General features: G+C 45.7%; 7 protein-coding genes and 1 long non-coding RNA gene across 10 annotated transcripts; 2 read left to right on the top strand and 6 right to left on the bottom strand.

Annotated features, from left to right (window-relative positions):
- On the top strand, window positions 8,501-9,680 carry LOC110437555. The gene is made up of 5 exons (XM_021466042.1): window positions 8,501-8,746; window positions 8,827-8,850; window positions 8,966-9,039; window positions 9,118-9,569; window positions 9,671-9,680. Exons 1-5 carry the CDS (start codon window positions 8,551-8,553, stop codon window positions 9,678-9,680), a joined length of 756 nt encoding a protein of 251 aa, XP_021321717.1. The 5' UTR covers window positions 8,501-8,550.
- LOC110431965 lies at window positions 9,735-10,299 on the top strand. Its single transcript, XR_002449422.1, has 2 exons — window positions 9,735-9,900; window positions 9,984-10,299. It is a non-coding gene; the product is annotated as an uncharacterized LOC110431965 (long non-coding RNA).
- LOC8064490 (transcription factor bHLH85) lies at window positions 32,476-33,755 on the bottom strand. Its single transcript, XM_002464182.1, has 5 exons — window positions 33,276-33,755; window positions 32,969-33,166; window positions 32,819-32,884; window positions 32,659-32,724; window positions 32,476-32,568 (listed from the first exon to the last, which is right to left on the bottom strand). Exons 1-5 carry the CDS (start codon window positions 33,753-33,755, stop codon window positions 32,476-32,478), a joined length of 903 nt encoding a protein of 300 aa, XP_002464227.1.
- On the bottom strand, window positions 39,546-44,843 carry LOC8064210 (probable N-acetyl-gamma-glutamyl-phosphate reductase, chloroplastic). 2 transcript variants are annotated; one of them, XM_021446477.1, is made up of 14 exons: window positions 44,530-44,843; window positions 42,762-42,824; window positions 42,531-42,671; window positions 42,333-42,440; window positions 42,070-42,156; window positions 41,863-41,913; window positions 41,713-41,784; window positions 41,144-41,263; window positions 40,864-40,924; window positions 40,697-40,777; window positions 40,511-40,590; window positions 40,330-40,419; window positions 40,050-40,178; window positions 39,546-39,945 (listed from the first exon to the last, which is right to left on the bottom strand). In XM_021446477.1, exons 1-14 carry the CDS (start codon window positions 44,587-44,589, stop codon window positions 39,838-39,840), a joined length of 1,251 nt encoding a protein of 416 aa, XP_021302152.1. In that variant the 5' UTR covers window positions 44,590-44,843; the 3' UTR covers window positions 39,546-39,837. The 2 variants fall into 2 exon arrangements, with proteins under 2 accessions (XP_021302152.1, XP_021302147.1); XM_021446472.1 differs by lacking the exon at window positions 44,530-44,843 and adding an exon at window positions 43,600-43,845.
- LOC8062262 (probable 2-oxoglutarate-dependent dioxygenase At5g05600) lies at window positions 45,596-47,373 on the bottom strand. Of its 2 annotated transcripts, none has more exons than XM_021451306.1 (3): window positions 46,632-47,373; window positions 46,206-46,542; window positions 45,596-46,095 (listed from the first exon to the last, which is right to left on the bottom strand). In XM_021451306.1, the coding sequence occupies exons 1-3, from the start codon at window positions 47,069-47,071 to the stop codon at window positions 45,829-45,831; spliced, it is 1,044 nt and encodes a 347-aa protein (XP_021306981.1). In that variant the 5' UTR covers window positions 47,072-47,373; the 3' UTR covers window positions 45,596-45,828. The 2 variants fall into 2 exon arrangements, with proteins under 2 accessions (XP_021306981.1, XP_021306982.1); XM_021451307.1 differs by having other exon boundaries at window positions 45,596-46,089; window positions 46,632-47,369.
- LOC8062261 (probable 2-oxoglutarate-dependent dioxygenase At5g05600) lies at window positions 48,944-50,442 on the bottom strand. The gene is made up of 2 exons (XM_002464179.2): window positions 49,903-50,442; window positions 48,944-49,826 (listed from the first exon to the last, which is right to left on the bottom strand). The coding sequence occupies exons 1-2, from the start codon at window positions 50,361-50,363 to the stop codon at window positions 49,217-49,219; spliced, it is 1,071 nt and encodes a 356-aa protein (XP_002464224.1). The 5' UTR covers window positions 50,364-50,442; the 3' UTR covers window positions 48,944-49,216.
- Window positions 54,566-56,185, bottom strand: LOC8062260 (probable 2-oxoglutarate-dependent dioxygenase At5g05600). Its single transcript, XM_002464178.2, has 2 exons — window positions 55,590-56,185; window positions 54,566-55,384 (listed from the first exon to the last, which is right to left on the bottom strand). Exons 1-2 carry the CDS (start codon window positions 56,009-56,011, stop codon window positions 54,775-54,777), a joined length of 1,032 nt encoding a protein of 343 aa, XP_002464223.1. The 5' UTR covers window positions 56,012-56,185; the 3' UTR covers window positions 54,566-54,774.
- On the bottom strand, window positions 56,958-58,354 carry LOC8062509 (dof zinc finger protein DOF3.4). The gene has a single exon (XM_002464177.2). It carries the CDS (start codon window positions 58,259-58,261, stop codon window positions 57,206-57,208), a length of 1,056 nt encoding a protein of 351 aa, XP_002464222.1. The 5' UTR covers window positions 58,262-58,354; the 3' UTR covers window positions 56,958-57,205.

Genomic DNA, 69,265 nt, shown 5'->3' with positions numbered 1-69,265 from the left:
CTCCTTGCGCTCTAGGAGCCCCTCACTGAGGAGGGGAAGCACAAGGAGCACCGCAACTCGTGTGGACTACTCAGGAAGATCCACGTGCTGGCACTACTACAAAAAAGATTTATCGTGACCTTTTGAAAACACCCTCTCAGGCGGGCAAAGATTTCAACCACCTCGGTTAATGCTAGGTATTAACTGAGATGGTCATTTTTTATTAACCGAGGTGATTACATAAACTACCTCGCAAAATTGATTAACTGTGGCGGGCACCCTTAAAATGCCCACCGTGGTTAATGTAACCGCCTCGGTAAATCATTTATCGAGGCGGGCATTATAACTCCACCTGCCACAGTAAATCTGGCCCAGCCCGCCAGCCTAAGAGGCCCAATTTCGAGGTCACATATATATATATATATATATATATACACACACACACACACTAGACCTAGGGTTTCACCTTTACTTCCTCACTCCTCCTCAGCCGCACCCACACTCTCTCTCCCTAGCTGCTTGCGATGCCTAACGCCCTTCCTTTCCCCTCCTCGCAAAACTCGACACCTGAGCGCCCCTCCCCATCGACCGCCTCCTCCCCTCCCCTTCCCTTCGACGCCCCTCCTCCTCCCCTTTGTATCCGGTGGTAGAGCCTCTCCCCAACTTCCAAGTGGGGCGAAGGTGGTGGCTCCCGGTGGCGCTCCTCCCTCCTCCCTCAAGCACCACCGACGGTGTCACGAGGAGCTCCTCTGTCTCCTCTGGCGACGTGGATCTAGGTAGCAAGGAGCTCCTCCCTCTCCCTCAAGCTCCTCAAGTGGCGTGGATCTGGGGCCAAGGGCATGGCGGGATTGATCCAAGGCTTGGAGGCCTCCACCCACGGCGGTGCGCGAGGTCATCCACACCCACAACGGATGTACTGCAGTGGGCGGTGGATCTTCATGGTGGCAAAGCGAGCATGGATGCGGCGACTACACGACGAGTTGTCGGCGCGTACGCGGAGCACGACTCTCCTAGCGGCAGGGCAAGAGGCCCAGATCTAGGTCCTCTGGGATTTTCCTTTTTTGTTTTTTATTTGATTAACCGAGGCGAGCATCTAACAGCCTCGCAAAAAGTCATATCAACCGTGACCTTTGCTCCGAGGTGCCACCTCGATTAAGTATTTTAGCCCGCCTCGATAAATTTTTTGTGTAGTAGTGTGGGAAGTGCGCATTAATGAGGGGTAGGCTAGTGTCATTTGGCTAGTTTAATCCCCTTTAGTCACCCACAAGGGACTAATGGACTAATTGGTTTAGTCACCCTTGAAAGAGCATCTAGGCCCCTAGTGATTTTGATGATTAATGACATTATTGATTACTATGACTAACGTGTGTTTTGCAGAGGCAAAGTCATAGGTAAGGTCATGGTAATAGGTACTCGATGGACAGAGACATACATGCCTACTTAATAGTGGAGATCGTTTCTGTTTTCAAAGGATGGATGGACATCGTCAAGACTAGACTACGTCTAAGTGCCATATGGTGAAGAAGGGCACTTAGAGTAGTTTAGGACTTTGTTTTCCTTTGACCGTACTATTAAGAGGGGCTTTGATCTAGTAGCTTGACTTAGGTAAGGCTTTAGGTTTAGGTGTGGTGCACACTTGGCAAACCTAGCACTAGGCAGCTCAGAGACAGTCCTTAGATTGAGAGGAACCAACTTCGTTTTGGAGCGATCGCGTTTCGACGAAGTTAGGGTGCCCAAGGGGGGCACCGGACGCTGCACCGGACGCTCTGTGAGTGCGTCCGGTGAGGACCTTATCCGTTGGGAGTTCTCGGTGCTTAGGGTTAGGCACCGGACGCTGGCACCGGACTCACCGGGCAGCGTCCGGTCCCATACCCAGGGAGGTTGTAAACCTTCCCGGAGCACCGGACGCTAGCACCGGACGCACCGGGTAGCGTCCGGTTCCATGCGCAGGGAGCATGTAAAACTCCCCGGAGCACCGGACGGTGCCACCGGACGCTGAGAGTTAGCGTCCGGTGACCTGTCAGACGCAAGTACAGTTAGCCGTTATGGGGCACGAGACGCTCGGTGCAGAGCGTCCGGTGCAACATAAAGAGCGTCCGGTGACCCCGTTTTCAGTGGAAAACGGTTGGCTGACCTTTGGACTTCGTGGGTAGTATTTATACTCCTCCACCTCGTCCATGAGAGCTCTCTTGCCCATTTGAACATCTGAGAAACTTGTTGTGGAGCAAGAGAGTAGCAAGAGCCTAGAGAAGATTGAGATTTGAGTGATTTCTTGAGAGAATCCTTCTCTAGTGAATTCCAAGAGTCAAGTGTGCATCCACCACTCTCTAGAGCCTTGTTTGGGTCAAGTGAGAGTTCTTTGCTTGTTACTCTTGGTGATCGCCATCACCTAGACGGTTCGGTGGTGATTGGAGACACGAAGACCACCCGGAGTTCTTGTGGGTGGCTCTTGTCAAGCTTGTGAGCGGTTTTGGGCGATTCACCGCGACGAAGTGTCGAAGAATCAGCTCGTAGAGAGCACTTGGTTCTTGCGCGGACCAAGGGGGAGCAAGACCCTTGCGCGGGTGCTCCAACGAGGACTAGTGGAGAGTGGCGACTCTCCGATACCTCGGCAAAACATCGCCGAGCACTTTCTTCCACTACTCCTTTACATTCTAGCTTTTACTTTGTGTTTACATTCTTAGAATTGCCTTGCTAGAATAGGATTGGAACTAGGTTGCAAAAACTTTTATCCGGTAGCTCTCTAGGTCACACTAGGCACAAGGGGTTGAATTGGAGCTTATAGGTTGCTTAAATTTTTAGAGAAGCCCAATTCACCCCCGCTTGGGCATCTTGATCCTTTCAACCCTTTTTGGGACTTTAGGTACTAAAGAGGACTAAAAGGGGTGATTAATGTTTAGTCACCCATATCCAAACAAGCCCTAACTTATCATATATATGTTGTTAGGTCAGTTTAGACAGATTTGATCAAACATAACCTTAAAATGGCCTACATTTCGATTTTGAATTGGAGGGAGTACTTTCTAGTTTGGACAACTATTTCAACCCTTAAACTCTCCGAAGCACGCACCATTGTGATATTCTGGTTGGTTGGCATGTGTGCCTAAAAAACACGTTCTAACGGGTAGGGGTTTCCCACCCCTCTTGAATAAGTGTGCAAACTACTCCAATTGATGAAGGTTGATATGGTCTTTTCTCTATCATACTAATCTATCCTAAACTTCGTAAGAATCTATTATTTAGGGTAAAGGGAGCACCTTAAAAAAACATAGGCCTTCTTGCTAGGGGATACATATATATGCACCATAATTAGCTAGGTTGGCCAGTCATAAAAAAACAACAACCTAGCCAGGTTGGCCCAAAATAGCTGTATGCTCAGTTTCATTCACTGTGAGAATTGCTAAGAATTAAGGCAAGGGAAGGTGGAAAAGGATGCTAAAGGTGAAGCTTGGGATATCTTCACATTCGCTGGAATTTTTTTTATCACCGTGGAATTGTTTGTTAAGTGAAGTCGATGAACAATAATGGTCCATGAGATATTCCATTTTGGCTATGATAATATGATAAAGGTTTTGGTTACTTCCATATGGATAGTGCGAAAGTTGTGCATTTTGTATACAATGGGAGTTAAAAAATAGGCCCAGTTGCATTTTTACATGCTTTTGGTAGCATGCAAAATTAACTATGAGCTGTATAAAAGTATCCATACAGAGTAGCTTAGGGCACTCACAATACAGACTCTATCATAGAGTCTAAAGTTATTTATTACCTCGAAAAATGTGGACTTGGAGTCTTATTTTTTCTACCTCTTTCTTCAATAAATATGCTGTCACATCAGTAAAATATCATAAATAATATGTAATTAAGTGTCTTGGACTCTGTGATAGAGTCTTGCATTGTGAGTGCCCTTATGTACATAAAGGTAGTCAGTGAGAGGTTAATCTCAACCACCTTTTTTTATAGCATCTCTCCTCCTTTTTACCACCTGTCATCCCCAAGAGTAGTTAACAACCATCAACTTCTTGATGCTGCCAAGCAGGACCTAGTATGTGTACGTTTCTTGTGCCTAGTGTGACTGTGAGACAAAACCACTTGCTCATATCCTCTCATTCGTGTAGGTCCGGTCTATGATAGGATACTACTAGCAATTAGACAAAGCCTATCCGGCTATCCCCAAAAGTTGAAAGGAGACTCGAAGAAAATCATGGCTGCCTACTAGACACAATAAAGACATCACCGGAGTCTGACCTTACAATATAATATTAATATTTCAGCGTCCAATTCTAGTGTAATATTGAAACTTCAACATCTATAGCGCTCCGATTGGAACGTGGGAATCATCCTCTTTTCCCCAGTTCCTACGGTGACTATATATAAACTTCAGAATAAATCAATTTTAACTGCAAGAGATCAAGAACAAAGTTAGGGTCATTTTAGACTACGTTGCTATTCATTCATGATTTTTTGAATGTGTTGGCAAAGCATTTATTAATTAATTAGAGCCAATATACTAATCCATCAACCCATGCTGCCGCAAGGGTTCCAACCTTAAAAGCATCAGTGAAAGTTTGAGGTTTTTTTTGAGAATTACACAGTACAACATAGATAAAAAAACACACGTGTTTAGTGACTACAAAACCAATCAAAATTATTTAGTTTTGCTTGGTAACTCTGTTTATTTTCTACCGTGTTGGTGCTTTTGTTACTGCTGTGATTATGGAGCGTTACACAATTAGCAATCTAGATGATAGCACACACACACAAGACATAGAGTTATACTAGTTCAGCAAATGGGTTCCCTAGCCTATGTCGTATATAGTTGTATTGCTTGTCCACTATGTGCCGGGTGTATGATGAGTGTTGCCTAATGAGGCTTTGGGGGATGTTGCAATGATGGCCGTTTGGGGTTGTCAATCTAGTCACCGCAGACTCTTTATATAGTCTGAGGGGGCAGAGTTACATATAAGGTTATTTGGCTTTCTTTTCTACTATAAGCTTGGTTTCCTAGTCCTGTTACAATATATAAAGGATTGCAGTAGATCACAGAAGGTATATATGACCATGCGTTGTGTAACAAGTCGATATGGAGAAACCACGTTTGTAGATGTAGAGCTCTGAGTAGTTAGCTCAGTCACCCTATGTCTAAAGGGCCGGATCATATATATGTTCATCGTCATGATACCCGAGGGTCGTACTATCACTAGTATAGAGAACTCGAGTCCTTCATGATCAAACTACTATACCCCCATCGAACAAGTATCCTAAGTTATGACCTAATGGGTGCTCCTCTTCGTTGCTTGTAGGAAGGTCACGAAGAGGACTCCGTTAAAAAGAAGATTGGACCGAGTAATATGCATCATAGGGCAAGCACGTCATCCCGATAGTTGAGCTATCACATGGAGTGTCAGTGTGTCACATCGGTTTGTTTGGATAATAATAAGTACTTTTCGAGATAAATTTTTTAAGCCTAATTAATTCATTATTAGCACATATTTGTTGTAGTTTTGGTGCAGCACCACATTATCAAATCATGGACTAATTAGGCTTAAAAGACTCATCTCGTGAAATAGTCATAATCTGTAAAACTAGTTATTTTTTAGTATATATTTAATACTCCATGTATATGTCTAAATATCAAATGAGATGTTGGGAAAATGCTCTTCGCACGCCCCAGCAGTACAGTAGATCGAGAACCTTCTCACTCGGTGCCGTGAGAGGCTTGAGCGATAGCGGACAGTGGACTCAACAGTAGGTGAATACAGTGAATGCTCTCTCCCTATTAATGGCGGCATCACGCCCCTTATATAGGGCTCGGAGACCGACTCAACGACATTTACATAAATGCCCCGCGACGGTGGGGGAATATTCCAGCATATTCTTTCATCGCAGTCTACTGACCCCAATGTACTCGCGTAATTTCACGTCGCAAACTCTTTGTTCATCCTTCGACTGGGCTTCAGCAGGTCGAAGGCTCGGAGCCTCCGCCCAGTTGTGGATCCTCCGACGCTTCGGTGTCGGAGGTTCCGCAGCCCGGCTGGTCGGAGGTTGCTTGGCCTGGTTGCGTTCTCCTGTTATCCTCGGACTCGGGAGGGTCGGAGGTTCCAACCTTTTCCTCGCTCGCGGACCTCCGCCGGTGCTTCAGTCCCTGCACACACTTTGCATGACCAGACGAGTCGTCAACATTAGTATTCCCCGTCGAAGGTTATCCTCCGACGTCCCAGACGTCGGAGGTTCCTCAGGTGAAGGATAACCTCCGGCGCTACCAGGGGGAAGGATGCAGCTTTTCCCCAACAGTTCCCCCCTTTTTGGGCTAATGGCACTCCTGCGGTCCATGCGCTCAAAAACATGCTACGCTGCGGAGGTCACGAGCATGGTTGCTGCCTTCCCCCCTGGTGCGCAGGATGTGTTTGTTAGCAAATGTTGGATAACTGTTTCTTTCACTTAGTCGTAATTTTTCTTGTTTCTTTATTTTGCCGGGATCCTCCGATCATTGCTGCTAAGTATCCTACGCTCGTTAGATTGCGGAGGATTGCGGAGGATATTATTGCCGTTGGAGTTAGCCGTTGGCATTGATGAAGCGCAACGGTCTGCCCGATTCCTCCGCTTATAGCCGTTGGGCGCGGGGAATCGCAACGGTCGCGCGGTCGCAGGCCCCCCCCTATAAAAGGAGGTGCTGGGGAGCCCTGAGCTCTCACCCCTGCTGCTCGTTGCCTGCACACTTTCCTTCGCTACGTTTTTCTCTCTGAGTTGCTTGCGTGCGTTTAGTTCAAGTGTTGTCGGAGGTTTTACGGTGGCTCATCTTCCTTCACCGCGTCCTTCGAGGTCAGATTTTTCTGGTCCTTTGCGCAATTTTCTTAGCGTGAGGTCTGGAGGTTGGCTGCGGAGGTTTGAGGAGTGGATGCTTGAGGCGGCCGAAGCTCAAGATCTGGAGGAGACGTTGTCTGACGTCGAAGCTTCTGTTGGTGATCTGATAAGTGCGAAGGAGTTTGAGGGGATGGCGGCGATTACTTTTGAATTCGGGCAGTCGACTGTGAGGGCGGAGGATATCGCTGACATGGTTGAGGCTAGATTTTTCAAGGAAGGTCGTGCGGAGGCTCCTCCTGCTGGTCAGACGGTGCCTGCGCCCGAAGAGGGGTATGCGGTGGTATTCAGGGACTTCTTCACCTGCGGACTTCGGATGCCTCCGTATCATTTCCTTCGCGAAGTGATGGAGAGCTTCAACGTGGAGCTGCAGCATTTCAGCCCCAATGGGATACTGACCCTTAGCAAATTCGCGTGGGCGTGCGAATCCTACGGAGCCATGCCCCACATCGACACCTTCTGCTCGTACTTTGAGCTCCAGCGCCAGCCTAAGAAGGTGAAGGATGCCGAAGGTGTCGAGTGCATTGCGCAGTTCGGAAGCTGCGCGTTCATGCCGCGCCGCACAATGCCTGGGCCGAGGTGCGAAATCTCCTACTGCCAAAAGGGGAAGTGGGAGAAGGATTGGATGAGAGCTTGGTTCTACGTGAGGACTCCCGCTGCGTCGAAGACTTTGGATGACGGCAGCGTTGACAAAGTTTATCCTTACGCGTCGCTGATGAAGGAGCTGAAGCCTTTCTCGAAGGTTGATCCTTCGCAGGAGATGTCGGAGGAACGAGTTGCTTGTGACAAGGCATTTGCGTTGGCATGCCGATACTCCGGAGGCCGGGATTTGGTTGAGGAAATGGTCGCTGCTGACTACTGGCCACTTGGCCGCAGGACCGATGAGTTCACCATTGAGATGGTGCAAGTTCCTGTGTTTGGTCCTCCGGAGGGGTTGCCGTTTCCCCGGTTCGGCGCGGGTATTCCGGAGGATGAGACCAAGGAGTCCTTCCTTGATCGCGTGGAGGTATCTGCGCGGAGGATCGTCGGGAAGATCTCGGAGAAGGAGTTTCTCCAGCGGAGGTCTGCGCTTGGGACGATGCCCCGGTTTAACCGCGTTTTTGAGGAATTGGGGATTGAGTACGAGGATTATGTTATTCCTCCGGATGTTTTGCTTGGGTTGGAGAAGAAGAAGGACTCCTCGAAGGCTGTCGCTTTGGCGGAGTCGAAGAAGAGGAGAGGGGGTGGCGCAGTCAAGCAGCTTGCGAAGAAGCGGAGGGCGGAGGTTGTGCTAGAGACTCCTGTGGAGTCTTCCTCCGCCCGCTCATCTGGTGCCGAGTCGAACTCGGTAGCTTCTGCGCCTGCGGAGGCTGCTGCTGCTGGTGGAGCTCCTGAAGCTGCTGCTGGTGGAGCTCCTGAAGCTGAAGCTTCGCGTGCGGTTTCCTCTGTGCGCGCGCCTTTCGCGTCTCTGCTTGGGGAGGAGTCCTCTGACGCGGAGGCCCCCGTGGCGAGCCCTGTGCGGGAGGCGAATCCTGCGGAGTCAGAGGGTCCGCGCGTTGCTTCGGTTGGCGGAGGGTCTCCGCCTAAGGAGGTTCAGGTGGAGTCCAGCGACGAGGCTGAGTCCGCCTCCGTTCGGAGGATCAGGAGGGCGGTGGCTCCCCCTTGTCCGGCTGGTGACGGTATTAACTCGTTATACATGGGTAATGATTTTTTATTGATTATTTTGTTTTTATGCAAGTTTTGATTGACTTGTTCTCATGTTTTTTTGTTTATCTTTCAGCGGAGGTTTTTACTGGGCTGGCTACCGCGGAGGAAATGGCTAAGGGCGCCAGCGTCGCGCAGGAGGGGCTTGCCGTTCCTCCGCCGCGTGAGCCTGCGCCCTCCGCGTTGGCCAACAGGCCTTCGCCTGCTGATGTTCTTGGTCCTGGTGAGTTTCCTCTTTTTTGGTTTCAATGGTTCGGTTTGTTTTTGTCATTTTATTCTAAGGTTCGTTTTTGTTATGTGCAGGTGCTTCTGAACCTTCGATCACAGGTTGGACTGATGCCTTGCGCGAGGTTCATTCCTTGGTCGGAGGTTAGTGTTCTGGCCTCCGCCAATGGTTTTTTGTTTCTTACGATGTTTTTTCTCAATTGTTTTTGGTTTACAGATCGTTTTCGTCAGAAGCTTCGCGGCATGGACTTTGACACGCTCCTTCGCGTGCAATATGAGCACCATAGCCTTGTAAGTTTGCACTTTGCCGAATCTTCCTTCGCAGTTTTTTCACTTGGAGGTTTGTTGTAACTATTTATTTTTGCGCAGGGTCATCACATGGCTGCAGCCTTAGAGGAGCGTTGCTCTCGGGAGGTTATCTGCCGTGATGAGGCAATTGGTGTTCTGAAGAAGGAGAACGAGACCCTGGAGGCTGAGAAGGCTCGTCTGTCGGAGGAGGTTAGGGAGTTTTCCTCCGTCAGGAGGGAGGTTGACTCCCTAAAGAAGGAGAGGGATGACTACAAGGCTGGTTCGGAGGCTCTAAGGAAGGAGAAGGAGGATGCCGAAGCTTCTGTGGCGGTCCTCCGCACAAGTGTTGCTGAGGCGGGGAGAGTTAGGGATGTAGCCCTGCAGCGAGCTGAGAAGGCGGAGGACATTGCTGAACGCCTTCGCAAAGAGCTTGACGCTGAGCGGACGTCTGCGGCTGAGCTGCAGACTCGCATGCGGAAGGCGGAAGCGGAGGCTGCAGCTATTGTCGAGCTCTATGCCGACTCGCTTGCGAAGTTTGGGGGAAGCACCTCTGCTCCTCCGCCTGGCGGCGATGTTGGGGCTGCCCTCGCGTGGCTGAAGTCTCATATCCGCATGCTCCCCGACTTTGTCGGAGGTGCTGTTGATTTTGGGGCTTTGGCCGCGGTTAGCTCCTTCGCGAGGCTTTTGCGCCGCGGAGGTTGCTCTCACGCGGAGGGAGTTGCCAAGGAGGATTTTGCCGCGGCGGAGGACGTTGGCGAAGGGACCTCTTCCCTGCGCAAATCTGTCCGGAACTTCATCAGTTCGTTCTGGATTAGGTTTGGGCGGGGTGAGGCGAAGAAAATGGCGGAGGATCGTCGAGCTGAGGTTTGTATTGTTTGGTTATTTCTTTTTCTTTTTGTACTTTGCTTCGCAGCTTTGCATTGTTAGTTAAGTTTGGTATTTTGTAGGAGATTGCGAAGAAGAAGGCTAAGGTTGTCAAGGCCGGACCTTCGCGTCCCCCGAGTGAGGCGTGCCCTCCGACCCAGCCCGAAGCGGAGGCTCGTGATACTGGTGCCAAAGCTCCGGAGGGATCTGGTGCTAAGGTTTCAGAGACTCCCGAAGCTCCTGCTCCTCCTCCGCCTCAGGTGTGAGGCTTTTTAGTTTTTAGGTTTTTCTTAGTCTTTTTTGCGTCCAAGTGTGTGACGCTTTTTTTGTAAGTAAGGCCGGAGGTTGTGCTTTATTTTGTAAAGACTGTTTAAAATATAATATATTGAGTTGTTTTCAGATAAGCCTTTGTTTTACACTTTGATCCTGCGCAGGTCTCTGGCGGAGGACCTGCGCAGGATCGTTTCATTACTCCCCTTTCGTTTTTTTACAAAGGGATTTATGTTTCTGGTGAATTGTGGGAGTATTGGCAAGTTGCCTTCCCTAATATGAGATTGGTGGACATGTTCGAGTTTGTTGGATATGATATTGATGGCGAAGGCTCTGGGTTTATCCAGTCGCTAGCGCGCCGAGGTTCATGGCCTCCGGCTTAGGTTGATGATTTTGATTTTCTTTTCGTTTATCGTAGGTTTTGGTTATATATTTTTTATGACATGATTTGATGTGTTTATGTAGTTCCCATATCCTATCCTTCGCATCTTTGGTGAGAGAGATAGGGTACGTTGGGTGGCGGAGGCTTCTGAGGATGTTGCTGAGCCTTTTCTTCAAGGTTTTCCGGAGGTTCGAAAGCTTCGTTTGGATTTTTAGTTTTATCCTTCGTTTTTGTTGGATTTGTAGTTATTATTTTCTGCGCGCAGGTTGTCAATTCCTCTCCGTTGGAAGATCTTCCTTCGAACTTTGTCGAAGGAAGTTACGTTACCCCGGTGACGTTCAAGCGCGGAGATTTGTATGCGAGGGGCTATTTAATTGACTGGTGGCGCCACAAGTATCCTACGCGTAGTATAGATGACTTAGTTGATTTCCTTGTACGTGATTACTGTGATGATCTTAGGCTTTTTCCAGATTCGTATGTTAGAATTGTGCGAGGGTCTTAGAACCTTCGGAGTTTTACGGTCGGAGGATGTTTCTCATTTTTTGTTGTAAGCTTGTGTTATGCACATTGTATACGGTTAATAAAGATCAGACATTTTTACTACATGGTCTTCGCACCTTTTAATTTTGACAACCTTCGCGCTATAATTTGTACGTGACTCATAGGTCCTTCGGTTGTTTAGTTGAAGGAGGTTTTGTAAGTTGAACTTGTACAAGCTACCTGCAACCTTCGCTGCAACCTTCGACTTTTTATGGGTCGAAGGATGAGTTTATTCATTTTTTGTAAACGAACTTTTGTAATGATTTCTTCATCGATAATAAAGTTTTTAAGTTTGCTACAACCTTCGATCTCATTTTCATTACAACCTTCGCGCTACAGCACTTATATATTGCAACGTTGCGGTGGTGTTGATCCTAAGGATCTTTGTGTTGCTGTGGCTTGCTTGTTCTTGATGCTTGATGTTGCGAAGGAGTTGTTGATTTTTTCTTGCGCGGAGGATCGCCGTTTCTTGGGCTTAGAACCTTCGACTTTTTTGGTGCGAAGGATCCTTCGCTGAATTGTGCTATTTTTTTCCTTTGCTCGACTCCCGTGGAGTGTTGTCGAGGAGAACCTTCGGCTGTCTAAGTCGGAGGTTCTGAAGGGATGTTACGAGACTTCGTGCGATACCCTTCAGAGACCTCTGAGTCTGACTTCCATTGTTTCTGTTGTGGCTGTACACGACTTTGTGGTCGATGTTCATCACAACGCCGTAGTTCTAGTATTACGAAGCTTCGTGCGATACAAACTTTTGTTGGTGTTGTGAGGCTAACTCCTGCTTCCATGGTGGCTTAGGATTTTTGCTTTTTGGCTGCTAGGTTTGCACTCGGTGCTCGGGTCTTTGTATGCTGATCCTGATTGAGGGTGGGGGGGGGGGGGTGAGCCTGGTTTTATAGGCTTGCATGCATTTATTTTATGTACTCTGTTAGGTAAAAATTTATTATCGGGTTATTGATGGTTGTTGTGGTAGTTGGTTTGGCTGTATCTGACCGAGGGTTATTGTAGTTTCGTTTTGATTTCACACTTTGTTTGTTGGGGGTCTGCTTGGAGTAGCAGGATACCTGCAACCTTATTTTGGTGAAGGTTATGTGGATTTTGTTGAGGTCTGTCCTTTGAATGTTAAACCTACGCTGCCTTTTGGCAAAAATAATATAGTCCCTGATGCCTGATTCTCCTCAGGTCATTGTCAGGTTTGAAGGTTTTGTTCCTTCTGGCCATGTTGTGATGCCTGAGGAGGACAGGACTTTTTCACTTTTTGGCCATGTTATCCTTGCTGCCCGGCTCTTGGCTAGGTCTTTTGCTAAGGATTTGGTGTTTTTTCACCTTTGAGGACGTTCCGAGCTTTCTTAGCTTTTGGATGAAAGCTACGGAGGGTCCTTGTGATCACGTGATGTTTTGTCGAATGTTACAGCCTCGTTGCTGGCTGTTTTTCGACTTTTGGGATTTGGTTCTGGGGTGGATTCCTCTTTATAATTCAGAGGTTTTTACATAGGTTCTGCCTCGTTAAAAACCTCACCTCCTGGTAGGAGTACCCCTGTGAGGAAAAGAGTGCAGACCTTGGAATGCGAAAAAGTAGAGAAAAAGAAAACAAGCGTATTTAGGGATGTGGGTGCCGCCGCTTATTTTGCAGGGGTCATCCTTACACTCAAATATAAAATCTACGTAGATTGTCGACGTTCCACGTGTGGGTGGAGGTTCTACCTTCGAGGTCTTTCAGGTAGAAGGATCCCGACCTTCCCGCTTGTATTGCTGTATAAGGTCCTTCCCACTTGGGTTGCAATTTACCAGCGTTTGGGTGATCTCCTTTTTTCTTGAGCACCAGGTCCCCATTTTGTATGTCTTTTCGTACTACCTTGCGGTCTCTCCAATTCTTTGTTTCTTGTTGATACTTGGTAATGTTCTCCACTGCCTCAAGTCTTATTGATTCTAAGGTTTCCTTGCAGTACTCTTCGTCTTCAGCCAACTGCTGCTTCATGGAACGCAGGCTTTGGTGTTTGATTTCTTCGGGCAACATTGCCTCTTCCCCGTACAAGAGTTTGAATGGAGTGAACCCAGTTGTTCTTGAAACTGTTGTGTTATGTGACCATATAACTCTTGGTAGTTCTTCAACCCATTTCCCCTTGCGTAGGTTGAGTAAGGTCTTGGAGATTGCGGAGAATATTGTTCTGTTTGCTCTCTCTACGGCCCCGTTTGACTCTGGGTGATAAACAGATGCGAAAGCAATTTTGGTTCCTATGTGATGGCAGAATTCCTTGAAACTGTCTGAATCAAACTGCTTCCCGTTGTCAACTGTGAGCAAGCGTGGGACTCCGAATCTGCAGACTATGTTCTGCCAGAAAAATTTCCTGATTGTTTCAGAGGTTATGGTTGCCAGTGGCTTAGCTTCGATCCATCTTGTGAAGTATTCGATGGCCACGACTGCGAATTTGTTTCCCCCCTGGGCAGTTGGCATTGGCCCTACCAGGTCCATTCCCCATCTCTGCAACGGCCATGATGCTGGTATGAGTTGAGTTGGTGCTGAAGGTCCTGACTGAATTGGTGAGAAGGTTTGGCAGGCTTTGCATGTCTTCACTATTTCTTCAGCATCTTTAATGTGAGTTGGCCAGTAGAAGCCTTGTCTTAGTGCTTTAGCAGACAACGCGCGGGGTCCAATGTGAGACCCGCACATCCCTGAGTGTATCTCTTGTAGGAGTTCTCTGCCCTCGCTTTGTGATATGCATCTCAGCAAAGGTTGGACTACGCCTTTCTTGTACAGGATCCCGTCAATGGAGGTGTAATTCCTTGCTCTTGCCTCCATCCTCTTGGATGTTGCTTCGTCATCTACAGCTGTCTCGCCTTTGAGGCAATCAGTTATTGCCTGCCTCCAATCTTCGCTTTCTGTTAGCAGGACTGAGCGAAAGGCTTTTGGCAACGATTCGGTTGCGGGTGTTGTAACAATCTGGTGGAAGGTTCCTTCTGGCAAGGGGGTGTTGTTGGCTGCTGCCTTCGCTAGCTCGTCTGCTTCGTAGTTTTCGGCTCTTGGAATGTACTGCAGAGTGAATCCCTTGAACCTTCTCTCCAGGCCTCTTACGACGGCCAGATACCTTGCCAGCTCCGGGTTGTGTGCTAGGTATTCCTTCTCCACTTGTCCTGCCACCACCTGGGAGTCTGTTTTGATGAGTAGGGTTTTTGCTCCCGAAGCCTTAGCTTTGTTCAGCCCGAGGATGAGACCTTCATACTCAGCTATGTTGTTTGTTGCTTTGAATTCAAGTCGTATAGCAAACTTTAGTTTGAGTCCAGATGGTGCGATTAGAACGGCTGCTGCTCCTGCTCCCGCTTGGCCCCAGGCGCCATCTGTATACAGCGTCCACGGCTCATCGACTACCTTCTCCTCGTTTTTGTTCGAAGGTGTCCAATCTGCCATGAAGTCAGCCAGGGCTTGAGATTTGATGGAGGTTCTGGGGACATAGGTGATATCAAACTGTGATAGTTCGGCCGCCCATTTTCCTATACGTCCGGAAGCCTCTTTGTTCCTAAGGATATCACCCAGTGGCTGTGAAGTGGGCACTTTAATCTCATGGCTTTGGAAGTAATGCTTGAGCTTCCTTGATGCACACAGGACCGCGTATGCGATTTTTTCTATCTCCGTGTAGTTCAGTTTTGCCCCTGATAGAGCTTCAGATACGTAGTAGACGGGTCTTTGCACCGTTCCCTTACTGTCGCCTGTCTCGTGCACCAGGACACCGCTGACAGCGTGATTGGAGGCAGCCACATACAGTAGTAGTGGGGTGTCCGGCTCAGGCACTGTCACCACCAGGTTGGTCGCAATGTAATTTTTGAGATGCCTGAAGGCCTCTGATTGTTCCGGACCCCATTCTGTTTTACCTTCTCCTCTCAACACTTTGAAGAATGGGAGGCTTCGTTCTGCCGATCTCGAGATGAATCTGTTGAGTGCTGCTATTCGGCCAGTCAGCCTTTGCACTTCTTTCTTGTTTGAAGGTTCTGCCATTGACATGATTGCTTTTGTCTTGTCTGGGTTAGCTCTAATTCCTTCGGAGCTGATGATATACCCCAGCATTTTTCCCTTGCTGACCCCAAATACACACTTCTCCGGGTTGAGTTTCAGCCCGGCAGATCTAAGGTTGACGAAGGTTTCCTGCAGGTCCTTGATATGATCTTCCTTGCGCTTGCTCATGACGACAACATCGTCGACGTAGGCTATGATGTTCCTCTGTAGCTGACTTCCTAGAACCTTCCCCATCATTCTGGAGAAGGTTGCTCCAGCGTTTTTGAGACCTTCTGGCATTCTGGTGTAGCAATACGTGCCGAATGGGGTCGTGAAGCTTGCCTTTCCTTCGTCTTCTTTTTTGAGCCAAATTTGGTGGTAACCAGAGAAACAGTCCAGCAGTGAGAATCTCTGACAACCGGCTGCTTTGTCCACAGAGGTATCTATTCTTGGCAAGGGGAAGGAGTCTTTGACACAAGCCTTGTTGAGATCTGTAAAATCTATGCACATTCTCATTTTGCCATTTTTCTTGGGGACCAAGACCACATTTGCCAACCATTCCGGGTATATGACTTCTCTGATGACCTTTGCGTCCAGGAGTCTTTGTACTTCTGCCTTCGCGGCTAAGGTTCTTTCTTCAGACATTTTCCTCTGCCTCTGCTTCTTCGGCCTCATTCTCGGATCGATGTCCAGCGAATGCTCTATTATGTCTCTGCTGACTCCTTGTAAGTCAGCGGCACTCCAAGCGAAGATATCTTGGTTCTTTTGCAATACGTCTAGCAATTCGAGTTCCTCCTCTCTGCCAAGGGTGGCGGAGATGGTGATCTTCTTATCTGGAACAGCTTCCTGCAGAGGGATACACTTCGTTTCCTCCTGATCAGCCAGGTCTGTTTTCCCCCTTGGCATGTCTGGCGGCTGGGAAGCTTCATGCTGCGTAGAGTCTACGGAGTTTACGTTCCGGAAGGACTTGTAGATTGCTTTCTCTATGTTCCTTGCCTCCTTTTGACTTCCGTGAACCGTTATCACTCCGTGCAGAGCTGGGATTTTCATGCAGAGGTATCCCATGTGAGCGGCCGCATTGAACTTGTTCAAGAATCCTCGCCCGAATATGGCATTATATGGGTAGTGCAAGTCTACCACATCGAAGGTGACGTACTCTGTTCTTGCGTTCTCTGTTGTGCCGAAGGATACGGGCAATGCAACCTTTCCCAGAGCATGTATCTGTTTTCCTCCGAACCCGATCAAAGGTGACTCCGAAGGTTGGAGTTGGCTTCTGCTGAGCTTCATTTGGTCAAAGGTTCCAGCAAATATTATGTCTGCGGAACTCCCTGAATCCACTAAGATCCTGCTTACCCCCCAACCCGCAACATTTGTTGTTATGACCAAGGCGTCTGTGTGAGGGTAGCTTTCCAATCTTAGGTCTTCCTCGGTGAAGGTTATTGGGGTTCTGGACCAATCAGTGCATCTCACTGGCCCTTGAACTGCAACGTTGTTGACGAGCCTGAGGTGATCCTTCTTCTGTTTTTTTGTCTGGAACTCCATTGAGGACCCCCCGGCTATTGGTAAGATCATTCCAATTGTGGGGAGGGGTGTATGGGGACCGATCTGATTATCAGGGTGGGGTTCGGTTTTTGGTTGTGGTGGGGCTTGGAGTAGCTGTAGCTGGTTTGGGGGAGGAGGCAGTGACTGCTGGTGGGGTTGCGGGGTTTCGATGTACGTAATATGTGGAGGCCGTGGAGGAACATAGTTTGGTGGAAGGTTGTGGTCCGCGGTTTGCTGGGCTGGGCGCCAAGCTGGTAGGAAGCTGGGATAGTAAGCGGAGGCTAGCGCGCTGGGCTGAAGTGGAGCTGGGTGCTGCTGGCTTGAACCTCCGACATATGAATGGTAGAAGGTTTGAGGGAATGTGTGGTTTACTTCCCGAGGCTGAGCAACTGGTATCGGAGGTTGCGGAGCCGACCTGCTCTTGATCCTCTCCTGAGTTTCTTTTGCATCTGGGCAATCTCTGGTGGAGTGACCCTTCTCTTCTCCATGGAAGAAACAATACTGTTTCCGTGGTCGCTGACTTTGATTTTTTCGCCATCCCGCATTTCGACCCCCTCTTCCGGCTTGATTGGGTATGCGTTCCGAGCTCCGCGCCTCCACTGGTGGACGGTTATTTTCCGGCCTGTCATTTTTCGGTTGCTCGATATTCATCATCTGTCCACCAGTCTCTCGCTGTGGCCGGCGTTCATCCTGTCCGAGGTTCTTCTTCTGTGAATTTCTATCATTGCTCTGCCTCTTCTGAGAGTTTTGGTCTTCCAACCTTTTGCGGTAGTCGTTGTCTGACCTGCAATACTTCTCAAACTCGTGGTACAGCTCGTGCATGGATGTTGGCTTTTCTCTGGCCAAATGAGCCGCGAAGGGTCCTATACGAAGACCCTTGATGGCCGCTTCGATGGCAACCTCCTCCGGCACACCGGGTGCTCTCGCCTTAGTCTGCACGAACCTCTGGAAGTATTCCCGCAGTGCCTCTCCCTGACTCTGGCGACACTGGAACAGGTCTGTGGAGGTTAGTGATTCGACCGCGAATCCCTGGAAGTTCGCCAAAATCTTGTCTCGAAGGTTCTCCCATGAATAGATCGACCCGGGTCTGAGCATCGAGTACCACGCTAAGGCATCTCCCTCGGCTGCGATCACGAAGGATTTTGCCATCACAGTCTCGTTCCCTCCAGCTGAGGCCACGGCTGCCTCGAAACTCATCAGGAATTGGCGCGGATCGGCCTTTCCGCTGAATTTAGGGAGCGTGATCGGTTTGTAAGTCGTTGGCCAAGGCGAGGTCTGCAATCCTTCGGACAGAGGGGAACGAAGGTCCAACGCGCCCCGCAACATGCCGCCGTAGTTCGTCGGTTGCACATCTAATGTTGGGCCGGCGCTGTTCAGAACAGCGGGTTGAATTGTCGGCTGAGCTGGAGGTTGCATGCTAAGGATTTCTGCCTGCAGGAGTGAAAGCTGCTGCCTGATCTCAGCCGCTTGCGTCGCGGCTACCGCTGCCTCTTGGCTGGCGGCGTAGGCAGCAGCGATCCGGTCTCGCTCTTGCTGAAGGTTCCGCAATTGCGCTTGAAGCTGCTGGAGCTCTTGCGTGGCCGAGGGCTGCGCCGGGTCTGCGGCGGGAGGAGGTTCCTGGCGTGTTTCCGGCTGCTCGTTCTCTGGCTGCTCGCCCTCAGAACCTTCTCCCTCCATGGTCGCGTACGTGCTCCGCACGGCCCTCCTTGGCCTTCCTCTCCTGGAGGGCTCTCCCCGAGGTCTTGTGGTGCTTGTTCTCTTTCCAGCCATCGCAGGTTATACTCCGGGCCCCACGGTGGGCGCCAATGTTGGGAAAATGCTCTTCGCACGCCCCAGCAGTACAGTAGATCGAGAACCTTCTCACTCGGTGCCGTGAGAGGCTTGAGCGATAGCGGACAGTGGACTCAACAGTAGGTGAATACAGTGAATGCTCTCTCCCTATTAATGGCGGCATCACGCCCCTTATATAGGGCTCGGAGACCGACTCAACGACATTTACATAAATGCCCCGCGACGGTGGGGGAATATTCCAGCATATTCTTTCATCGCAGTCTACTGACCCCAATGTACTCGCGTAATTTCACGTCGCAAACTCTTTGTTCATCCTTCGACTGGGCTTCAGCAGGTCGAAGGCTCGGAGCCTCCGCCCAGTTGTGGATCCTCCGACGCTTCGGTGTCGGAGGTTCCGCAGCCCGGCTGGTCGGAGGTTGCTTGGCCTGGTTGCGTTCTCCTGTTATCCTCGGACTCGGGAGGGTCGGAGGTTCCAACCTTTTCCTCGCTCGCGGACCTCCGCCGGTGCTTCAGTCCCTGCACACACTTTGCATGACCAGACGAGTCGTCAACATTAGTATTCCCCGTCGAAGGTTATCCTCCGACGTCCCAGACGTCGGAGGTTCCTCAGGTGAAGGATAACCTCCGGCGCTACCAGGGGGAAGGATGCAGCTTTTCCCCAACATGAGATAGAGAGTAAATTTTATGAGTAACTAAACAAGGTTGTGTCCAGTGCCCCCAATGAGCTGTAGAGACGTATATCTGGGTAATATCCGAGTACATAAGGCAGTTTTAATGTATAATTTCATGACATAGTTATCAAGACTATAAACTAGGTAACCGAACCACATGAGTTTCATAGGGATAAAACTCCTCTCTCATCTGATGAAACTCCTTCATTTAATGACCCTGCCAAGTCAATAATTTTGCTTATATGACACCCTATTTAATGTGCATGATACTCTTATAAAACATGCATTAAGACTAGCGGGTGCAGGTGGCAACTGCCCCAGTGAGCTTCGGAGACCGTACTTTCTGAAGACCGCCTCTTTAAACAAAATAGCATGTCTATAGAAATCAGTTTTATAGTCATGCAAGTACATTAATATAAAATGCAATCCCTGATCCTTCATTTTCTTCCAAATCCTGTGCATCACATGTTGATCTGAGAAACAAAAACTACACAATGCTGACTTGGGGAAGTGGTGTGATCAGGTGCATCTGGGGGCCGGTGGGTCAAAAGTTTTGTTTTGCTATCAATGAGAATCTAGTGACAGAAATACGATCTTAATCACCCCAAGGTAACCTAGCTAGCTGGTCATTACATTACTCCTAGGGAAGGACGTGTACATGTGAGCTTTTGAAATGTACTATAGGCCTGCTGTGATGATGAGATGTTCCGGTCGATCCAGATGCACGGAGTGTATAGTTAATAAGCTTGGGAAAAATCCTGACATTAATCACCGGCCGGATACGATGCCGTCGTCCTAGTGCATCACCAATCCACTGCACAATGCAACCGCGCTGTCAGTGGGAAATAATCACGTATAGTACCCTGCACATCTAGATCGATGCATCAGTCACAAAAAGAAAAAAAATCTAGATCGATGCATGAGATCCAGTACTAGTACAGCTCTAGTACTCTACTAGAGCCTTGTTTAGTTGTTGAAAATTTTTAGATTTGACTATTATAGCACTTTCGTTTGTATTTAATAATTATTATCTAATTATAGACTAATTAGACTCAATTCATCTCGCAAATTACAAATAAACTGTGTAATTAATTAATTTTTATATATATTTAATATTTCATGCATGCGTTTAAAGATTCAATGTGACGAAGAATCTTGAATTTTTAGAAATTTTTTAGGAACTAAACAAAGCCTAGATAGCTGTCATGCTGATTGCTGACCGAAAGATGGGCAATGCTACCGTCAGAGCATGACGTACTATTATACATCGAGCGCCAAAGACGGATGAATCGGAATTATGCATTGCATGCAACGGAGAAAAACACTCCCGACCATGTGTAGTGAGGTCTTGTTTAGCTCGCGAAAAGGTTCCACTATTGTAATACTTTTATTTATATTTAATAATTATTATCTAAGTTTAAAAAATTTTATCTCGCAAATTATATATAAACTATATAATTAATTATTTTTATCTATATTTAATATTCCATACAAGCACTCAAAAATTTCATATTTTTTGCAAACTAAATAAAACCTCAGTCAACTGGACTTGAGGTTTCATCAGACAAGAAAAACGGCAAGGAGGTGGGAAATGGGGAGGGACGAGAGGGTACTCAGGCCTTATTTAGTTCCAAAATATTTTAGGGAATCAACATTGTAGCACTTTCGTTTGTATTTGATAAATATTGTTTAATCATGGACTAACTAGGCTCAAAAGATTTGTCTCGTCAATTCCGACCAAACTGTGTAATTAGATTTTATTTTCTTCTATATTCAATACTCCGTGCATGCGTCTAAAGATTCGATGCATGTGATAGGGAATCTGAAAAATTTTGCAAATTTTTTTGGGAACTAAACAAGGCAGCTAGTATAGTAGTAGCATGAACAAGTACTAGGCCAGTAGCGTGAGTCGTGAGAGAATGGTTTTTCTTTTTTTTTTACAAGGAGAGAATGGTTAAAGACGAGTACTTTCGTGTAAGTACCTCTTCTATGTTTGCCCCGTCCGATCTCATTTTTATGAATGACCTATATTTCTTCTATGTTTGCACCGTCCGATCTCGTTTTATGAATGACTTATATATTTTTTTTCCAAGTATTGTAAAATTTCTTGTAGGAGTATATATTATCTGGACACTGTAGCAAAGGGATTTCCGACATGACGTCCAGACTCTCTCTACACGGGGCGGGGCCGGGGCAGGCATGTAATGAGCAAACAATGCCTATATCCTGATGATATATATGCGTGGTGTGTGTATATATATAGGATCTGATCTGATGCACGGCCGGAGCTAGCTGGAGCGGCGTCACGCCCCGCTTCGTACATCATAGGTATTGTGTGCATGCACATGATACAGCCGCAGAAAACAGCGGCCGGCAATATCGGTGGATGGGCTTGCATTGGACTGCTGCTACATGCTGTGGTTTGCTGGAAACATGCATGCAGCAGCACAGCAGGGGCCACGGACCACACTTTGCATAGCACAGCACTGACGATGCCGATCCATCTATTTTGTTGGTACTCCTACTCCTACCTACCTAGTAGTAACTGCAAGGCCTAGTTCGCGAGCATTTTCATTTGTATTTGATAATTATTGTTCAACTATGGACTAACTAGGCTTTAAAGATTCGTCTCGTAAATTATAAGTAAACTGTACAATTAATTATTTTTTAATCTATATTAATGTTTCATGCATGTGTTTAAAGATTCAATGCCTAAAACTGTCTGGGCTTGGCTCTAGTTTATGTACGAGTGCCATCATCGTGGTCCATGCAAACGCTAGACAAGCGGGAAATAGTGAATTTGTTTGTTTCATGTCGTAGTTAGATTGGCATCAATCCATATATGTTGGAGTAAATTAGATTATAATTTAGATTAAATTCTAGTTCAATCCGTCCACACATACGGATTCATGTAAATTCAACAACATCATCCAAACAAGTTCGACAACGACCGGTGGAGGAAATTCGAATGCTCTTCAGCATGAGAGAGAGAGAGAGAGAGAGAGAGAGAGAGAGAGAGAGAGAGAGAGAGAGTCAACTGTGAATTTAGCTCTACTTGTGAGTTAGGATAGCAGAGCATCGAGTTCAGGTTGTTGTGCCTTGGTGTCTGCTTGGGAGCAGTGTCTCCATGGTACGTACGTAGGGAATGAAGGGACATCGGTCTCCTTCCCAACGACATTGACTGAAGCCACCTCAATCTCTCTGTTTTTTCTTTAAGAAAATGGTCTAGCGCTAACTAGGGGTCAGAAGGAACAAGAGCGGGTGGGGGGGGGATATGTGCAACATCGAATATAAACATTTTGATAACAGTCAGAAACTAGCCAAAAAGGTCAAACGTGAATTTGAAAGTCGATAACACAAAAGAAAATGAATCATAATTAATACTAGTTCAAGTAAGATATTTCATTATCACTTGAGATGCCAGTTGGGTAAAACTGATGATGTGGCATTATAGCTGGAGAGGGATAGATGAGTTTAATGTAGATGGAAATTGGGTGTACATCTTTCCGCAAACTTGATTTTTTTTCCACACTAGCATTGAAGGCAAAATATTCTTTTCATTCAACAATCGCCCAGTTCCATATCATGTATTAAGTGGTGTGATTAGCCTATAAAACAAAAAATGAAGCTATGTGTATAGATGGAGGTTGTGTCTCATAAACATGAATCAATCTAAATGGTGTGACACTCTTGGAAACATCTTGCCTACCCCATCTCTATTCTGCCACTAACCTTCGTAGCACTCCACCACCGCCCTCCCTAATCCTAATTGGAGAAAGAACTGACATCACTCCGCTCCCTTGCCACTAGATCTTCCCAACTGGTTATCCCTCGTTAGCCGCTCGGCTACACCTCTGTCACCTCACTCAGTGCTGCTCCATTATCACCAGTATGATTGCCTCTCCCAGACCTCCTCCTCTTTTAAGGTCATAGGCCATTGGAGGCATCCTTGACCTCTTCCTTTGTTAAGATTATAGGCATTGGAAGCATCCTTAAAAGCTGAGACCTTAACCTTCCTAACCCTAGCTGGAGCTTGCCGGAGACACGAGATGGTAGAGGTGGTGGCTAGTGAAGGAGGCGTGGGCCGTTGGAGGAGATAACCGGAGTTCATGGATTTTACTTCTTTTGTCCATCCTTCTTACTCCAATTTGATCCTAAATTTTCCTTTCATTTTTGGATTTGAATGATTCTTACGAGGTCTTGTTTTCTATATTTGGGTTCTCCATTTAAGCATAAATGGACCTTTTACCTTCTGGTGATATATGATGACTACGTTATCTAAGACCCACCGTACCTTCATGAGTTGTGACACTTGTGTTGATGTACTACATGTGTTTTTCACCTTGGAGCTATGAGACGAAGGTTCGTGTATGACAACATCAAATGATTTCTTGTCTGTTACTCTTTAGAGCGACGCATGACCGCTACATCCACATTTATGCACTATAATATATTGTAGGAAAATACCATAAAAAGTAATGTTGACTTGATAAAATGTGTACCTGATGCTAAAATTAATGTAGCTTTAGTGAACATTTTAAAATTATATACTTTGGGTGTCACCTTGGTCTCAAACAAGACTTATAATCGGAAACCTTGTTATTATGCATCATCAACTTTGATTTCCAGCACCGGGTGATGGACTTGGGGTCCCGGGCGTTAGCACAAAAGAAAAAACGTTCTTTTTCAGTTGAAATATGTCCAATCACTTGAGCTTATTTGCCGAATCTGTCAGCTATTCAACAATGTTTTTCTTTTATAACAAATCAACAAATAATACTTTTAGTCATGACTTATCAGGCACAAGAATAGGCCATAGAGGATGGAGTCAATGTTCGGTTATGTCCTGTCCGTATCACCAAGTTTGAATTCATGGCCAGGGAGCTGCCTACCTGCATGCCCAATGGCACGGAGACTTGGATTGAGGCTTGAGACGGTAGAGCAAGCAACCAAAAAGGTGGCGCGCTCCTAGACTCACTAGCTGCATGCGCTGGCACTACTGGAGCAAGTTTGTCTCCACCGCCACAGTCACGCACTGACGACGCTGACTTATTTTATTCAATCTGTCCTTTTCTAACGAGAAAACTTTCGGACACAAGACATGAACCGATGAAAGATTAAAGGCGAACCGATCAATCTGTTGCTAGACAGATTAAAGGCAGCCCGCGAAGGCACGTACGTCCGGCCAAAATATAATGATGTGGTTGGCCAAAAAATATAATGATGTGTGGTGGGAATGTGTTAATATATAACCAAAGAAACTTAAATTTAACTAAATTTATAGAAAATAATATTAGCATCTATGTCTCCAAATAAAATTTGTTACGAATATATATTCTTTAACTAATTTAATAATACTTATTTTATATATAATAGCTTTCTTATATAAATTTAGTCAAAGTTCAAACTGTTTGACTTTTTGAAAAATGATAATTGTATTTTTTGGATGGAGGAAGTACTAGAGAGGTTTGATTTCTTATTTAAATATCAGTAAAAAATGTTTACATGTGCCACCCTGTTATCGGGGAAAGAGGTTAGGATTCCAAAAGGAGTTGTATATGAAGTGCTGTCATCTTCTGAACTACTTCCTCTGGCCCGCATTAACTTTTGTTATGGCATAGCATTTGAGGATCTACCATGTATTTGGACCCTCCTCCCCCTTTGTGTCTATGTTCACAGAAACAAAGTTGTACCTTCTCAGAAGCTAAAACGACATAGATAAAGGGATTGAGGGAGCAAGAGCATCTCCAACAGTCCCCCAATACTTCATCCCCAATAGTATGGTATTGGTGGCCACCAATACTATTTTTTTCACATTACTAGGGGAGATGCTCCAACAGATCATCAAAAATCTCTCCTCAATATATAGAACCCATATGTTATATTATTTACTTATTTACTTATTTATTTATATTCATTTACTTTTCTCCTTTCGCATCTTCCTCCTCCATCCGCATAGGGTTCTCGGCCGGTCGTACCTTTCCTGCTCGGTAGAGGTGCTCAGCCCCAGCCACCGCCACCTCCTTGGATCCAACAACACCCACCACAGCGTACCCAGCCATGCCCAGTGCAGCAGCCCTAGAGATGGCAATGGGTACCCGAAACCCGAAACCCGATGGGTTTTTACTCTATTAGGGTAAGGATTTGGGTCAATTTCTCTACCCATGGGTTCGTTAATGGACAAAATGCTAGACCCAGCGGGTTTATGGGTATGGATCTGGGAGTGTAGTACCCAAACCCGTGAACCCATGGGTTTTTCAAACCCATAAACTTGTATTTAGATAATCATAAATATTTTATGAAAGATTAATTAAGAAAAAAGAACTAAGAAAAGGATAGCTAATATATGCCTAACCACTAGCACGTTGGTACTGCATGGGTGTTGATATAGTTGTGGCCTAGTTAAGCCAGCAGCCTTTGGTGAAGATGGATAGAGGCGGCAACAACACACTGCACACAACAATGTTTCATTTTGATCGTCCGCCTCCAATCCATGGCATGGTCGAGAGGAAAAACAAAATCACCTATTTACAGAAGCTATAGCTATTTATTTTTGTATGTATATGTATATTATAATTATATATATACTACTTGAGTCTATTGTTACTGTTGGGCATGGGCGACCCGTGGGTACCCGAAATCCACGTGGGCACGGGTTTGGGTCAAATGTTGCACCCGTCATAGGTCATGGGTTTTTTTAATGGGTTTATATAATCGTCATGGGCATGGGTTTGGGATAGTAAAACCCAACGGGTTTGTACCCGTTGCCATCTTTAAGCAGCCCTAGCATGGGCACACCTATAGCTACACCCCCAGCCACACCCACTGTAGGGGCCCTGTCTTGGTCGCGCCCATCGCCCATGCTTAGCCACGGCCGCACCCACCACTACGCACCTAGTGATGGCTGCTGCATCCATCCTCGTGGCTTTGAGGCTGCCATAGATGGTTGATTGTGGCATCTGTCACCATGACCCCTGCAACATTGAGCTCTAAACCCCTAGGATGACGCTGGTTGCGACTTGCGAGCTGGACGACAACTATGGTGGTTTAGTGTGGGTGAGCAGAGAAGAAGAAGATGTGTCTGTTATGGTATGGATATTTTCTGACCGTATTTGAGACCGAATTCGTTTATACGGGTTCAGATCTGTCTGTATCCAAGTCCGAATATTCAATATCCGATACCATATCCATATTTGAATACTTAAATCATATATTTATGATGTCGGCATCTAATTCTATCTTATCCGACATAGTTGACATTATCCGTATTCGAATCTGAATCTGACTAGAAATATGAAAACAAATATGATATCAGTGATATACGTCCGTATCCGATCCATTTTCATCCCTAGTTATGGTGGGCCGCAACATATTGGGGGAGATGCAGCTCCTCCTCTATTTGAGGGGAGAGAGGTGTTTTTGGTGGTGACCAAAAAATAACCGTTATTGGGGGACTATTGGATAAGAAAAGTGGCATATTTCTCCAATATGACAGGTTCATGGGATGAGGGTGGGATAGGAGACTGTTGGAGATGCTTTAAGTGTGGCTCAAACAATTGGATTTCTTGTGGTAAAACTTATCTACCTGAGTTTAAGTACTCAACTTGACGTGAGTGATTGCATTTTCTTAGATTTATTTAGGGATTTAATGGTGTTTGTTCTTTTAGTGTTAAGTGATGTGTCTCTTACTAGCGAGGCACCTATAATGACTATGTCAACCTCAAGATCCGTCGATTGAGTCTTTCGGGTCCTCATATGGATAGGGTGTGTGCACATGTATTGTTAGGGGTGAGTATCTACGTCCATATATAGCAACTTGAGAACAACCTAGAAATGGTTTAGCATGGAAGGAACAAGACTCTTTATCAGCGCTCACACACTAGTAGAAGTACAAATGCTTGAATCTTTCTCCCTATTATTCTCCTTCCTCAAGTCACATTGCTCCCCTACTACCGCCATCCCTGGCTAGCAGCGCCCACCACCAATCATGCGTGTGTTTGATTGACAAACTACTCCTGTCGCTCCAACCTGTCCTTCCCTAGTCCAAAGTGAAAGCTCTAGTTTGGTTTTGGTGAATTGGTGAAATCCTATGTGCTAACCTATTATCTAAGTGTTTATGAGATAGGAAAGCATACTCCAAGTGGTGATCAACATGGGTGATGATCACGATGGTAATGGTGGAACCAATGTGATCAAGTGCTTGGATTTGGAAAAGAAGAAAGATAAAAACAAAAAGCTCAAGGCAAAGGTATAATTGGTTAGGAGTTTTTTGGTTTGCACTCAAGATACCATAGAGAGTGTGAGTATTTTAGGATTGATAGCTGCACTATTAAGAGGGGTGAGACTCATATTGATATGCGATTTAGTGCCACTAGATGCTCTAACTCATTGCATGTGCATTAGGATAGTGAGAGTGCTAACTCCTTTGTGAAAATGCTAACACACTTGCATATGATGATTTACACATAATGGTGTTGGCACATTTGCAATAAAGGTGGAGTTTGAGGGGTAGAGAGGGGTTTAGGATCCTCTCTCCCAAGCTCGATGGGATTCAGCATTTTGTGGAAATGAAATGCCTATTTTCCACTGTGCCGAAGGTGGATTTGAAAAGGTAGCAAAGTCACGTGCATCTGATGCTACTCAATGTCATGTTGGATGCTGGGGCTACGTCTGATGCATACTGAGTGCTTCAACGTAGCACAAAGTGTTGCTCCAGCGCATCTGACGCCCGAGCATCGGACACACCTAGAACACTGTTGAGCGTTCATTGCACAGTGACATCAGCAGGGTCGTGAGCGAGGAAAATGAGCAGTGTATGCATTAGACGCTAGCCGCGTCCAATGGACACCCAACTAACACGTTCGATGGCATGAGACCAAGTTTGGTAGCTCTCTATGTTGCATTGGATGCTGGAGCGCTGGTGTCTGATGGTTTTCGTTGGTGCATTTCTCTGTCTGTGCAGTGTTGTTTCAAGTGACCGCTAGAGATTGACGTGCAAGATTCAAAAGAGGGATATATGGCCGACATCTATGCGTTGGATGCTGGGTGCCAGCGTCTGATGGCTAACCGTCGAAGTGTTCGACGCCCCTAATTCCTATGTAGTGAGAGAGAGCCAATGACTCTATTTGTTTAAGGGCATCTATAAATAGATGTTGGCTGGCTTGGGCACTGTGTATTGGCCATTTTCATTGATATAGCAACCTTGTGAGCCTAGCTAACACACTCCCACTCATTGCATCATTGATTCAACTTCTTTGTGAGATTGAGAGAGTATCCAAGTGCATTGTTTGAGTGTTTGCATCTATAGGCACTTGGTGATTGTGTTTCGCCATGGTCTTCGCTTGTTACTCTTGGAGTTTACCGACCCCTAGACAACTTGGTGCAGCGAGGATCGTTGAGCGGAGGTTGGTGATTGTCTCCGGCTCCTATCACGGTGATTGTGAGAGGTTATTGACCTTTCCTCGATGGTGAGACAAAAGGTACTCTAGTAAATTGCTCGTGGCTTGTGTGATCCTCATCTTGTGTTAGTTGTGCGGCACCCTAGTGAGAATTCGGGGGTGTGATGCCAATTAGGTCGTGAACCTCCAAGTGAGTGTATTCTCACAACAAGGACTAGCTTGTCGGTAAGCAAGTGAATGTAAAAAATCATTGTGTCAATCATTGATTCTGAGGTGATTGGTCTTCTCTGATATTCACTCATATTGTGATTGATTGGATCATTCCTCTATGCTGTGGTATATCACTGTACCACTCTCTTGCATTACTTTGTGTACCTAGCTTGTGGTAGTTGCAACTAGCTGCGTAGTTTAGCTTTCTAGTTGCTCTTTGTTCTAGGCTAGCTAAACTAGTGTAGAGAGTAGAGACTTAGCTCTTGAGTGCTTAGTGACCTTAATTGACTAGAATTATTGGTAGGTGGCTTGCTCTTTTAGTAGGCTAGCACAACACTCGCTTCACCTTTTGTTCATCTAACAAGTTTGTTAAGTGTTGTTGTATAGTTTTATAGGTTATTCATCCTCTCTAGCCATTATACGAGGGTTCAGGAAAGAGAAATAAGAATCCCTCATCTATTGTTGCTTGAATAGGGACTCATTGGAAAGGTTTTTGATGTGTTTGAGCTCTCAAAGTAGAATAAGGGTAATAGGAGTTTGGTTGGAGTTGGCCTATTCTCACAGTTGCCGCCGTCAACCCCAGAGAAGATGATGACTCATGGCTCATCCAATCACACAAGGACACGTGTCCGCACGTTACAACTCACAACAATGCATGCAGACTATATAAGGGCACTCCTAATACAGAAACTAATATAGTTTCTATGGACATTAGTTATGCTGCCACTTAAGCATTTTGCTGATATACCAAGATAGTTATTAAAGAGAGAGAGCAACAATCATAGAAATATGGTCTAAGTTAGAAACCATGTCTACACAAAAACCAAGACATAAAGGGATGTGATTGGTAGCAAATTAATGAAGAGAGAATGTATTTGATTGGATAAAACATTTTTACGTAAAAACTATCCATCGGAACTATCCATTGGACCATGACTTATATATATATATATATATATATATATATATATATATATATATATATATATAGGATTGCCATTCAGATCGTGCAGAAAGCCATCATGACATTTCATAAAAAGCTTTGTTGGAACAAATTAACGCGAATTGATAGTAGCACACATCTAATCTAATTGACGTGGCCGGGTACAGATGGAAGGACCCAGGGGTTAGAGATCATAACAAATCCAAAGGCTGCGCGTTGGTTTCAGGCAGCCTTTTACAGTTGACAACTTGACATGCATCATGCATGCACCGACAAAAGCCTAGAGGAGTAGAAGTACTAAGCAATTGCCGTTTGCCGACCCCTGTCCGTCTGATGCATCGGTTAAAGTGGTTAGCTAGACCCCATGTTTTGCATTGGACTTTAAAACTCACTAATATAATCTCCCACTGCAAATCTGCAATCACGATGCTGCTATCTGCCGCACTGCATGGACGCAGCATGCAGATGGGTCGCGTTTGACTGGCCGCGGCCTGCCACGGGGTTCATGAGCACGTGCAGAGATCGATAGCAGACGCACGCGATGCCATTTGTGCACTGAAATACACACAGTGTCAGAGCGACGACGGCCGAGAACCAATGCATCCATGCCGTCTAGCTGCATGATAACGTAGTAAACCCATGGCGATCCATAAGATAAGATGGTTAGTTAACTTAAGCGCCTATTTAACAGCAGGAATGAAGCAACAGAGAGGGACCACGTACCACCACTTCTATATCTCATCTCATATCTGTACACACTAAACACATACAGTACTATATATTCTTATTTCTGGCAAGGGGATGGGAGAGCTTATCAGCTTTTGCCACTGGAACTCATGCAGCATGCAGCATGCATGATAAGTATCTGAATATGCCATCTTCTTTTGTTTGTACGTATGCGCATCTCTCACTGGAATTCAGCAGCATGTGCGTACGGGTGACAAGATCAGCACGCCTACTCTTACTCTACTACCTAAACAACGGTTTAAAATGGGCGTCAGCTACCTAAATGGACTGAAAAAAGAACGCATTTGGATAGATTCAGTTCAGTTCAGACAACAATATATTCAAGCATATGGTGGGTTTAAGTGCAGACAACAAAGTACTGTATCTACACGCTGACACACACAGGAGACAGGAGTTGTATAGGCTTGTAGCAAATGGAAGCAACCAATGAGATTGATTCGTCGGCTCGCCGCGTCATCCTTGCACATTATTTTTCCTGAAACTCAGGTGTGTCTACTGCAGTATTTCAGAGGTGCAATTGTACTCACCAGAGAATTTTACATCGCCATGTTAATTATATTTATGTGAGCTTGATTGGGTGGCTTTGCCATTCGTCTCTAAGTGAAGTTTCAGAGAAAGGGTCGCAGATATTTTCAGTCTTGGACGTGATCGACACCACCACAGTGTTGATTTTAGAGTCTGACAGAAGCGGGCAAACAACGAAAAATGACTGTTCGGCACAACATTGGGCCCGTCACGGTAAAGGCCCAGAAGCCCGACTGGCTTGGCATGGGCCTTGAGCGAGGAAGAAGATGTAAACCTGCTTTCAGGTGTTTACTGTTTTCATTCATATTTTCTCTAGAAACTAGTACAAATCTTTTCGGTTTTATCGGGCCCTCAGCCTCAGGCTTCTCCATTCCAACACATGCATAACGCATGTAAGCGAAAAAAAGGCAAGCCAGGGATAACCCGGCCAATCATCCATTTTATGCTCAAGATGCATCATCACTTAGCTAGTTATTCCCTCTGTCTTGTAATAGTGTATCCTAGCATTCAAAATTTCTCCTCAAATATAATATATTCTAGAGGATAAAAACCAATTTTACATTAAATACTTTCCATTTATCAACCAATCATCATTAATCACGTTGATGATAACGTTTGATTATGAAATAATATGAGAGTATATATGTCTTTTATGTTCTCTTAATTTGTCTTAAAATTTTTAGAATGTACTATATTACAAGATAGAGGGAGTAGATGTCAAGAAGAGAAGATGGTTTACCATCTAGATAAGGTGATCTGTTAGTTTTTTGTTTAGGGATGTGATCAGTTAGTTGAGATAGAACGGTTAGCAACCGTTCTTCTTAGCTAAATTATGTTAGGAGCACGAATGTCGCTGGGCCAACTGATCTTCCTTTTTTTCCTTATAGACAATCAGTTGCGCCTACATATGGTCAATAGCCGGCACATATAAAAACGTTCCACTAACACCCAATGACGGAGATAGCATTAGCATCCTCAAGATATTCCACGCTTTCTCATGAACAATGTCAATAGCTACAATTGGAGTTTTGATAACAACAAATAATTAGCAACAGCTATGACGAATTAACCGACCCTTCACGCTTCACTCACTATGTTGCACGATCCAGAACTGCACTGCATTTTATAACTCCAAGTGCCAGCTAAACCCAACACATTCTATCTTACTTTATTTCATTCGTACACAGAAATTTGCTACCAGAGCAAACCAAAAATTTTACAACAAAAGAAAAAAGAAAAAAGAATGAAACGACAATCTTGGTTGCCCTTTCTTGTCTTGACAAGTTTCAGAGCCTCGCCCGGTGTATAATAACTACACATCTTTTGCCATATCCTTGTGGGCATTCAAACTAATTCTTCCGTAACTGCAGGCTGGTTGCCCAAAAACAACTGAAGAACAGGCTTCCAACTTTCATTTTTGTCGAAAAGGTTGGATTACCCAGAATGGCTTATTGATCAGACCGGGAACATGTCAGTAATAAAGACTTCAAAAGTGTTTGTCTCAAGTCTAGGAATCAGAATAATATTGTAAGTAGAATATGCCAAACTTTCTGCAACTCCAGCATGTTAGAAGTTTATCGACGCTGAGAGAGGTTCAGATCAATTCCAATATTCATCCCGTTGTATGCGATCGGAGCATACATCCACATTTCATCAGAGCTGAGGAGCTGCAAGAGAGTAACAAAAATACCAGTTCAGTGACACATTGCCAGGGACCATTCCAAAATGGAACATAACTAAACAGCAAATGGACTCACCTTGATTTGAAGCTGCAAGAACTTCACATACTCCACCGCCTCTTCAAGCATAGTGCTGATATCTACCTGCAACGCGACACAAATATTGTCTTTTGAGTTGTGTGATGATTCCTTTTGAAGCCTATAGTTATTACAAATGATGCTTTATTCAGAATCTTACTTTGGTTCCATTTGGTACAAGGTTCTGCAATATCCTCAGCCTCTCATTGATCCTCTCTCTTCTTTTCTACATCCAGTTAACAACAGCATAAGTAATTGACAATTTTCTGTTAAAAACTTATCGTTCTTCAACAGTGAATTAAAATAATACCCTTGCGTAGAGGCTCTGGGACTCTGTTGCGGACCGGCGGTCAGCTTTAGCCTTGCCACCCAGGTTATCAGAAACAGGCCGTCCTTGAGAAGCATTTGAGTCATTTTCAAAGGTGCAGGAACTCAAGCTTTGTCCATCTTCCCGTTGCATGATCTTCTTGGCCCTCTTAGAATCAGACTTCTTTGCATATTTTCGACTCTGGATTTTGTAAATATCATCAAATCAGCATCCACATTGCATTTGGGACTCGTTTCAAAAAACAACGCTTATGCATTTTCGTTGTAAAATAATTGCAAAAAATACTTACTCTTGTGTGGCCATCCAGTTTGCCTTGTTCCAGGTGCTTTCTCTTGTCAGAAGTACCAATGGAATCGAGCAGGTTCATGCTTGAATCCCCAAGATCATCACAGCTTGAATCACAGCTCCCGTAAGAAGGGTTAAGAATGGAATCCATGAACAGAGCTGCACCTTGATTCTGAACCATGTTTAAGTGCAGTGGTGCAGTGCAGGAGTCACTTAAATAGTAGCCCCCATGTTCAGATGGCATAATAAGGCTGAGACTACCAGAACCATTGCTACTCGTGGAGCTATATGTACTTGCACTAGCATTGCAATGGAAATAAAATGAATTGGAAGCTTGAATAGGCCAAGGAAACTCTTGGTGATCTTCCTCACCATTAGAGGGGAAGGTACCAAGCAGCTGTTCCATTATCTCCGACTCCTCAGCCTGAAATGGTACATCAACCAAACTCCAGCTTGGCTCTGCAATCACTCCTCCAGACTCCATTTTTATCAGTATGGGATGTGTGAAAGATAGTAGAAGTGATATGAGGCCCTATGCTGCTTGATGTGCTTGGTGAAGAAAAAATGCGGGGCTGTTGGAGGTGATTTATACTGATGACGAGGTTGAGGAAACCCGTAAGACTTGCAGAACTTTCAAATTTAATCATCACTAAAGAATGGAACACCATGGCTGGGGATGACCTGTGGTGACAGCAACCGCTCCAGGTGTTGTCTGCAGATGCGCACATTATAAGGTTAGAAAATGTCAACTGCTAGTTGGTAGGCAAGACAGTGACATATCAAAGATCACGATTTGTATGTCAAGCGAATCAGAGGTTGGAGTGGCCAGTGCCTGAAGGCTGTTTACAATGATTGAAGAGATTTCTCCACCATTCAAGCATTATGGAGACAGAAAAATGAGTCTGATGTTGAAAACCAAGAATAGCATGGGTTTATCCTAACAATAATACAGGATGGGGCATTACAAGACCATTTGGAACATTACTGGAAAGAAAATACGATAAGATAATACTGATACTGAAACAGAGAGGCTTGCACGAACATGGTGGATAGAACTCAAGTCTTAACGTCCTTTAGGGAAGCTCAAAAAGGACTGCCAGTCCCTCCACAATTTTTTTTGGGAGGGGGGGCACTCGCATCACCAGGATATTTGCCGTTTTACATTTTTATAAGCTTCCCGCAATTCCAGTTGTTAAAGGGTATTAGAGTCAGTTTACTATGTTCCCAGTTGTATGTATCTCCTGTACTACTGCCCTTAAGGACTGGAATACAACCAACAAGCAATCATCATCACCTCCTCTCACATTAACACCAATACTTTTGCCTGTTGGCCCATTGCAAGAATTTCTGTTTGATAGATTCTTAGAACTTCTAAGATATCAAATAGCACCTTTGGGGCATAAAAACTGCACCGAATTGGATCTTTTCCTTGGGTGCTAAAAACAGACACTACGCAAAATAAGCAAATCTATTCTAAGATGCCATAGTTATGATTCAATAATATCAGCAGTTTCAAAAGATCTTTCCCTTTTCTTATTGGATCTTTTCCTTGGGTGCTAAAAACAATGCAATAAAGATCTAGACACTATGCAAAATAAGGAAATCTATTCGAAGATGCCATAGTTATGATTCACTAATACAGCAGTTTCAAAAGATCTTTCCCGTTTCATTTCAGATTATGACACATCTAAAAATTCACGGAGCATGTGAACTTCTAGAGTTCTAGTAACCCTGCACAATGATGTATTGCAATGCCTGAAAAACCAAAGTCATTGGGTGATCTGATTCTGAGCTTCCCATCAATAGTAAAATAAGCGTTGCACATGACTCAGATCTAGCAGCAGTTTAAAAAATGATTGTAGTTCTGGAGTGTCCTTTCGTGACCCAAAAATGACTTATTCTTCCTGCCTCTTTGTTCCAAGCAGAGGATCAAGATGCAAATTAAACAATACAGCTAAATGCTGGCAAGGGAAAAAAAAAAGAAAACAAGAACATATGGTTTGTTTAAAGCCCTGTTATTATAGCTCCAGTTGTACGAAAGATTATGGCACCTTCATTTTTTATTTTATTGTGGGGGGGGGAGAGAGAGAGAGAGAGAGAGAGAGAGAGAGAGAGAGAGAGAGACCAGAGGCACCTTCAATTGTTACAATATAGAAATCTTGATACATTGAAACAAAAGAAATGAAGAACAAATAATAGCCAAAAAGGAAGATAAATAACTCATATGTGGAGAAGCCAAATTGCATCAAGAATTCAAGATTAATCTATGAAGCCCTTAAAGTATACATGAAGGGACAGAGTCTCAGCTAATTATGCATGCACCTTGGAGAAATGGCTTCGCTGTTGCATTCTTAAGAAAAATGGTAGTAGGATTACTTATCCATGTAGATGACTAATCTAAAGCTACTCCATCTGTTCCAAATTATACTTCATTTTGGTTTTGTCCCAAGTAAAACTTCTCTAACTTTGACCAGGTTTATAGGAAAATGCACTAGCATCCATAACATCAAATTAGTTTCATTAAATTCTCCATTAAATATATTTTGATAGTGCATTTCTTTCAACATATAGATGTTAATGTATTTTTTCTAAAAAAATGGTCAAAAGTTAGAGATGTCTAACTTAGAAGTTAGGACAAAGCCAAAGTAAACTTAGGGCACTCACAATGCAAGACTCTATTACAGAGTCCAAGACAATTAATTACATATTATTTATGATATTTTGCTAATGCGGCAGCATATTTATTGAAAAAAGAGGTAGAAAAATAAGACTCCAAGTCTTATTTAGACTCTAAGTCCACATTGTTCGAGGTAATAAATAACTTTAGACTCTATGATAGAGTCTGCATTGTGAGCCCTTAGGAGTCCTTAAGTTTGCCGGTGGAGTTCAATAACTGTCTTCTGGAAACAAAAATAATTTTGAAAAGATATTATTACATATTTCTAAGTTGTTACCTACCTTATTAGGTGTATGCTACATGGTACAAGAAACAGTCTTTTTGTCCATCCATCAACAGTATTAAAAGTCGGTTCTTTAGGAGAACCTAATTCAGTGTGATTGCAATAAAAACAAATTCAATAGACGCATGTGTCCATCTTCTGTTCTTTTATATGAACGTGACAGACATGTACAAAACAACGTTGTCCTTTTGTTTTCCATCTTATCCTTTCTGTGAACTTGAACTTTCAATATAAAGCAGGGACACTATGTAAACAAAGGGATGTTTTTGAAGTCTAAAACATCAAATATCAAATAGAAATAAAGGAGGGAGTCCCTTTGCTCTCTATCGTGATCCCTTTATACTAGCACAGCTTTTTTTAAAAATACTGTCATTTTCAATGAAAAGAAAAGAGAAGAAAACGTAATGACATGTCTGATTTTGTATACTGTTCCTTGATTTGATTCTCCACAAATTTCGAAATAATGGCATACTCAAATATCAACTACTAATGATATGTCTAAATGTCTAATGTTAGAATAAATTAACTGTTGCATTACCAGTTTTTAGTTAATTAGCGTTTCAGGCAGCAGCACACGAAATTTCTAACATGTAATTTTCACTACCAATAATGTGACATAGATGAAAAAATGACAAAGATCTGTAAATAAAAGCTCTCCATACATTTATACTGCATCCTAAACAAGAAACTTCGCTTCTTAGTTGTCTGCATTACAGATGTTTACACAGCAGCAATGCTGCAGACAAGATCCAGTTAAAAAAACGCTGCAGACAAGATCCAATTAAAAAAACGCTGCAGAGAAGTTAGCTACAGCAGCAATCAAAAAAAGAGCTTCGTATCTATGGCCAACTAGAATCAATGAGAATCAACAGCAGGATATGTTATTATCATGGATTCATGGTCTACAAACATTCAAATAGCCCCTCCTGCTGCAGGTAACATTAATCTACCTATATCTCTTGGATGGTCCAAGTAATTCAACAACACATTGAAAGTAGCTTTAAATAACATTCCTCTCCTACAAAATCACAGGCGAGAAAAAGAAACCCATGAAGTTAACAACATACCCATAATAGGCTTATCGACTGTCTGTTGCAATTGGATAAGACATTGTATATGCTGCTGCATAATTGATCCATGTAGATACATTGCATCTGAGGTTAGATCACTTCAATCCATCAGAACCACACCTCTGCAGACACCCCTATGGAACAATAAGATCTCAAGGTTATAGTTATACAAGTCTAAGATGGATTTCATCCAACTTTAACTTCAATCGATAACATTTTTCTTTCAAATTTGTTCCATAATAAATAGTCTGCCATCTACCATTTTATTAACTCAAGGACAAAAGGGGAGCTATGTACACAGTATAAATGCTGCTATGGTCAAATTACACTCTTAACAGAATAAATGTTGTTTGCTTTTACAATGCTGTCATTACTAATAAGACTTCAGATACCATTTGTTGTTGTTTTTTTGGACCGTACAGGAACTGAGCATTGCCATCACTGAGCCCATGTCCATGTACCACCAAAAGGCACATATTATACAATACATAGTAGCTTAAACAAAACAATAACAACCTTTATAGAAACTATATTGAGATAGAAGTAAGGCTAGCATAAACAACTTAAGGTCAACTGCATTTTTCAAGTCAAACAACGTATCTTTGATCAGCAGTCAGAAGAAACCAAACACAGCTGATTTTAACTGAAAAGAACTGTTAGATGCATTCTTCAACTAGATTCAATGCCAATTAAAGAAAATGAAGAGACACTTGCAAAAACAATAGCTAAGGGCCACAAATGATGGTCAAGTTCAGAATACAACTATATAATATTACATTGCTGCAAGTCTACTTGTGCTTATAATGCCAATTTGTTTACAGTTCAATTTTGGTATCAAGGGTTGGCTAATCATAGAGAAATACATAACATTGGCCTCTACTGTAGTCTCTTAACTATATATGTAGCACTTGACATTTGGCCACGGTAAATTTGCTTATGGCTTATCGGTGTCTTTGAACCTGATCCAAAACTCAACAGCAGTAAGAATTGTACTTTTCACAAGTTTCAAGACAATCAAGAAGAGAACAATGAGAATTTAAAATAAAAGTTGTTGAATGAAAACTACATCCTGACGTAGTTCCCAATATACATTTTGTAGTTCATGATGGTACCACTTGATGGTTCTAAGAGCAAGGGGGGCTTGAGGTTAAATACAGGACATCTTTTTTCTTTGCCATATATAAACTGCAAGATTCGATTTGATGGCAGCCTAGCATGCTCACCATGCACTATCAGGACCTAGATTCTTTTCGGTCACTATCAGGACTACCCTAAAGTGACAAATGTCATAAGAGTCAAGCTTCAACTCTACAGTTAGCCTGAATCACAAAAAACAAAACTACCATCGCAACTTAATTGAGATAATTTTAAGAAAACATGGGGCATAATTTGACTTGCACTAAAACCATAGTACGATGATAAAATGCTATAACTAACCATCTGCATCACCATGGCATCTATGATCGTCGAGAAGAGAGTTGCACTGACCAACCAGTGACTTTCCATTACATAGGCCCTGTTTGGATCTGCTTCTCAGGTAGTTTTTCATCATAAATAAGCCAAGGTTGCCCCAAACGCCAAGCTTCTCAGTAGCTATTTTTAGCAAGGTTTCTTCCTCATCCCCGCAATTCCTTAATCCTTACCCATGCAGTCACGCCTTCCTCCTCGTCGCCCACGCCCCCAAGAGAGCCACCCATTGCCTCTCCTCCACTTTTGACTTCCTCTCTGGCCGCCACCCTCTCCACCCTGACCTCCCCTCTGCCACTGCCCTCTCTCCACATCCGCCATCACCTTCGCCTCCTTGCCGTTCGTGGCCTCCCCACTGGTGGATGAGCTCCCCCCCCCCCCAACACACACACACCCAAACCTCACCTCCTACGGCCTCTCCTCCCAATACTAACACCCACAAGCTTCCCTTCATCTTCATCACTGAGATCCGGCCATGGAAGCCAGCATGAGAGTTGGAGGACAAAGTCAATGCACCAAACGAATAGCTTTTTAGGCTGAGAATTTCCAATAAGTGGCTATTGTGGGAAGGTGGTGAAAAGCTGGCTTTCCTAAAACTTAAGTCGTTCCAAACAGGTAGCAATTGTATGGTCCATGCAATTATAAGATAAAACTTGAGAATTATACTAAGAGACATTTCAATCTTCTCAAAGTCAAAGTACAACTGTAATGGGCTAAAGTTTGCTTGGACATAATAAAAAAGACACCATAACTATATCCAGTGATGCCAAGGATAGCTGATGTCTCAGAACTGCGTCCAAATTCAATATTGATTTCATGATCAAAATAGCAAACAACATTGTGGGTACAAGATGTATATAGGCTTATGATTTTATTGGAACCAAGATGCTCACATAATACTACCATTGTACTGCTAAATGTCCGTTATTCTCTTAAAAACAACACAGGCGAAGCTATACTAACTTCGACTTGATTGAATTCTAATCTGGGGCTCTTTGCCTCTTGACAGTAATGATAAATTGGTTTCCGTACTCCTAAATAATGTAATCATAGATATTGACACAAAAGATCAAGGGAACAGGGGCAGGTATTGCAGCCCCATATTCTCAGGCAGTCCCATCATCAGATTAAGATTTTGCAAAGCCTGGCCAGATGCTCCCTTCACGAGATTATCTATCTGCAAAGTTGAAATATAGCTTGTATGGATTACATGCATCTTAAGTATGTGATATTATTTTTGATATATACGTATGTGTGATAAAGTTGACTGAAGGCACTTACGACAGAGATGATGATGGCCCTTCCAGGAATTCTATCCTCATAGACATTCATGAAGCAGTAATTTGATCCCACAACATGGCTTGTGTGAGGAGCGCTGCTACCATGTAACAGCTTGACAAATTCTTCATCCTGAAAAGATACAATGATGAATGAACTCTATGCTAACAAGAGTATATTTCTCTGTACACTGCAAAATGATATGCAGATTGATGACTTCAGTGAAAAATTATGGTCCTTCCTAAGATGACATAATTTAGCCTACATGGTTAAGTAAACAAACCTCGTAAGTATACTTCAGGTGTTCATACAAATCCCTGGGAGTCACTCCAGATGCCAATTCAACATATATAGTAGATTGCATCCCACGTTTCTATAATACCAGTAGAAATGATTATTGAATTCTACAAAAGTGAATATTAAATTTATAGCAAGTAAAAGGATAAGTATAATTAAGAGCTTACCATACACATCAAATGTGGAGTAAAGCTGATAGTAACTTTTGATTCAGCAGCATCTGTAAGTCCTTGCTCAATCTCAGGAACTGTCATTATTTTAATCACAGTTTGTTAATGAGGTAAGATATATATATCACTAACACGACAAATATAATCAAAACATTAATATGGCTAGTTGAGTATAAATATTACCATGCCGATGGCTTGTTATCCCATAAGCATGGATACCCTCAGCGATTTCAGTGTAAAGATTTGCTTCCTTAGCCCCACGTCCTAAAATGATACATGATTTAGAGACCAAATCATTTAATGTTGAAGCAAAATAGAAAACAAATTGATTATCTCAAATAAATACGAACCTGCACCACTGACCCCAGATTTTGCATCAATGATAATGTTGGTCAGCTTGATCAGTTTTGCCTAAAAAGCAAACAAAACAGCTTAAGGAAAAAGCTAGATATTGGGAATACTAATAAATTTTCGAGAATTTTTAACACATAAAGTTTCAATACTATAGACAGATTATGCTTTTATCAATTCAATTCTGTGGCATAACTTAGTGTAATTTTATCTAAATTTACAAATATAACATAGATATCTCATATCTATAAGATGCCAGAAACTTCTATTAAACCTCACCTTTACCAAAGGAACAAGCGGAAGTTGAATAGATGTGGGATAACACCCTGGATTTGCTACCAGACGCGCATTTCTTATGTCATCTCGTTGAAGTTCAGTTAAACCATACACAGCCTCTTCCTGAAAGGAGAAAAAGGCAAAAGTAAAGATATAAATTCTAAGAAATATAACATAGTGCCATAAAGGCACAAATAGAACCATCAAAAATCTATGAAAACCAAACCTAATTCTTAGAACTTAGAAGTAGTATCATACAAGACATCAATAGCACAAATCATAAAGAAAAATTGATAACTCAAGTGCCAAGATACTAGGCAAAGCTAAAGAGAAAATCGCTCCATCTATTTCTTTTATATATAAGGTGCATGAGTATTTAAAAAGGCCTTTCATGGTATACTTTGACTATTGATTTCTCTAATAATATAATCAATTACTACAAATCAACTCTTACATTCTTACTAACACACATGTAAAATAAATTTTGACTAATTGATGATCAAAGCTTAAATGTTTGACTTTTTAAGTTCTAATATGCCCTATATTTTAAAATGGAGGGAGTAGTGAGAAACCTGTAGTTCTGGTGCCCTGTGGGAATGGCCATACCATTCAGCGTACTCATTGATGTCACGTAGTCGGAAGTCCTGTAAGCAATAGTTTCTCAACAACAATTGAGATCATACCCATATTAGAGAAGTAAATATAGTGTGTGCAGAGCATACCGCTGAGAGATCAACGATCTTTAAGTGTCGGGGTAAACTTTTGATAATTTCCTGATAAAATATATTATAATTAGGCAGTGCATTGTAAAGTTCGTTAAAACCTTTTGCTCCACATGTTGTACAACAGAGCTAAGATAGTATTGTATTAACAAATTCAATAAAAGATATGAAGAATTTAAGATAAAAACATAATAGCAATAAACAAACCTGTGTTGTACCATGTGGCAAGCAACAAAAAACAGCATCAATGTCTGAAAAGTCAGCGTCTTTTATTGCAACCAATTTTGGCAGGTCCTGCAGATCAGAAGAAAATCAACAATATTCTATGATTTTGACAAACATAACAAATAAAGTTGTGATGATATAACTCTAGTGCACAGAAATGTAGTAGAGCCCAGAGGTTTAGTTGCTTCTTGATATAACTAGGCTAAGATCATAGATGAGGAGGAAGAGAGAAGATAAGTTCTCACCAGCGTTCTCAAGTGAGGAAATACAGATCCAAACTGCTCGCCAGCTTTTCTATCTGCAGTCATCACTTTTATATGGAACTGAGGGTGGTTCGCTAGAAACCGAACAATCTGTTAACAAAAGCGTAGCAACGACATTAGTAAAAAAAGAACCAACAACAAAAAACCTCATACAAAATGAGATCAGAATGATGGGACAACCTCAGCTCCAGTATAACCGCTGGCCCCTAGCACTGCAATGCGTATGCTATCCCCTGATTTAGGGGCTGCTGCCTTAGGGGAGAAAAGCTTCTGCGGTGAAGAAGCAATGGATCCCCTCACATGGAGGGGCAAGGGTCCAACCTAAAAAGCAGAGTATCATTTTCATTAGCATTTCATATACACCTCAGAATCTTACTATTAGAAAAGAAAAAATTGCAAAACTTAATTCACCTGCTGAGGTTTCTTAAGTATGATACCCGTGAATGGCTTCGAATTAGATCCAAGGATTCTATTCTGCACAGAAAAGAAGTATTTGAGTGCTTCGCAGTGTCAGGTCCATATAGGCACACATTGTAGTTTGATGAAACTGCGAACAATATCATAATCAGAGCAAAGAATTGCTCACTATGACCACCAAGTCACTGTAACTAGAAGTCAGAGAATACTGTTATTGTGAATGTTAACATGACAAATTTAAGGAAAACTAGTACTAGATAACAAGTGTAGGGAACTGTCATAGAACATCTCAATCTAATACAGGTCATAAGTCATCCCAATCGGTGTATGTCATGAACAAGGTTTTGAATTGAATCCCTCTGACTCCGCCACCCATTGGCTCCAGCCTCCACCTAAAACCATGCTTCCCCAGTCGTACCCAATCCAATGACAGAACTAGGCTTGCAAAAGGTGCGGTTCGTGGCGCACTTAATCAAGACCCGTCACTCCACTATTGACAAACCCGGTTCACAGGTCAACCCGCCCTGCTCGCGCACTGCTACAAATATCAATTTGGTAGGACAGGAAGACACTGTCCAAGCTCAAAAGTGCACGGACAGCAAAGAAACTACAAGCTATAGCTAGACTGTGAGCATTCAGGCTCACAATGCAGAGTTTTCTGTGTGATAGCTAGATTGACTCTGAATAGTGAGCAGTGTTTTCTGGGGAGGCAAGCATGGCAACGAGGCACAGTGGGTTCAGCACTGTCGGAAACATATCAAGAATTCGAAGCTCAAGAACCCACTCGAGCCAAAGTAAACAGGGTGTTTGTCAGAAATCACAATAGAAGAACCTTTTGGATCTGCACAGAGGTGATTCCGGCGGCCGAGGCCACAGTCTGCGCGTGCGGCTGCTGCATCCCGTCCCCTCGGCGACAACGAACGAGCGGGGAGGCTGGAGGCCGTGAGTGAAGCGGCGCGGACGGGAGCGAGGTGGCAGGGAGGCGAACGAGGGCGACAGGGTTCCGAACCGTGAACCCTCGGGTGGGACCCCCCCACCCCACCCCACCCCCGCCCGACCTGCAGTGGCGCCGAGCTGCCGAGGTAGAAGACGACGCCCGCGACCGCAAGGTTGAAGACGACGCGCGGAGTGGTGGGCCCTTTTTTGTTTTTGGGCTGGGCCATACGCCGGCAGGCAGCATGGGCCATCCACATCGGCCCATCACAGCCGAGGGAAGAGGCCCGGCCTTAGGGCACACCGGCATACACCACAGCCCACAGGGCATAGCTCGGCAAGCAAGCATGCGCTCGGCACGCAGGCGATGACGGCGGCGCTCCCAGGCTCGGCGTCGGGCCGCCGTCAGTGGCTCCCCCTCCCGGCTCCCGCCCCCGCCCCTCTGCGCACTGGCCGGCGACCCTGCGTGCGCGCCTCTCCCCCGTTTCCCTCCCGACTCCGGTGGACCATCGACGGCGCCTAGCTCCGGCGGCTGCGCCGCGCGCCGCCGGTGGGCAGCGGGAGCCGGTGGGCAGGGCTCCACCTAGGCGGCGCAGCGATTGCAGCTTGCCTCCCTGCTCCTGTGGGCTCCGCCCTACCAAATTTTTTTGGGCTGGGTCCGCGACTCTAGTCTAGAAACAGAAAGGGGAAAAGAAGAAAAGCATCGCCGGTACTGGGTCCGCCGCCACTAGTTGTCCAGAAACAGGAGGGAGGAGAAAAGCACGCCGGGAGAGAGAGAGAGAGAGAGAGAGAGAGAGAGAGAGAGAGAGAGAGCATCGCGGCCACTGACCTGGGGAACCAAACGCACTGAAGCCGCCCCACAGCCGCCGCCGAGCGTCGTGAACGCCATTGCCTCCTTGTGCTCCGGCGCGATGCGGCACACAGATCACCCGATTGTATATGTACCAATAAATACCCTAGCGAGTGCAAGGGTTGCTATCGCTAAGGTAGTGGCCGGCGGCGGCGCGGCTGCGCGGGAGTTGGTGGTGCACTGCTGCTTGTGCGAGTTGCGAGGATTAGGGTCTGGGCAGGTGTAGGCGGATTTGCTCGACCTGTTTCTGCACCTTTTTTTTCTTCTTCTTCTTTTTGCTTCTGGTTTCGGAAAAAAGGAAGAAGCCGTCGCGTTTTCTTTTTTTTTTTTTACGTTGCCACGATCCCGTTGAGTTTGCAGATTCCGAAGCCACCTCCGATGAGGTGCTTCATATTCCGGCCGCGTGCATGGACATACGCTCCTCTAGAATTATTGGATAATAATATACTTCCTTTATATAAAAAAAGTCGTTTTTAAATAAGATTTAGGTCAAATATTATAAGGATATAAATCATAAATAACTAATTAAATATTTTAGAAATATAAATCATAAATAATTTTTAAATTGTTAAGCTTGAAAATATGGAAACAATTTGTCTTAAAATAAACTTTCATTAAAATATACATCTAACACTTTTAGATAAATATTTTTATAAAAAATAAAAAGTCAAAGTTATTCTTTAGAGACCATATGGTTGTCGTAAACTTTTTCTACAAGTACGGAGAGAGTATATGTTTGAGCTTTTTACCTATATAGCTTGAAAAAAATACTTCTTTCTTTTATGGTCTTTTTTTTAATTTACCTCAAAACAAATTTTTCTTCCTTCTGTCTGTTTTTTTCGGAAAAAATCAAGTAAAATATAGTCTTTTACTAAAAATCAAGTCATTCATATAAACCAAATGATGGCACTAACTCCCACATAATTTTGAGAGTTCACGCTAGAATCTATTTGTGAAGCCAAGGACCAATAGTATCAGCAGAGTTCATCCGTGGGTTGTAAACTAAAAGCGATTTAAAACACCCATCAACACAAAGTGTGGCACATGAGAGTAAAAAAAAAAAGATATATTGAATGGTTTCATTATTGTTACAAAACTACTTTGAGAATTAAACTTAAGGGGCAACTTCAACTTCCATACTCTTTATTTTGATGTATTGCCAATTGGTCAAGTAAATGTGCATTGGCATTGCCAATGCATATGCTTTTTTTTTCCCTCACGGCATTCTGGGTGTGGCTTTTTTCTGATGAATGAACAAAGTTGTTTTTGGCTTTTATTTCATTTGTGCTTCCTGAGTTGCGCGATCTGAATGTTGTCGACATCCAGCTTGCTGAAGTTGCTTCTCCTCCTGATCCTGAAGAACTCCCCCCAACTGTACGCGTCGTACCTTGACGGGTTCTCCTCGCCCACCATCTCCTCCAGCGGCTCCACCAGGGTGGCCATGGCCGGGTTGAAGAAGTAGGGGATGGAGAACCTCTCCTTCTCCGAGTTCACCGACGCCCGGTGCTCCACGCTCTCGTACCTGTCGTTGCTCCACACCTGCAGCTAGCAACCCAAATCCAATCACAATTCACAACTCGATCGGCATTGGACGGATGAAGGACCTCGTTGTCGATCGGCACGGCAGGTGCAGGTGCAGGTGCAGGTGCAGGCACCTGAACGACGTCGCCGACGTTGACGACGAACGAGCCACGGACAGGCTCCACGCGCACCCACGCGCCGTCGGTCCGCCTCCGGACGTCGAGCCCGCCGACGTCGTCGTCCTGGCGCAGGATGGTCAGCGCGCCGCTGTCCTTGTGGCGGCCGAGCCCGAGCGCGAGGTCCGGCCGTGGGCACGGACGGTACCGGTTCATCCGCAGGTACGTCGTCGTCTGACCGTCCCCGAAGAAGCCGTGCAGCCGGTTGGGTGCCAGGTGCAGGCTCCGAGCGATCAGCTCCAGTAGCTTCAGGGCCAGCTCCTCCATCGCCGCCGCGTACTCCTCCAGCGCCGCTCTGCGTGCGTGCGTGCGTGCGAAACAGAGTCAATGGTGGTGTTTGGTGGTGGGTGGAAACAGAGGGGGCGAGAAAGAGGGAGAAGCTACCGGAGTCCCGGCAGGTCGGCGTCGTCCGGCCACTTGTTCACGAACACCAGCTCGTCGTCGGGCGCCGCCGACGGCAGCTCGTGCGGGAAGAAGTCGAACACCTCCTTCCAGTCCCGGACGTTCTTGGTGTGCTCGGCGTCGTAGTACCCGAGCGGCGCCCGCTCGGTGCGCCGCACGGCCGCCTTGAGCTCCGGCGGCAGCGCGAAGAACGCCCGCCCGGCCTCCACCGCCCGCGCCACCGTCGCCTCCGGCACGCCGTGGCCCACCGCCACGAAGAAGCCCCAGTCCCGGCACGCCGCGCCCACCTCGGCCGCCAGCGCGTCCACGGCCCCCGGCGTCGACCCGGCTAGCGCAGACAGGTCGATGACGGGGACGCCGGTGGCCTGGGCGATGGGCGACACAGGGCGGTGCTCGGTGGCCTGCACGAATGCGTCGTCCATGGTCGTGGAGGTCCGCTTCGTGCTGAGGTGTGCTGGGATGGTTACGAGTCAACGTCGTAAGAGGGAGGTAATCGTCCGTATTAGCAAGACAGCAACTACTGTGCAGTTGTGCTCATCGAAGCATCACTTAGTTTGCGATATAAAGCTATAAGACATCTACATTATCTTCCACTAATAACTATATCATGACACTAACTTTTAACCTCTTAATATAAACTATCTATGTCATCTCAAGTTTATCTCAACATAAAAGACACTCATATCATCTTCCACTAATAAACATGTCATGACACTAATTTTTAACCTCTTAATGCAAATTATCCACGTCATCTCAAGTTATATATCAACATGAAAGACATCCATATCATCTTCCACTAATATCCATGTCATGCCATTAACTTCCAACCTCTTAATGCAAACTATCCACGTCATCACAAGTTTTATCTTAAAATATAAGATATTCACATCATCTTCCACTAATAGCGATGTCATGTCATTATCTTCCAACTTCTTAATGCAGGTTATCCACGTCATCTCAAGCTCTATCTCAATATGCAAGACATCCACATCACGTTTCCCTAACTATCCACATCATCTTTCATTAATAGACACGTGATGCCACTATTTTTCAACCTCCTAATGCAAGTTATCCATATTATCTCTACTTAATTTTTTTTAAAATTTTTGCAATCACCGTAACAACGTGTGGAGTATCTTCTTAACAATACAACAACTTTGATCCCCTAAAGGCACACCATTACTTCACCTTCGAAGAAATCGAAGAGATATCTATCGGCGCCTTCCTACATGGACAATGGCACCATCAAAATCATCTCAGACAACGAAGCCTTAGGCCCCTGTTTAGATCTCTCCAGTTTTTAAGAATCTTGTTTCTGAAAACTTGGTGGGATCTAAATAAGTTAGTTTTTATCTAATTTCTTGTGTTAGTTTTTGCTAGATTTTTAAAAACTAAAAAGTTATTGCTACTCAGCTTTAGCTAGTTTTTTTTATGAATCTGTGAAACAATAAATGAAGCCTTCCAAATCTAAACACCGCTACCAGTTTTCCTCAGAATATAGATTTTAAAAACTAGAGGCAAAAACTGGTTTTCAAGAATCTGAAACTCATTCAAATATGCCCTTGGCACCTTGAACTTGTTGCCACAGAGTAAAGATCCATCATAATTCAATTTCAGGACTACATGAGTTAGTTTTGGTGTGCTCTGCTTTGATTGGTTCGTTGGCATATACTCCCTCCCTCTTAAATTAGGCCAGTCTTAGTGGCCCGTTTCAATACACTGTTTCCAAAACAAATCCGCTGAAACAAATAATGAAACAACCTCCACAATGCATGAGTTTCACCTTGACGTTTCCTAGGTTGGGCAAAGCATTTAATTACTGCAAAATGATTGGATCACATGCAAGATGGTGAAACGATTTAGCCCTCAGTGGGGATTTCATCCCATTTCACCGCGTGGGAAACAACGCCCGCGGGGTTTCACCATGGTGAAACTACTTCCTTCTCTCTCCTATTCGCTTCATGCAAAAAGTGCAGTTTTGCTGACATGGCGCTCTAATAAATGTGTATGACATCCTGGTGAAACCCCCACTGAGACTGGCCTTATAAGTCATTCTAAAATTCTTGAAAAGTCAAAAATTGAAATTATAGAAAAAATTAAAAAGATTTATAACATCAAATAAATAGACTATAAAAATATAATTAATGAAGAACCTAGTGATACTTAGTTGATATCATAAATGATATTACTTTATCCTATAAATTTGGTCAAATTGGATAAGAACTTTTGCTCTTCCGTGCTGCTATAGCAGCCATATATACATGGCGCACGGTTGTGGTTGGAATCCGATCGAGGAAGATCAACCAATTCGGTTTGAATTTGCAAATAAACCAGACCGTCACAAGCCTGTTATTATTCCCAAACATACTCGCATCCATGTTTTTTTTTTTGAACATGCACATCCATGTTTAGTTTTTTTTTACTCCACACACACAGCACACAGCGCGCACATTATTAATTTGTTCTAACACGAACGGCGACACGCATATACTGAATCTGAAGACGACGGCCGGTCACCTCGATCGGCTTGTCCTAGTCCTGTAGACCTGTAGTATCCTGCTGCTTATCTAGGCGAGGACGAGGGTCTTCTTGAAATGCGCGATCTGAATGTTCTCCACGCTGAGCTTCTTGAAGTTGCTGTTCTTCCTGGTGCTGAAGAACTCGCCCCAGCTGTAGGCGTCGTACCTGGGCGGGTCGTCGTCGCTCACCAGCTCCTCCACCGGCTCCACCATGGTGTAGCTCGCCGGGTTGAAGAAGTAGGGCATGGAGAACCTCTCCCTCGCCGAGTTCACCGACACCCGGTGCTCCGCGCTCTCGTACCTGTCGTTGCTCCACACCTGGACGAGGTCGCCGACGTTGATGACGAACGACTCCGGCACGGGCCTCACCCGCACCCACTCGCCGCCGCCGCCGTCGGAGGAGCGCCGCCGGACGTCCAGCCCGCCCACTTCGTCCTGGTACAGGATGGTCAGCGCCCCCGCGTCCTTGTGCCGCCCCACTCCCAGCGCCAGGTCCGGGCTCGGGCATGGAGGGTAGTGGTTCAGCCGGATGAACGTCGTCTGGTCCTTGAAGAAGCCGTGCAGCCGGTCGGGCCTCAGCTTCAAGCTCCGGGCGATCAGCTCCAGCAGCTTGAACGACAGCTCCTCCATCGCTGCCGCGTACTCCTCCAGCGCCTCTCTGCAAAAAAAAGTTCAATTATTGTTAAACTATTAAATGGTAAAATATGATCGAAAAGATAAGTTGATTTCGTCACCTGAAGCCCGGCAGATCCTGGGGCCACTTGTTCTTGAAGACGAGCTCGCCGTCGGCCACGGCTGCTGGCGGCGGCGGATCGCGCGGGACGAGGTCGAACACCTCCTTCCAGTCCCTGACGTTCTTGGTGTGCTCCGACTCGTAGTACCCGAGCGGCTCCGCCTCGCTCCTCCGCACGGCGGCCTTCCGCTCCGCCGGCAGCGCGAAGAACGCGCGCTGCGCCGCCGTCGCGCGCGCCACGGTCTCCGCGGGCACGCCGTGGCCAACCACCACGAAGAAGCCCCAGTCCCGGCTCGCCGCGCCCACCTCGGCGGCCAGCGCGTCCACCGCGGCCGCGTCGGTGTCGCTGGCGGTGAGAGGCGAGAGGTCGATGACCAGGATGCCGGTGGCCTCGGTGACGGTGGGCTTGGGGCGGTGCTCGGGGGCCTGCACGAAGGCCTGCTCCATGGTGAGCCCGCCCATGGCGATCACGTTGCTGTGTGGTTGTGAGGCTGCGATGTCTTGCTGTGAGAAGAGTGAGGCTGGGGCCTGTGATGAGAGGGAGAGGGTGGTTAAATGGGACGTTGGAGCTGGTTGGATTCAATGAATCTGGATGGAATTTTAGGTGAATCTTGTTTTCCAGCACTTCTCCCGTTTAATTGGCTGATGTGTCCATGTACACAAGCGGATGAGTGTACTGAACAACTTTGTGTTGTTTTGATCGATGGTGCGGTTTAGTACTTGGTGTGTTCTAGTAGTACGTGTGATGTCATGGATGATTGTAGGATCCGGATCCACTATAGCCCAGGGTGGAAAGTTATATGAGGCTTTGTCCTAGCACATCAGTTATGGTGAAGCAAAACATTTTCCTTTGGCTATATACTAGCGCGTGCGTGTGCACACACAAATGCACGTCCCTGCTTGCTTCTCTTTGCATTATCTTCCCCCCACTGAAAAAAGAAATCAGTGAGGACAATCCCTTTAGGCCGTGTTTAGTTGGTGAAGAAAAAAAAAATCGTGACACTGTAGCATTTTTGTTTGTTTGTATTAATTATTATCCAATCATGGACTAACTAGGCTTAATTAAAATATTCATCTCGTAAATTTTGACCAAACTATGTAATTAGTTTTTATTTTTATCTATATTTAATACTCTATACATGCGTCTAAAGATTCGATGTGACAGGAGATCTTGAAAAATTTTGAATTTTTAAGTGGAAGTAAACAAGGCCTTAGAGCAACCATGGCTTCCTCTCTGTCCCCCAATTAACTGTCCAGGTTCACTAATTCTTGAATGCATCTATGCACGGTGTATGTCTAGGTTCGAGCAATTAATGTTGCACATGGATGAGAGCTAAAACAACTTCAATTGGTGGACAAAGAAAGTACTTATCATGGATTCATGCATCCAACACATAGGGAATATTGCTTAAATTTAGAAGAAATATAGTTATAAATAAAAAATATAACCCTCTGATGTGTTGGATGCATACACATAGATATACGTCGTAATTCCACAACATGTGTTCATGGTTGTTCCATATGAATTGTCCTCACTGAATATTCACCCTCAACCCATCCCATCCCACCCTTTCTCCTACTCTCCTGCCTCGGGAGTCGCCGCCCTTGTAGCTATCAGGCCTGCGACTGCAACAACCGCTAATCTTAGTGTCTTCTTCATCCCTTGCTCAAGTGGGCCTGCCTCACACCACCTTCTATGAATGTAGTGTATCATCCTTTGCCGCCACTTACTCTACCATCATCACTAATCTTAGTCATTGTGTCTTCTTTGTCTCTGACTGATGCCCTTGTTGCCTACATCGCCCAACCAACGTCTCCCACAAGCCAACAGACAACACCCCCACCCCTCGCCCTCCATCGTCGTCTCTACCGCTACCACCATCTATCCGTTTGAGAGGTGAAGAATCACCTTAGTGGAATCGAGGCTTGGAGTAGCACCTTGTGGTCGTGTAATCTCATAGACAAGCGCTCATGTCGGGGGTTATTGATGAGCTTGTAGAGGAGCGTTGATCGTTGACCTTGGCTCAACACAGACATAGGTGCCTGCAAAGTCACTTAACCACAAGTGTGTATATATATATATATATATATATATTGTGTGGTATTAATCACTCAACGCTTGTTCTTTACTTGTAGTGTTTTTGTCTAGTGACATAGCTTAGTTGCTTTGATCAATTCTAGAAGTGTGTAGTTGTGCTCACCCTAGGCTTGCCAGACATAGATAGAGGTAGTCCTTATTGGGGCCTTCCTTGTTTTTAATAAGTTTTCCTAGTGTTGTGCCTTCAAGAAAAATTTATTAGGCTATTCACCTTCTCTAGCAATCCAAAGATCCCTCTCAATGTCTTCTAGAACCATTTCTGTAGCAATGAAATACATATATCAAGAAGTAAGCTATGTGCAAAAGAAATAATTCATATTTTTTGATGGAGCTAATAGATGTTAAAGAACAAATCCTAAATCTACAAAATATCAATTAGATGATGGAATTAGATTTGGGAAGACATTTGACTAAGAAACCAATGTTAGAAGGATCAATATCCCTCTTTGTCGTGGGTTCATAACCATGACTAATGATTAGATGGTCGATATGTGAACTTTGGTGTGGTTAGCACTCAAAACATGAGAGGGTTTATCCTAGTTCAGACACCAAGCCCAGCAAAAGTTTTTGTTTCATGTTAAAATGATCAAGAAAGAGTTCATAAAAAATAGGGGCATGAGAGCAAAGGGTTTCTTCCCAAATTGATCTATCACTACTATTTGGTGCCTCTATAGCGTGTGGTGCCCTCACCTTATATCTTGGGAAAGGGAGGGAGTGAGAAGTACAAAACGTGGTTCTAGGTTCTTAGCAGCCAAGGAAAGTGGCCTCTCTAGCTGTCGTCCTCATCTTTGAGCCATTGAGGTGTCTTCTTTGATCCACTCTGATGGTCATGGGTGATAGCTCCTACCTGTTGTTGGCTTTTGCAGGTGGCTAGGGCAGACAAGTTTGCCTCAGGACGCTCCAATCTGGTCGTCCTTAGTCTGTCCTACCCTTGTGTTCTACGCTAATGATTTGGAGTTTCATAGAGACTAAAATATGGCTCCGTACGCTTGACTTCCTGTGGATGGTTAGACCATCGCATGCCCTCTCTGTCATGTTTCGTCAAATGCTACTAGGCATGACCCTTGTCAAAGCAAGCAAGCGACACCTCGCTGTGGTAGGGAACAACTCTCCGCCCTATTGTGCAGGTGTGAGACAGTAGTCCCATAGCATGTGCGTGATAAGAGATTCGAAATATCCGTCAAGTCCATCATCTGCTCACTCCTCTCATGAGTCAAACCCAAGTGAAGCATTCTGGATGTCTCTTGTCGAGCCACATTTGTTCACCTAGAGCCCCCAAGCGATGGGGATCCAAGTGGATCTAGGCCAAGGTCTCTGGACCCTGCCTCCCAAGCCATGTTCGTTTATCGAGAGCCCTTGATCAACAGCTAGCCTAGTCATCGCTCAAGGTAGTTTGAGCCTCAAGGACTTTGAATGGTATCTAGCAGGGGTGGGCAAGCACACCCGCTGGGTGTAGCCCCTAAGCCCCTAACTAGTTGCTAGAATCAGTAAGGGAGTTAATATCATTGTAAAGGTATGTTTAGTATAGGGTTTACATACCCCCGGTGTTAGATACTGGTAACTCTTGATTTAACATAGTATGTAAAAAACATGCAACTAATGCCAATATGAGAAACCCTCTTGTCTGCTCACACTTATTGTTATATTGCATATCACCTCCACATCTATCGGAGAGAAGAAAGTACGGTGTCTAGTGAAGTACACTAGGGTGGGTCTGAGCATCCATGTACAACTCTTCTAACCTTCTAGGTGCCGCTAAGGCATGTTGTATTAGGCCAGTCTCAGTGGCCCGTTTCAATGCACTATTTCCAAAACAAATCTACTGACAGAGCATCAATGAAACGAATAATGAAACAACCTCCAAAATGCATGAGTTTCACCTTGACGTTTCCTAGGCTGGGCAAAGTATTTAATTACTACAAAATGATTGGATCACATGCAAGACGGTGAAACGATTTAGTCCTCAGTGGGGATTTCATCTCGTTTCACCGCGTGGGAAACAACGCCCGCGGAGTTTCACCATGGTGAAACTACTTCCTTCTCTCTCCTCTTCGTTTCATGCAAAAAGTGCAGTTTTGCTCACATGACGCTCTAATAAATGTGCATGACATCCTGGTGAAAACCCCATGAGACTGGCCTTAAACCTTTTTTTTCTCTATTTTAATACAAAGATGCACAAACCTTTTGCATAATTGAGAAAAAATATTTTTGGATCAATAAATTCAACAACCATTACGGATGAATTATCCCTTAAGCAAGCGACCGGACCGTGCAGTAGTGTGTTCTCCTGAATTGATCCGAGTACATCCTTTCGTTCTATGATAGGACACCGGAAAAATATATACTCTCTTTGTCTAGAAAAGAATGTAACTATGAAATCCGTGTCAATTAAATTAGCTCATATTTAACCAAATTTATAGTAAATAACGATAGTATTTATGTCTTTAGATAAAATAAAATTTATAACTAACCTATGAATAATTATTTTGTATCATTAATGTTAGCATTTTTTAATACGAACTATAATTTTAGTCAAAATTTAAACAGTTTTTGACTACTCAAAAAGTAAAAATTGTATTTTCTTTTTATAGATAGAGGGAATATATATATCTGTCTTTGTTCCGAGAACAAAGGGCAAGAAGACAAGTTTATTTCCAAGGTTACAGAGGAAGAAGCTGTAGGTGCACACCGCTAGTCAGCTAGCACCTAAAGGGCTCTTCTTCACTTGTGGACTTGTGGTGGTCACAATTTTGTACCACTCACTCAGGGTCACGGTCACGGCACGTCTCCGGAGCTGTAGCTCTTCCTGAAATCCGCGATCTGGAGGTTGTCCACGTCCAGCCACTTGAAGTTGCCGTTGAGCTTGGTGCTGAAGTAGTCGCCCCAGCTGTAGGCGCTGTACCTGGGCGGCTTCTTCTCCTCGCTCACCACCTCCTCCAGCGGCTCCACAATGGCGCCGCTCGCCGGGTTGAAGAAGTAGGGCATGGAGAACCTCTCCTTCTCCGAGTTCACCGACACCCGGTGCTCCGCGCTCTCGTACCTGTCGTCGCTCCACACCTGCACGGTGTCGCCGACGTTGATGACGAACGAGTTGGGAACGCACTTGACGCGGACCCACTCGCCGTCGGATCGCCGCCGGACGTCGAGCCCGCCGACGTCGTCCTGGTACAGGACGGTCAGCGCTCCGGGGTCCTTGTGCCGCCCCACGCCCAGCACCACCTCCGGCGCCGGGCACGGAGGGTAGTGGTTCAGCCGGAAGAACGACGTGTGCTCCTTGAAGAAGCCGTGCAGCCGGTCGGGCCTCAGCTTCAGGCTCCGGGCCAGCAGCTCCAGCAGCTTCAACGCCAGCTCTTCAAGAGCGTTCGTGTACTCCTCCAGCGCCTCTCTGCGTGCGTGCGTGCAAATCATTCTCGTTTCACACATCTCTTGTTTTTTAATTAGTAGCCAAAAAAAAGGCATTGTCTCAGTTAATTCTCGTTTCATCGATCATCACATATAGTAACTAACTAAAAGGAGAAGGAATCTTGATTGATCAGGAGAGAAGTATAGCCAAATCCAAAGGTCGTCAGGGTCGCAAATGGATTCATCACCTGAACCCTGGCAGGTCCTCAGGCCACTTGTTCCTGTACACGACCTCGCCGTCGGCCACGGCTGCTGGCGGCGGCGGATCGCGCGGGACGAGGTCGAACACCTCCTTCCAGTCCCTGACGTTCTTGGTGTGCTCCGACTCGTAGTACCCGAGCGGCTCCGCCTCGCTCCTCCGCACGGCGGCCTTCCGCTCCGCCGGCAGCGCGAAGAACGCGCGCTGCGCCGCCGTCGCGCGCGCCACGGTCCCCGCGGGCACGCCGTGGCCTACGACCACGAAGAAGCCCCAGTCCCGGCTCGCCGCGCCCACCTCGGCCGCCAGCGCGTCCACGTCGGTGACCGGGATGCCGGTGGCCTCGGTGACGGTGGGCTTGGGGCGGTGCTCGGGGGCCTGCACGAAGGCCGGCTCCATGGTGAGCCCGCCCATGCGCGATCACGTTGCTCTTGCTCTGTTGTGGGAGGATGCTGAAATGCAATGATCCCCGGATGTGGTGTGAGGCTGTGATGAGCCTGCGTGTCTACTGTCTAGCTATGCTGATGAGGTGGTTGGATTCAATGAATCTGGATGGTTTTTTAGGTGAAATCTTGTTTTCTAGTGCTTGGCTGATGTGTACGTAGTACATGTCAGTGTCCAAACTTCTTCCCTTTGGAATAGATCCGGAGAAATTCCTGTCTCATATGAAATTGAACTGATGATTCCTGTAAAATTCCTGCATTCAAATGAGCCTAACAAGTCGATTTCACGCGCGTTTAATTTGCAGGAGATTGAAAGAGTTGCGCAAACTAGCCGAGAAGCTCTCCAGTTTGAGCTCCAAGGCGAAGGAGGTTTGGCGGTGGCGGGCAGTTGGCATCCAAGTACTCCTGGGCTGCCACTGCCAGCATCATCCGGCTCTTCGGAGCTTCTGCTCAGTTCGTTTCAGGGCTTTGGTTCAGCATTATCAATCCTAAATGCTGCATATTCATGAGTGATTTTAGGGAGTCGAGCGACAAATGGGCATCAGAAATCCTCGTCCAGGGCCCGTACGTGACATGTTGCCACGGTCACCAGACCTACAGTTGACGCGCCATATAAAGGCTTTCAGCGCAAAGACGTGATGGATCTGAACATGGCTTTTGTGGCAGGATCGACTTCTTTCGTCTTCACAGTTCTTGGATCAGCAAGAGGGTGACGACCCCGGCCGGCAAACTCCACGGTCTACACACAATCTGGCACACTCTACGCAAAGCCGCTTCTGGTTATCCAGTTGTACGCTAGATTGAAGTTATATAATGCTACTCTTGCGAATTCGCTTTTAAACTAAATTTAAATTACATGTAAGATACTGTATAAGCTTAAGTTTCACATGCACGCGAGACACAGCACAACGAGCTAGTACAGCCACGAATCTGAAGCTACACCATTCTGTACGTACACAAGGGAGACCAAAACTGCAGGAACCTGAAGCACGGCGTGCGCTGCTGCGTAGGAGTACACAAGACACGACACAATCCAATAATACAATGCTGGGAAAAAAAGAGACCTACTATTACGTACGTACTCCGTATGCTGCATGCCCTAGAGCTAGCGCTTTTTATACTGTAGGACGCCACGAAGGAAGCACACACGCCGACGCCGTCGATCTCACATCAGATGGGCCCCGCCATGCAGCATCATCCCGCCGGTCTGTGGCGCCGCTGCCGCCGGCGGAGAAGAGAAGAAGTCCGGCCACATTGAACCGGCACCGGCGCCTGGCGGCATCTTCGTCCACGTGTCCACGCTGTCGTCGTTGTCCGCCAGCAGCCCCGCGGGCCACAGGAAGGACGACGACGACCCGGCTGCGTTGCCATTGCCACCTCCCCCTCTAAGCCCGAGGCCTTGCATCTGCACGGCCGCCGCCGCCTCGCCCAGGTGTAAAGGCCCGGCTGTCGGGAGCCCGAGCCCGAGGTCGAAGTCGAACGACGACGACGACCCTGCGCCGCGGCCTTCGAGCAGCGGCGGCGCCCCCGCGGCGCCGAGCGCGAACAGCGAGCCGAGGAGGCCGCCGCCGCCCTGTCCCTGTCCCTGTCCCTGTCCCTGCAACGACGACGACGACGACGAACAGGGCAGGGGAGGCATCATCATCATCGGTGGCGGCGCCGCGCCGCCGAGGCCGAGGCCGAGGCCGAAGACGTGCGCCGCCGCCGCCGCCGCCGGAGCGCGCCTGGCGTGCTGCTGGTGCTGGTGGTGCGCCAGGCGCGGGCGCTTGCGCGTGGACCCGCCGATGGGGACGTTGCGGAGGGAGCCGCCCAGCGTCCAGTAGCGGCGGCAGGCGCGGCAGAAGTGCCGCGGCTGCGACGTGTTGTAGTTGTTGTAGTAGCAGAACTTGGTGTCGTGCGACGCGCACCGCGGGCACTGCTCCCCGCGCGCCGCGCCGCCGGTCCCGCCGCTGCTCTTGGCCGCCGCCTCCGCGGCGTCCTGCAGCTGCTGGAGGTAGGCGGCCATGTCGGCCGCCGCCGCACCACCCGTCCTGGTAACAACATTGTTGGTGGTGGTGCCGGAAGTGGCGGCCATCGTGGCGGTGGTGGTCGTGGTGGTGAGGTGGTGGTGGTGGACGTCGTGCTTGCAGGTGGTGCTGTGCGGCAGCGGCGCGAACGGCGGCGCCAGCATGGTGGGAGGCTGCAGCCGCGCCGCCTGAGCTTCCATTACTTGGCCTGCCATGGGATGATGCTGGACGAGTCTGGAGATTGGAGAAGGTGATGAGTGGCGATCGAGGACCGGATGGTGACGACGATGATCTCTCTGTGCTGTGGTCTGCTGTGTTTGAGCTGGGACGCCGGGGCCATGGATGGTAGGTATATATACGCGCGTGCATGCTGCTAGTCTATGGGAACGCAGACAGGGACAGAGATTGAAAAAGACTGATGGGTACGGATGGTGACAGAAGGCTGACGAGTTGAGTACGCAGGGCGCAGCCTGGACAGTGGATGGAGCCAGCCACCGCCAGCGCCAGGCGCCACGCCAGAAACCACCACCACCGGGCCGGCCCGCCGAGCAGTAGCTTTCTCTGCTGCTGGCAGTTGCAGCCAAGGAATCCTACGACTGGTCACGCGACCACCTGCTGGTGTTTGTGCCTATGCATGCATGGTTTTATCCGTCCTCCATTGTGCGCCGTCCGATCAAACAACTCACGTACTCCTATCTGCTCTAGGCTTGTCCTTCCATGTCGTGTCTCAGTTTTTACATCAAAAAAGTTTTTAGATTTTGGACAATACAGTACTTTCGTTTGTATTTGATTCGACTCACAGATTACACTTAAACTATGTGAATAGTTATTTTTTATCTATATTTAATGCTTCATGCATGCGTCTAAAGATTTAAGGTGATGGAAATTTTTTTAATTTTTTAGGAACTAAACAAGGCTTAGGTGAAGTTTTCTTCTTACAGCTAGCTATCTAGGCCTTGTTTAGTTCACCTCAAAATCTAAAATTTTTTTAAAATTTCTCGTCACATCAATTCTTACAGCACATGTATATAGTATTAAATAATAGTTAAAATAAATAACTAATTGCATAATTTATTTGTAATTTACAAGATAAATCTTTTGAGCATAGTTAGTCTATGATCAAACAATAATTATCACGTACAAACGAAAACGTAACCAAACTGAACAATGCCCTACCTACCTAGTACTCCGTAGCACTCAGGAGTGATTGACGATGATCAACTTGCCATAATACTCCACCATAATACTCCACCGCAAGTTGCCAGTTGCCGTGACATATAGTAGGTCCACAACCTCCACCGTTGATTGTACCTCGTCACGACTTCTCTGATTTGTACCTTGCATGTCATGCTGGCAAGTGGCCGGACAGGTCGATTCACCGGAGGACGACATACAGGAATATAAGGTCATTCGTTCTTCGCTCACTGCAAGTTCGATGGCCTTGTTTAGTTCTAAAATATTTTACAAAATCGACACTGTAGCTTTTTCGTTTGTATTTGACAAATATTGTCCAATCATGGACTAACTAGGTTCAAAAGATTCGTCTCGTCAATTCCGACCAAACTGTACAATTAGTTTTTATTTTTGTTTATATTTAATACTTTATGCATGTGTCTAAAGATTCGATGTGACGGGAAATCTGAAAAATTTTGCAAAACTTTTTAGGAACTAAACAAGGCCAACATGCATGATGGCACATGCCGGTACTAGGTAAAAACAGTGACATGGCACGAAACAGCTGAGAAAAGAGTTGGATTCATACGTGTTGTTGGAGTACACAGTTACAATGGGCCGTTTCATTAATTTGTAAGCCCTTTGATCCCAACATCATAAAAGGCTAGCCTAGCTATGTGCAACCTTGAAACAAAAAAGAAATATGCATTGAGCGGAAGACACACAGATAAGGTTATTTTGTTTTAATTTGTCTCCCTAAGATGGCGTAAGAATGTTGTGCCAAGCAAGAATGGCCTAACGGAGGAGTAACAAAAACATAATGAAAATAGTGAAAGGAAACACTCTACTAAGAATGGTCTACTAGTTGCGTGCAATGTGTGAATTGCTTGTTCTTTCATAATCCATGGCTATGACAAGCTTGTTTAGCTGATAAGTTATGACAAAAAAAACACTGATAATGATTTATATATTTATTTGATAAGGCCAGTCTCAGTGAGAGTTTCATCTGAGTTTTATTAACATTGAATAGGATGTCACATAGACAGTTTGGATGATATGACAAGACGAGAGAGAAGAAATGAGTTTTATCTAGGCCTTGTTTACTTCCAAATTTTTTTTGCAAAATAGGAATAGTAGCACTTTCGTTTGTATTTGACAAATATTGTCCAATTATAGACTAACTAGGCTTAAAAGATTCGTCTCATCAATTTCGACCAAACTGTGCAATTAGTTTTCATTTTCATCTATATTTAATACTCTATGCATACGTTTAAAGATTCGATGCGACGGAGTTTCAGAAACTAAACAAGGCCCTAGAACTGAACAAGGCCCAAGTTTCCCTTCATTTTATGACATGACAACTCTACGAAACTCTCCACTAAGGCCCTGTTTAGTTCTCCACCAAAATTTTTTTCATCCATCCCATCGAATCTTTAAACACATGCATGACACATTAAATGTAGACAAAAAAAATAAACTAATTACACAGTTTGGTTGAAAATCGCGAGACGAATCTTTTAAGCCTAGTTAGTATATGATTAGCCTTAAATGCTACAGTAATCTACATGTGCTAATGACAGATTAATTATGCTTAATAGATTTGTCTTGCAGTTTCCTGACGAGCTATGTAATTTGTTTTTTTATTAGTTTTCAAAAACCCCTCCCGACATCCTTCCGACATATTCGATGTGATTGTTTAGATACACCCAAAAACCCAAAACTTTACAAGATTCTCCATCACATCGAATCTTGCGGCACATGCATGAAACATTAAATATAGATAAAAAAGATAACTAATTGCACGGTTTATCTGTAAATCACGAGATGAATTTTTTAAGTCTAGTTAATCCATGATTAGATAATGTTTGTCAAATAAGAACGGAAGTGCTACAGTGTCAAAATCCAAAAAAAAATGGATCTAAACAAAGCCTAGAGTGGCCAAAATCCAAACGAACGGGCTATATACGGCTGCCGTGCCCGGCCGCTAGCTGCAATGCAAGGAGAGGAAGACGAGCATGTACTACTGTGGATAATGAGCTGAAGGCGCTGCAACCGAGGCGGCGGCAAACAGGCATCTATCTAGACACCGATCGATCCTAGCCGTGTCCGTCCGTCCGTCCCTTCCTTCCTTGACTGGACCCATGCAGGCGATGGGCCGACTGGAGCTGATGCGTTGTTGTCATGGGCATGCACCCCGGACCAGCGACCACGACCGAGCATCAGCATGCATGGTCTCTTCCGGTCCAGAGACTGGGACCCGCATGCATGCAGACCAGACCAGACCAGACCAGCGAGCCAGCCGCCGGCCGCCGGCACAAAACATGACCTGCAGCCTTTGACGACGCGCCCAGTAGCATGGCATGGCTGTTCGTCTCCACAACAGTCCCGGCCTCCCTCCCGGGCCACGCCGGGACAAAGCCAGCATATACGACTCCGATGCGTACCACCAACATGAGCCTGACAAGGCGGCTAGCATTCCAAGGCCACGCACGCCACCCGGCCCGCCCCCGCGTTTTGCATGGCAATGCCGACCGGTCGGCACGTAGCTGCTACTGCTGCTGCTGCTGCTGCTATGGTAGCTACTATACTACTGGTGCGCGCTAGACATCCTTGGCTGGCGCCTTGCGCTTGGAGCCGCCTGTTGCTCCATATGCGCGCCCGCTAGCTACACTACACTACACTACACTGTGCCTTTTTCTCGCATGCCACACCTCCCTGCCGGCGGCCGCCAAGCCGGACCTGGGCTGGATGCATGGCCCACCTACTCACATATAGCACGCCGTGGTTTTATCTTGCTCGCAACCCTCTCATTAGTAGGGCATGAAAATCATATCACATTTTATTTTATATATATGTAGGACCACCCCCTTGCATTGAGGCGGAACAACCCCCGCCCCACGAGCGCTCCCTTTGGCGACTCGGGGGCTCGCCAGCTCCGCCCGCCTCTCCCCCCTCCTTGCTGCCTCCCTGACTGTCGTCGCCGCCTCGCGGCTCGCGCCGGCCCTGCCACCTTCTCCTCCCACCTCTTGCTCCTTCCCCCCCTCCTCTAACCCTAACTCTTCGGGGACTTGGTGGTGGCCTGCCGGCCGGCGGCAGGGCGGATCCACGTCTCTAGTGGCCGGACCTTGCCTTTGACGGTTGGTGGCACCCGACCCCGCCTTAGACACCCGCTGGCGCCATGGCCGGCGTTTGAGTTCGGCGGCGCTCTGCTGGACTAGCTTCGCCGGCCTCCTGCGGGGACAATCACTACAAGAAACCTGATAATCCATGACAGAACATTTTCGTCACGAATCACCAAAAAACTGTCACTATATAGCATCTGTGACGGTTTTAGATACCGTCATGGATTGAGCGTCATGGATTGTCCTCCGTGACGGTTTATCGAAAACCATCACAGATTAACGTAATCAGTGACGATTTTAAACCGTCACGGTAGAGCCCGAGGCCTAATTAACCCAGCCCAAGCCCATTTTTTATGACGAAAAATAACCGTCACAGATTAAACAGCCACCTCATCTTTATACTGACATGGATGCTGACGTGGATGTTAAAGCAGCAATGACGTGGACACTGACATCAGTGCTGATGTGGACACTGACGTGGATACTAGCAGCATTCTTGCTGATTTTAAAAATCTCGTAATAATATAACAAGCATCACATGGAAATAAATCATGTTTTCATTCCATTCCAGTAATCAAATACACCAAACAATATAATGGATGAAGTGTCGTAATGACAACTTGTTTCAGTAATCAAATACAAAGTCTCACGTTATTCACATCTCACGTTTCTACTAACCAAATACAAGGTCTTGTAATGCTACACGATTCAGGCTCTGCAGCAGTTTTCTTGTTGCTGAAAACACGATTGTCTATCCTCCAAACTGCACTATTTTCATTTGTCACCCTGCAGCAAAACACAGCACAAACGTAAGTACAGTCATTCCATTTGATCTGTCTGCACGGATGAAAATGTAGCAGTTAGAAAACAACACAATTCACATAATAAAGGAATGCAAAATACAAACCCATTTCTAAAATGTGAACAATGAACAAACCGAGTCATGGACAAAGCCATTATGCCTCTAGCAGTTAAAAAAATTACCAGTTTGCAGTTATAGCTCAAACATTCAGGTTGTTTAGACAAAAATAAGTGCTGCATACAGCAGGAGTCCTGGATTCCCTATAAACTAGTCGGCCCCCCCACACATCGCGCGAGCTTGAGGAAGCATAATATGTCATTACATGTCTAAAGTGGCACAAAAAAAATATATAAATAGTTTTAATTGGAAAAGCTTCAAGTTACATGTCTCTTGTATTCATGGGTACCTTGATAGGTCATAAAAAGATATAAAATAGTACAATAAATTTAAATTACATAAAATGTGTATAATCAACTCAAAGCTACAGTTGTACTAGACAAGTTACTAATTCTAGTGTTATGTATAATACTTAGCTACTAACGGAAATAATGCTAGACCAACAACTGAACGAAGTAACACAGGATCTCATTTTTGCATTTTTCTCTGTAAAATTCGATCATTTATAGGAGCTAAGCTAACAAGATATAATGAGGCATATGCCTGAATCGACATTGAGACCATCTATTTCTTTTACCAACTGTACTCTACTATTGGATTAGTGGTCTAGAACAAGGTTTTGCATATTAGATTATAAATATTTCTGCAGAAAAATATGTTAAAAAAATATAGTCAGAATGTAACCTTAGGTGAGTATGTAGCAAAGATTACTAACTAGGGACGACTAAGATATGTTAAAAAAACTTGTAGTCTTTATTGCTGAAAAAAAAACAGATAGACCAATCAGATAATTGATACCTTACACAAAGCTTTTTATATATTCAGGCCATTGTTTTTAGACCTGTCCAAAGTAGAGTTCAGATAGTTAATATCTTGCACGATGGTAGCACGAAGATCCTTAATACAAGATGACTGACCTTTACAAAAGGCATCCTACGAGCTCTGCCCTTGTTGAAACTTGACTGCAATAACAACACCGCGCTGCCCACTACAGCTAATGTCGTAACTTTTCCTCTTTATTGCCAAAACAGTTGTTCCCACATGTCTAAAAATCTGACCTGCTATTTGGTAATTCAATAGTTTAGATAGTTGGTCAAAACATCATAAGGAAGATGACATGACAAAAAAAACAATTGCATTGGCAAATCTCTGAGTACAGAATAAGTACTAAATTCATATTCAAAAATACAATGAGACAATATTGGCAAATTCATACTACAGAACCAATTAATTGATAGAAGCTGATATAGTGAGACAATATTGGTAAATCTGCAGCTGTATGTTTGAAGCGCTACTACACAGTGCTCGCTCATGGCGAAGGTGTGGTCACGGAGGGAGCAGATCTCCTGGCCTTGCAGCTTCTGCACACTACTTACCATCGCCTCTTTCCTTGGCCTAGCCAGCACCCGACACCGACTGTATAGGCACAGGCTCGCCGAGATCCACCTCGAATGCATTCCCAACCTAGGATCTGCAGTGTAGGGGACAGTCGGAGTAGGACGGCATCACAGGGGGCCTGGCCGGCGGTGCAGGAGGCCGAAGGAGGTGGAGCTCGTGTGGGGGGCAGGGGGCCTGGCCGGCAGCGCAGGAGACCGAAGGAGGTGGAGCTCGTGTGGGGAGGCAAGGGTCTTGGCCGGCGGCGCAGGAGGTCGAAGGAGGTGGAGCTCATGTGGGGGGCGGGCTTGAGGACGGTGGCGCTTGGGTGGGTGGCACGATGGGGGCAGCGGTGTCGGTTGGGAGTCACCGTAGGAGGTGGCGGTGCTCGAGTGGGAGGTGTCGTAGGGGCGACAACGCACGGCCAGGAGACGAGGATGGTGGTGCGTGGTGGCGGCCAGTGGAGATTGGGAGGGGATGGATTTAGGTTTTGCCACACTTTATATATGCAAGCAGGTTTTGGGTTTTGGGCTGGATATCCATGGTGCTAGAGTGTGTATTGTTAGTGATAATGTACAATTGGTGACGTTTTTTGAATCCGTCACAAAGAATCCGTCACAGATTAACAGATTTCTTGTAGTGAATCCGTCGCCCGAGCTCACGGCCACCTGCCATCCTCTCCTGCCCCGTCCATGGCGACTGACGGCGCACCCACGACGCCCTAAGCTACCAGGCGGCGTTTCCGCAGCAACGCTGTGGCGTTGCTGAACGGGGTGGCGGTGTGGGTGACGTGGTGAAGGCTTCAACTTTGGCGTCCGAGCCGTGGCTTTGACCATTCGTCATCGCTGCTTCGGTCGCCATGAGTGTCCTGTTTCCGCGTCGAGAATCTAGGTGAAAACCCTGTCCGTTTGTTCCGAGCCGGTGGCGGTGGCGCAGAGCGCGTCATCTACCTTCCTAGAGGCGTCGCTGAAGCTTCTTCGTCTACGGTAGGCTGAGGATGAAAGTCCTACTTAGCCCTTTGCCCTCTACCGTGGCCCGTGGGTGGTGTCTTCCTACCCGTCGCTCCTCCCGCGTGGTCTCCCGGGTCACCGTGCTGCACCTAATTGGGCTTCATGTGTTCTCCTCACCTTGGTACTCCTGGCTGGTGTTTGTTGCAGCCGTAGTTGTGGTCGTTTTTGGTAGATGCTTTGCCGCCGAGGTCGCGTTTTCGGCGAATGCTTTGCCGCTGAGGGACTTTCGGCGGATGCTTTTGCTACCGAGGTGTTACGTCGCGTTGCCAGCGGATGCTTTGCCACTGAGGTCGCTGACGTTTCCGGCAAATGCTTTGCCGTCGAGGTTGTTGGCATTTTGGATAGATGCTTTGTTGCCGAGGTTGTCGGGATTGGTTGGACGGATGCTTTGCCGTCTGTAGCTCTAGCGGATGCTTTGCTGCTGTTATCTTTACGGTTCCTCTCACTGCTGGCTACCATAGTGTGAAAATTTTGTATTAGGTTCGGTTTGCTGGGGTTGTTAGGTGGAGGGTCCCCTGCTGTGGGGGTATAAACCCCTATACCCTCATGGGCCGATATGGGCCGCACCATCAGAGGTGGCACGGCCCACAAGATGAAGACGTGCGGCGCATGACGCTGGTCGGCGTGCATCGTAAGGCTACAAGATATTGTACCAAATAAGATAGTTTACTTGTAACTCTGTCCCTTCACGATATATAAGGAGGGGCAGGGGTCCCCTAGAGGACAGGTGATACACATTATTCTCTCGACACAAATCAATACAACCAGACGAAGGACGTAAGTATTACGCCCACACGGCGGCCGAACCTGGATAAAAAGCTTGTCCGTGTCTTGCATCACCATCGAGTTCGTAGCTTGCGCACCGTCTATCGATAAACTACTACCGTGGGTATACCCCAAGGTAGACTGCCGACTAGCTTTCATCGACAGTGGCGCGCCAGGTAGGGGGTGTGCGTACAGCTTCCCAGACGAACAAGATGGTCATCATCCCCGACTTCGTGGCCATGGCGGACGGCTTTACGTTCACCGTCAGCTTTAACAGCTTCACCGTCACGACCACGGAGGAGGCGTAGATCCGATCTGCGCCAACCACTTCTCCATCGACGTCGGCGGCAGCTCTAACCACGCTGGCTACGACTCCGACTACTCCAGCAACGTCTCCGACCACGCCGACAACGCGTCACCCGCTTCTCTGCTACAAAGGGAGGCAGATCGACGACACCGACCTGCTCGAGCTATCGACCAAGTTGTTTGGCCTACTTGCTCTAACCACCAGTCGCAATAATAATCGCCGCGAAGAACGGCGCTACGACAACCGCGACCACCGTCATGACACCAAGTCAAAAAGCTCGAGGGCCAGACAATTTTGTCGCCACCGACCAGACTTTCGTCCAAAGATAAGTATACTTCTAATATTTTATTTATTTTTGGCATAATATTTTTTATTATCCTTCAAAACAACTTTTTAGTTAGCCGACTAGTTTTTTCTCCTACACGAGTTTTCTAGAGCCGGTACTGTCTCCGACTCCTCCCTACACGTGCATGAGATCCGCCCTCTGCTTTCCGGGTGGTCGGCAGTAGCTCTCTGGCGAGGCTGGCAATCCCACGCGTGTCTAGGTTCCGCACCTCATGCTGATTGTTGGCTAGACCAGAGCTGGTACAAGCTCTAGGATGAATTAACTACTCGTGCTAATTTTATAACAAAAAATCTAAAACTTATCTCAGTACTGATTTTTTATCTGGAGTTTATTTATACATCATGTACTACCTATTCTCTATATTTATTTTTCAGGAGTTTGGCCCAGTCGACAAGCTACGCTCGGGGACTCGTCGACTATTCCCTACGCTTTGCTCGGGAACTGCTCCGACCACCGAGCACGTTTACGTTCCCAACCACGCTCGGGGACTTGTCGACTACTCCCTACGCTATGCTTGAAGATTGTGCCGACCACCGAGCACGTTTACGTTCCCAACCACGCTCGGGGACTTGTCCACCAGTCCCTACGCCGTGCTCGGGGACTGTACCGACCACCGAGCACGTCTACTTTCTCAACCGTGCTCGGGGACTCGTCAATCACTCCCTTCACTGTGCTCGGGGCTTGCTTCGATCACTCTCCAACCACAGCTTGGGGACTGTTCTTCTCAATTACATATGAATTGGACTCATATACAACTGAGGGGTAATTTTATTTTTTTAGACCTTGCTACAAGGCTCATACTTCGCCTTTCAGCAAGCTCGGGGACTACATCGGTACGATGCATCTGGCGATGCATCTCAGTTTCAGAATTTCTTTGAGGACTTTTCTTTTGACCCTGGCACCACGTGCCTACGTCATCTACTACCAGGCTCGGGGACTAAGTGGGCACACTTCACCTTGCGGTGAATATGCTTGCTTTTTTTAGGTCTATACTTTTCAGAAAAGTAAAGTGAGCACACTTCACTAGGAAAGAAATCTTTTTTGATTAAGAGCACCATACATTCTTTGAACAACCGGCTTCTTCGATGTCAATGTTGATCAATTGTCTTTTGAGTTGGTCAAAATACCGTTGCAACTGTTTGGGCGACTTTCCTGCTTATTGAAGACGTCAAGCCTCACTGATCGAAGAAGCTCAAGACGGCGTGTTACATCACAATACATGGTGCTCGGGGATAGCTGTGGGGGTATAAACCCCTATACCCTCATGGGCCGATATGGGCCGCACCATCAGAGGTGGCTCGGCCCACAAGATGAAGACGTGCGGCGCATGACGCTGGTCGGCGTGCATCGTAAGGCTACAAGATATTGTACCAAATAGGATAGTTTACTTGTAACTTTGTCCCTTCACGATATATAAGGAGGGGCAGGGGTCCCCTAGAGGACACGTCATACACATTATTCTCTCGACACAAATCAATACAACCAGACGCAGGACGTAGGTATTACGCCCACACGGCGGCCGAACCTGGATAAAAAGCTTGTCCGTGTCTTGCATCACCATCGAGTTCGTAGCTTGCGCACCGTCTACCGATAAACTACTACCGTGGGTATACCCCAAGGTAGACTGCCGACTAGCTTTCGTCGACACCTGCCCCTCATGTTTCTTGCTTTTCATTTTGGTGTTGAGGACTTCGGTTGTAATCCATGGATTACCTGCGAATTCTTTTGTCTCAACTATGTGTAGGTCTTTGACCATTCTCGTCCGCTTAATGAAAAACGGGCTATATCCCCGATCTCGAAAAAAGATTATATATATGGCCGGATTCGTATTCGAATACGGATAATATCAACCATGTCAAATAAGATATAGTTGGATGTCGATATAATAAATATACAACTTAAGTATTCAAATACGGATACAGTATCAAATGTTGAATATTTAGACTCATATAGATAGATCTGAATCCCTTTAAACGAATTCAGTCTCGAATACGAGTCGGAAAATATCTGTACCATTTTCATCTCTCCTCGTCAGAGTGAAAACAGATCGGGTATGGACAGATATCTATCATATTTGTTTTATATTTCTAATTGGATTCAGATTCGAATACAGATAATATCAACCTTGTCGGATAAGATAGAATTGAATGTTGACATCATAAGGCCTTGTTTAGTTCCATTTTTTTTTGGAAAATCGACACTG

The sequence above is a fragment of the Sorghum bicolor genome, chromosome 1, assembly GCF_000003195.3.
Source record: "Sorghum bicolor cultivar BTx623 chromosome 1, Sorghum_bicolor_NCBIv3, whole genome shotgun sequence".
NCBI lineage: Eukaryota > Viridiplantae > Streptophyta > Magnoliopsida > Poales > Poaceae > Sorghum > Sorghum bicolor.
The sequence above is the reverse complement of the archived record's forward strand: the minus strand, read 5'-3'. Positions and strand labels throughout refer to the sequence as shown.

Excerpts from the sequence above, each read along its gene's own strand:
- LOC110437555 (XM_021466042.1), top strand. The coding sequence starts at position 8,551 with ATGCAAGTTTTGATTGACTTGTTCTCATGTTTTTTTGTTTATCTTTCA. Across the intron at positions 8,851-8,965 it reads TTCTGAACCTTCGATCACAG|ATCGTTTTCGTCAGAAGCTT; the intron begins GTTGGACTGATG and ends TTTGGTTTACAG. Across the intron at positions 9,040-9,117 it reads AATATGAGCACCATAGCCTT|GGTCATCACATGGCTGCAGC; the intron begins GTAAGTTTGCAC and ends ATTTTTGCGCAG.
- LOC8064490 (XM_002464182.1), bottom strand. The coding sequence starts at position 33,755 with ATGGAGTCTGGAGGAGTGATTGCAGAGCCAAGCTGGAGTTTGGTTGAT. Across the intron at positions 32,885-32,968 it reads CCCAGAGCCTCTACGCAAGG|AAAAGAAGAGAGAGGATCAA; the intron begins GTATTATTTTAA and ends AACTGGATGTAG. Across the intron at positions 32,725-32,818 it reads TTGTACCAAATGGAACCAAA|GTAGATATCAGCACTATGCT; the intron begins GTAAGATTCTGA and ends GTCGCGTTGCAG.
- LOC8064210 (XM_021446472.1), bottom strand. The coding sequence starts at position 43,665 with ATGCAGCAGCCGCACGCGCAGACTGTGGCCTCGGCCGCCGGAATCACC. Across the intron at positions 41,785-41,862 it reads AGATCGTTGATCTCTCAGCG|GACTTCCGACTACGTGACAT; the intron begins GTATGCTCTGCA and ends TATTGCTTACAG. Across the intron at positions 41,264-41,712 it reads ACAGGGCACCAGAACTACAG|GAAGAGGCTGTGTATGGTTT; the intron begins GTTTCTCACTAC and ends TTCTCCTTTCAG.
- LOC8062262 (XM_021451306.1), bottom strand. The coding sequence starts at position 47,071 with ATGGACGACGCATTCGTGCAGGCCACCGAGCACCGCCCTGTGTCGCCC. Across the intron at positions 46,543-46,631 it reads GCCGACCTGCCGGGACTCCG|AGCGGCGCTGGAGGAGTACG; the intron begins GTAGCTTCTCCC and ends GCACGCACGCAG. Across the intron at positions 46,096-46,205 it reads ACGTCGGCGACGTCGTTCAG|CTGCAGGTGTGGAGCAACGA; the intron begins GTGCCTGCACCT and ends TTGGGTTGCTAG.
- LOC8062261 (XM_002464179.2), bottom strand. The coding sequence starts at position 50,363 with ATGGGCGGGCTCACCATGGAGCAGGCCTTCGTGCAGGCCCCCGAGCAC. Across the intron at positions 49,827-49,902 it reads CAGGATCTGCCGGGCTTCAG|AGAGGCGCTGGAGGAGTACG; the intron begins GTGACGAAATCA and ends TTTTTTTTGCAG.
- LOC8062260 (XM_002464178.2), bottom strand. The coding sequence starts at position 56,011 with ATGGGCGGGCTCACCATGGAGCCGGCCTTCGTGCAGGCCCCCGAGCAC. Across the intron at positions 55,385-55,589 it reads GAGGACCTGCCAGGGTTCAG|AGAGGCGCTGGAGGAGTACA; the intron begins GTGATGAATCCA and ends GCACGCACGCAG.
- LOC8062509 (XM_002464177.2), bottom strand. The coding sequence starts at position 58,261 with ATGGCAGGCCAAGTAATGGAAGCTCAGGCGGCGCGGCTGCAGCCTCCC.